Raw genomic sequence first — 72,089 nt, 5'->3', positions numbered from 1 at the left:
TCACTGAGTGCAGCTTTGAAGTTCAATGCAACGTGTTTGGTTCTCTATCAAGGCATTTTAATACTTTCTGTTTGAGAAAGAGAACGCGCTGCATTATATACTGTTAAAACATGTACGTAATTGGACTAGGTTTTGTCATACTTTACTAGTGAGGTTACCTCAGCTAGGTCGATGTCACCGCTAAGTTGTGATGAACCAGTGAGCGTATGTAGTTCTACACTAGCCAGCAGTTACTAAGAGTCAAACATATATGGCGTAAATTACATAGAGGTAGAGTGCATAACAATTTTAAAGGATACATGACACCATAATCGCATTCCACTATCAAATCAAGCTTGATTTCCTGTTTGAGCTTATAAAGCCATGTACTACATGGGACGTAACTTTGCCACAACTTATTCATGCCTGCGCTGCAAACTTGTAATTTAATAATAAACATAACAGCATTCACCGCCTTTGTGTGCTTTCTTCAACACTACTGTTTCAAACTGTAGTGAGTGTATATTTCACACATAGCTCGCTTTATAAATGACAGTATAACTGCTGAACATTCCCGAATTAGGGCAGTCAAAATTTTAACAATATTAGTTCAATTATTAGTTCGCTCACTTTTGGCTGCATTGGTCCTGTAAAATTTGCTGTTGATTGTCTGCTCATTGTGCAAGAAGGGAAACTATAAAATGCAGAAAAGGCTTCCTTCTGCTCATGGGCAACGCTGTCTGATAGCATTGTTCGGGATAGAAGGCGGGACAGCATTGCCGGTCAACTGAAGGAAGCCTTCCACATTAAAAAGAAGGGCCTTGAGTGCGTCAGAAAACCGTCGAAAATACTGTATATAAGTGCAATTACCTTTTTTTAGAAGCCCGTACTTTGAATTTAGTTCGTTGGTGCGTCGCCTACGCTTGGTGACAAATCTTAATATTTTAGTTTCTAAAGGGGTACTTTCCTTACAGCGGTTTATTCTGTGTCGCGTTACCATTATCTCTTATGGTCCTTTTACACCACGTATCATAACCGCGAACGCCATCTTTTATTCGAGATTCGTCTCTGTTACAATCGTTTTATCGCCTTGTGCCCTATTACCATGTGATTTTCGATCACGTTTGAGTTGCGCTGCCAGATTTGCGCATATATTTTTATGTGTTGCCGTCAATAAAGAATCAGTTGTTGGCAAGCGCTCGTCCGTGTCTCTTCTTGTGTGGTCTGTTTGGCGCTTTAGTACTTCAGACCTTCCACCTTAATTGGCGGAATGGTGGTCGCCGCGAGTCGGCCCGTTATTGCAATATCTTCGGTATCGGCCCACTGTTTTCTCTGTCGACGCGACTTTTTGCTCGTCATGAATGTGCAGCGCATCGTTATGAGACGGGACAACAAAGAAATTCCCACGAAACACCTGATACTTACCTTTGAATTAAGCGTCTTGCCACAAAGCATCGAAACAGGCTACACAAAAATAGCAGTAAGACCATATATCCCAAATCCTAGACGATGCTACCAATGCCAAAGATTCGGCCATGGCTCGCAGAGTTGCCGTGGTCGACTCACCTGTGCCAAGTGTGGAGTACAAGGCCATGCCTCAGACAATTGCGAGGCTACACCTCACTGCGTAAATTGCGATGGTGACCATCCAGCGTACTCCCGGTCTTGCCCAAGCTGGAAAAAAGAGAAAGAAATTCTAACACTGAAAGTCCGTGAAAACATATCGTTCAGGGAAGCACGCAAAAGGTGCTCACCATTCCACACGACCACTTACGCTGATGCGGTGCGTCAAGGGGCAGCGTCGCAGCGGCTACTGCCACCAGCCCAGCCCGCGCGCAGCGAGCTGTCGCTTGTGGCTCCTGCCCCCAGGGTGGAAGTAGCTAAGTCTACTCCACCTAACCAGCAAACAGGCCCGGTTACCCTAGGGTTGCCGGCACCACAACAGCCCTCGGTGGCAGCCTGCGCTACGCGAAGCGAACCCGCAGGCCCACCAGCAGCTCCCACGGTGGGTGCAGTCAAGGCTGCCTCACCCTCTCCGGCCTTTGCTGGCTGTGGTAACACCCGGCGCAGCTCAGGCCCAAAGGCAGCCCCATCGACCTCCGGGCTGGTGGGCACAAATGTCTCGTCCTTCGCGGCGTGGCTCTCTCGCGAAACTTCTCGCTCGCAAGAGCGCGTGTCCGGCGCCTCTCAAGAGGCAATGGACACTACACCCATCCCGACGGCGCACCAAACGCCTAAGGAGCGGCGAGGCTCCCTCGACCGCTTCAGAAAGGACAAATCCCGCGTTACAGGGCCTGGAAAGGGCTCTGTAATCTAAGGCAATACTTCCGTTTTTAGTACACACAGCACCAATTTAATTTCATTATGGATACACAAATTATACAATGGAACGTCAGAGGCCTTCTTAGGAACCTCGACGATATCCAAGAACTTCTTTACCAACACAATCCAAAAGTGCTGTGTGTACAGGAAACGCACTTAAAATCAACACATACAAACTTTCTCCGACACTATGTTACGTTTCGTAAAGACCGTGACGATGCTATCGCATCATCAGGCGGTGTTGCCATTATAATTCACAAAAGCATAGCATGTCAACATTTGCAGCTACAAACGCCCCTCGAAGCAGTGGCAGTTCGACTTGTTCTTCTGAACAAACTCATCACCATTTGCTCGCTTTACATTCCCCCACATTACCACTTACACAAACATGAATTTCAGTCCCTTATAGACGAATTGCCAGAACCTTATCTTGTTCTTGGCGATTTCAATGCGCACAGCAGTCTGTGGGGCGACTCTCGTATCGATGCGCGAGGTCGTCTTAGTTGAAGAATTTCTTTTCTCGTCTGGTGCGTGCCTCCTGAATAAGAAGGAACCTACATTTTACTGTATTGCAAACGGAACCTTTTCTTCTATTGACCTTAGCATAGCTTCCCCGTGTCTATTTCCTGAACTTGAATGGGAAGTTACCAAAAATCCTTACGGGAGCGATCACTTCCCCATATTACTGAGAACAACCACAGAAAATAAGTCTCCACCACAAGCCCCTCGATGGAAGGTTGATACAGCAGATTGGGAGAAATTTCGAACTCTTACTAGCAATATCTCCTGGGCTGACATGTCTTCGTTAGGAATTGATGCTGCTGTAGAGTATTTCACTGCCTTCATAATTGATGCCGCTTCTAAATGCATATCCGAAATAAGTGGTGTGGCATGCAAACGCCGTGTCCCATGGTGGAACGACGAATGTAGGAACGCTCGTAGGAAACAGAACAAAGCGTGGGGGTTGCTACGTGATTCACCTACTGCGGAGAATCTTATCAACTTTAAGAAGATAAAGTCACAAGGCAGGAGAACGCGCCGACAGGCCAGAAGAGAGAGTTGGCAGAAGTTTTTATCAGGTATACACTCGTATACAGATGAGGCCAAAGTATGGAACAGGGTTAACAAGGTGAGAGGACGACAAACATATTCACTCCCTTTGGTAAATACACAGCGCGACAGCTTGGAAGACCAAGCGAACCACCTGGGTGCACATTTTGAACATGTGTCGAGTTCATCGCACTATTCTCCGGAATTCACAAAATACAAAGCAGCAATAGAAAAACTAAAACTAGACCGAAAGAGCACCGGGAACGAGCCATATAATTTACCCTTCTCTTTAGCAGAGCTTCATGCATCACTCGCCTGTTGCAACCAATCTGCCCCAGGCTCTGACCGCATATTATATGAAATGTTGAAGAACCTACCCTCTGAAACGAAGAAAACCCTTGTCTGTCTGTATAACTCTATATGGACCTCCGGCGAGATCCCCTCTGCCTGGAAAGAGGCCATAGTGATCCCTATCCTGAAGCAGGGGAAGGATCCATCCTCTGTATCGAGTTATCGGCCCATAGCGCTAATATGCTGTCTCTGCAAAGTCTTCGAAAAAATGATAAACCGTCGCCTATTACATTTCCTAGAATCAAACAGACTGCTTGATCCATACCAGTGTGGTTTTCGCGAGCGTCGATCCACCACTGACCACTTGATACGTATTGAGGCGCAGATACGCGAAGCTTTTGTTCACAAACAGTTCTTCTTGTCTGTATTTTTAGACATAGAAAAGGCCTACGACACCACATGGCGGTTTGGCATACTGAGAGACCTCTCCCACTTTGGTATACGTGGTAATATGTTAAATGTGATTGAGAGTTATCTGCTGAATCGCACATTCCGTGTTCGAGTTGGCAATGTTTTATCACGACCTTTTGTGAAGGAAACTGGTGTACCCCAAGGAGACGTGCTCAGTTGCACACTCTTTATCGTTAAAATGAACACGCTTCGTGCTTCTTTACCACCAGCTATCTTTTATTCCATCTACGTGGACGACGTACAGATAGGCTTCAAGTCCTGTAACCTCGCAGTGTGCGAGAGACAGGTACAGCAGGGGCTCAACAAAGTGTCTAAGTGGGCAGAGGAAAACGGGTTCAAAGTAAACCCCCACAAAAGTTCTTGTGTTCTTTTCACCAGGAAGAAAGGTCTTGTTGCAGATCCAACTATCGAAATGTATGGACAACAAATACCTGTGAACAAAGAACACAAATTTTTAGGCATCATACTTGACTCTAAGCTTACTTTCATTAACCACATAAAACGTCTAAGGCGAAATGCCTAAAAACAATGAACTTACTGAAAATTTTATCTCACACATCCTGGGGCACCGACAGGAAGTGTTTAATGAACCTTCACAAGAGTCTCATTCGGTCACGATTGGACTATGGTGCCGTAGTATATCACTCTGCCGCCCCGAGCGCGCTAAAAATGCTAGACCCCGTCCACCATCTAGGTATCCGCCTGGCCACTGGCGCATTCAGAACAAGCCCCGTCGAAAGTTTATACGTAGAATCCAATGAGTGGTCACTCCATTTCCAGAGAACATACATCAGCTTCACCTATTTTCTCAAAGTACACTCCGATTGGGAACATCCTTGTTCTGTAACCATTAATGATTTGAAGTGTGCAACGCTTTTCTATAATCGACCCTCTGTGAGACGACCTTTCTCACTGCGTGTAAGAGAACTTAGCGAAGAGATGGATATCCCACTTCTAGAACATCGCCTAATGCCTCCAGCTAAGCTTTCACCGCCCTGGGAGTGGCAGGTGATAGAATGTGATCTATCCTTTGTAGAGGTCACAAAGCACGCTCCCGAGCTCGAAATTGCAATGCATTTCCGCGAACTTCAATCGAAGTACTCGTGCTCGGAATTCTATACCGACGCATCCAAGTCCCATGCTGGCGTATCTTACGCCGCTGTTGGCCCCTCCTTTTCTAAATCTGACGTATTGAACCCCCTAACAAGCATCTTCACCGCAGAAGCCTACGCAGTACTGTCTGCGGTGAAGCATATAGAGAAATTGAAACTACAAAAGGCAATAATATTCACAGACTCGTTGAGTCTTGTAAAAGCGCTAACATCTTTACAAAAGCATAAGAATTCTGTTGTTATCGAGCTTTACTCACTCTTGTGTAACATTTACCAATCTCGTAGACATGTAATAATATGCTGGGTGCCTGGCCATAGAGGCATCGAGGGCAATGTGCTAGCAGACCAGTTGGCCACATCAACTACATCGCAAGCTATTAATCATACTGCCGCTGCTATTTCCTCCACAGATCTGAAGCCTTTTTTGCGAAGGAAACTGCGAGGCCACTGGCAGCGTCTGTGGGACGCTGAAGCAACTAATAAGCTCCACTTGATTAAGCCACAGTTAGGTTTCTGGCCCTGTACAACTAAAACACGACGAACTGATGTCCTATTCTGTCGTCTCAGAATAGGACACACATATGGTACTCACAATTTTCTATTGAATGGAAATGATCCTCCAACATGTGGTAGATGTGGCGACAGGCTCACCGTCCTCCACGTCCTCTTGGAGTGTCGGGAAGCCGAAAGAGAAAGAAAGAAACATTTTCCTCTCGCATATCGCTATTGTGTCCCTCTGCATCCCGCTATGTTTCTCGGTAAAGAACCACTTTTTAGCACCAACGCAGTCCTTGCTTTCTTGAAAGATGTTGTGCTACATGTAACTAGCCCAATAAGTTCGTAGTGCATCCTCTCTCTAGAGGATGCTGCTGCGATAGTTTTTTAACTGCACATGCCTCCAGGCCCTTGTGTTTCAAGGGCTCTGTTTAGGCACTTGTGCTTCTGGCCAATACTTGTATCTTTAATTTTTTGTAACTCGTATCATTCTTTCGCAATGCATTCTTCATGTCCATAGTACACATAATCACTCATTGCCATAATCTTATTACTTATAGATTTTACGCACTTTACAGCGACTGATTTTAGCCCCCTTTACAGCCATGTCACATCTAATGTTCATATAATTCCCTATTCATCTACCACTAACAAGCCATTACCATCGTCTTGGCGCGAACTAATACTGTCATGGCGCTCTTTGGCCATACCTGGCCCTTGCGCCACTAAACTCCAACAATCATCATCAGCGACTTTTTGCTACACACCCTGTCGACGAGCGCACTTTTGGTCACAACCTAGCCATATTCTGCTGCGATGTAAAAAATGCTGGCTCTTCCGTAATCGAGTAGATGTAAGCATCAAATTGCTACCGGCAAAGCAGATTGGTGCCGCGACGCAGGCCTGAAAGCTTAATGAGCTGAAATAAACCTGTTTTGAACTGAACCTCGATGCAAGTCTTGTCTCGGCCCATCCACCATCCGCAGAGCGCCGGACGCTGCCGGTCTGGTCACGCAGTCTGGCTAGAATGCCTGGCGCCATCTCCTGAAGGAGGCGGCGCAAAAGCCGCGCCGGGAAACTGGCGGACCACTGGCGTTAAAAAGAACACAGACAAGCCTTTCTCAACGCCAAACGGTGACAATCAAGTGTATACGGTGCACTGTTCCTGCCTTTTGAACGTCGATATTGGAAATCACAAATTCCACTTCAGCGCACTAGAAGTCACGACTAAAGTGATATTGTGAACAAACATTAGGAAGAAATCAGAAGCAATATATTTAAAAAACTTGTTTGGGCAGTACCTAGGGTGTGCAACGCGGTCCTGTACAAGGGGTTGGGGGCCAGAGACCACATTTTCGGAAGCTTTGACTGGTTGCCCGGATAATCACGTTTTGCGATCGCAACGGTGCCCGAATGTTCTGGCATCATTCTCGTCTTGAGTGTCTGGGAACGGCTCTGGATTTTGGCTCAAGGTGACTAGAAGGTCGCCGACAATGGGAGCTAAAAGCATTTCATGCCTAATAAATGCCCAGCGCGGGCGCCCCATGCCATTTTCTCGCTATTTGAGGCGCCGTGTTAGACTGCAGTATCTGCGAGACCATCTTACTTTCCCCAGTTCTTTCTCCGTAGCCGTTTACGCTACGTAGTAAGTGCTTTGTACCGACTTCATGAACGCCCCAAGGTATTCATTTTAAGTTTCTTTGCCGAATGTAGTCCTTGGCTAAAGTACACCAAGTGCCATAGCATAATTAGGTACAAATGTACGGCATGTAGACGCTCACGACATCACAACCCGTCTTCCTTTCTCTAAGGCTCGTCCATCACCTTTAGAACCCATCAAGTGCGATGTGCCAAACGGCCTGCGTAGAAATCATGCCGTTCCCACTGTACAGTAGTCTTCAACATGGTCGTCATCGTGCGCCTTTTCACACGTACGGTCGCGACCAATATAACCTATTGATTTAGTTAAAAACACGTTAATCCGACTTGTATTTCAGCGAAACGTCAAACAATCCTGGATAACCGAATACCGAGCAAAGTACTTCGTATAACATCATTCCCAATGTGGGAGATCTGCAGATTTTTTTTCATGGGTAAACGGGAAAGATTATATTAATACTTTATTCACAAAAACTATTCAGAAACCAATTCAATACAGAGGTCACATTTTGAAGTAATACAGAGTGTGGAACGGGACACGTAGGTAACGGTTGTAATAGCCGAAAGCTTCTTCTGGCTGTATGCTTAAATTAAATGTGAGGTGGTAGCCTTACACTGCATATAATTTGTGTGGTCTACTTGCATCGGAAATAGCGCATGTGCGAGTGAACAACAACAAATATTGAGGTACAAAACACTTTATTGCCCTGACATGAGCCACAACATCAGCTTTCTCCTTCGTACTATCACACAGGTATCATAAGCACATTTGCAGAATAATTAAAGTTAGAGCGGACGATTTAATGCAAAACAACACACTGGTTTAAGAGTCTGATGCAGTGTCGACTTCGACAGCGAACAGCATCTTGTCTTAACAGCTGCTGTAGTGGCCCTTCCCTGCTGGCTAACATGTGCAGGCTTCGGTTTTGTGCCAGGATGGTGCTCTCGATCCCTGCCGAGCCCATCAACGACCTTGTACCGAAGTAGCTGTGCAGCTGTCCGCTGATGGCTTTTTTTCTTCAGTAGAGAGCAGATCGCTGGAACTTCATGTCCGCCACGTATCTGCATCTCCTAAGCAGTACCAAGACTTTTCAGACATATCTGCTTAAGTACAGCCTTAGAAAAGGGGCAAACATGTCATTGGCAGGTTTCGGACATGGTTAAGCATTTAACATATGCAGCCTAGGGGCAATTATATCAATCTTGCTTGCAACGGACCGTTCATAGCTTTGCTCAGCAGAGCTGATGTCATCTAGGTCAAACGAGATGGCCAGTCGATCTTGTTTGACCGTCCATCAGCCGACATCAGTATCCAGGCAGGGTGCACATATCTATGGGTCATAGGTTTGCTCTCAGCAGGAATGCTGAGCACATGCACGGCACGCAGGCGGTGGTGTAGCAGCATCAGATGTGGCAAACATATTTCACAATGATTTATCAGAAGCTTGCTTATCGAGGGAACTATGTTGTATGCGTGGGTGCTGGTCTTCGGAGACAAAAGCTGCCCTTTTACAGGGTGTTTTCTTTCAGCTGCGTCAAATTTTAAAAAATTGCTTGTGGCAGATACCACAATTATAATCCTTGATCTAAACGACGCAATGTGCGGCCATTATCTGCACGACAAATCAAAACGACTAATTGAATAATTAACATAATTACGCTAATTAACCTTTTATTGAATTCCATTACAGCACATATTTCAGTCGACAAATTATGGCCGGCGAGTTCGCAAGGCATATCCACTTGGAAGGAATTCTTAGGACTCAAACAGTTCCGAGATATTACTTTTCAAAGTGTCGGATAAAATGTATTGGCGTTCCAGTTATCTTTTCATAGAAAACGCTGTTTTATGTATTGAAGCACAAAAGTAACTGGAATACCAATGCATTTCGCCGGACACTTTGAAACTAATATTTCGAAACTAGCGCAGCCCAGGAAGTTCGTTCAAAGTGGATACACGATGGAAACTCACTATGGTTTGTAGATTAAGATATGTGGCGTAAGTTAATTAATTTGAAAATTTATTAGCGTAATTTTGGTTAACTATTCAATTAGGCACTTGGATTTCTTATGGAAGTAATGGCCGCCTCATCGAGTAGTTTAGATGAAGGATTAGGATTGTGCTATGTGCCACAGGCAATTAAAAAAAATTGGTGCAGCTAAAATGAAACACCCTGTATGAAGCAGCTAAGTGCAGCTGCAAAGCTGCCCATCCAATGATCGTCTTCACAGAATGATGATCGTCTTCACAGAATGTTGATTTGCTTTTTGTTTCAGCAGATAGCAGATAAATGGAACTTCATGTCCGCTACGTATCTGCATCCCCTATGCACTAGCAAGAGTTTTCAGACATGTCTGCTTGAGTACAGCTTTAGAAAGGAGGCAAACGTGTCAAGGGCATGGTTTGGACATAGTCCAGCACTCAATATGTGCAGCTCATGGGCAATCAAATGAATCGCACATGCAACAAGCAGCTGATAGCTTCGCTCAGCGCTGTTGATGGCATCTAGGCCACACGAGATGGACTGGCCATCAGTCGACACCAGAAGACAGGCAGGTTACACTCGGCAAGGGGTCATAGGTTTGCTCTTAGCAGGAATGTTCAGCACATGCAGGACACACACACTGTGGTGTAGCAGAATCAGATGTGGCGGAAATTGTCATCCATGATTTATCAGGAGCTGCCTTAAGTTGTAAGCGTGGGTGCAGCTCCTCGGAGACAAAAACTCTACTTTGTAACAAGCAGGTAAGTGCAGCTGAAAAGTTGCACATCCAGTGCTTTTTATGATCGTCTTCGCGGAATGTTGATCTCGTTTTTATTCAGCACAGAGCAGATAAATGGCACTTCATGTTGGCTGCGCAGCAGAATCTCCTAAGCAGGAGCTTCCAGACATATCTTAAGTACAGCTCCAGAAAACCAAAGGCAGACATGTGACTGGCCGGTGTAGGAGAAGGTTCAGCCACTGATCTTTACTTTAGGGGGTTGGATAACGCATCGAGCGCCCAAACTAGAGCCACCATAGCAGGTTTCCCTGTCCCGGAAATCGACATTTTCATACTTTTTAGCGACATTTCGCATGCATGGGAGCTGGGCCTCTTTTTTTTCGTCTCTTAAGATACTTCCCTATTGTGCCGTAAACTAACCAAGAAGGCCAGAGATGTATTTTGGTATAAATAAAAAATTGGCCATCGCAGTGCCGACAGCGTCGCTAACATGAGCGGCGCGCACTGGAAACACCGACAACTGACCAGACGCATGCGGGTTCAGATTTTCATAAAAACCTTAACCAGAGATGATCGACAACACCCTCTAAAGCGCGGTAAAACCCAAAGAAATACTGTTACGGCCACAATATTATCCGACCAAGCGCACTGGTAAGTGAAGCATGCGCCCTGCTTCCGGGACATACCGTCGCACGACGCCGCATTTCAGATTGCTTCAGCAGCACACGGCTCGGTGACCGGCGGAGCGACAGCCAGCAAAACATAATACAGAACAGTCAGTTCGACATTCAATATGGGCAGCTGAGCAGCAGCAAACAATACCACCTGCAACTGGCAGGGTTCTTCCCCAGTACCTAGAAACTGTTGTTGCCTTTGTAAGGCGAGATGGAGTAGCCATCAGCCGACCCCAGAAGGCCGGCAGGGTGTAATGTCCATGGCCTATAGGTTTGCCCTCGGCAGGAACGTGCATTATTCGCGGTCTTATGAATGCGGTGCAGCAGCATCTGATACGGGAAAACTTGTCCGTGATTTATCAGGGCCTCCTTATGGAGGGAACTTTCATGTAAGGGTGAAGCTGGTCCTCAGAGAAAAAGTGCCCTTATGCGAAGCAGGTGCGCGCAGCCTGCACAGCTCTACTAGAGAACTTCAGGTCTTCAGGCACATCAAGCGCATATCCAATGATTATCAAGTCCTCTTCACAAAACGTCTTCTGCGGAAGTGTGCTAAGCATATGAGCCACAATCGCACGCGTACTTGTGTCGTACCAACGACAGTAAGCGTTATCAGAGTTGGCTTATGCGTCACTTGCGTAGCATGTGTGCGCAAGACCAATGCTCGCAAGGGCACATGTGCCACTTTATTTGGGTCAGATGCTGCAACGAAAAGACAAATATCAGTCAAGTAAGCACAATACACAGAAATGCACCCAAATGAAAGTTTTCTACATCGCCCAGTACCCCCCCCCCCCCCGCTCCACTCTTTCATTGATTTACTCCCATTTAGATGGGTATTTCGCAATACACAAGAGTACCAATTTCCCTCGGTCACAATGATAATTTATAAGACGCACATTAACAGATTTATAATTCCCATTTGATAGTATTTACGTGAAATAAAGCAGTTTTTGAAACAGCTTTGAGTGTCTGTGGCAATGTTTGAACAATTTACAACGATCCAGGTATATGGCAAAGGTAATTGGGAGAATTTTAATCATTCTCCTAGGTCTTTTCACGCGAAGTTTTCTTCTGTTACCCTCCCATGTATGACGTGGCTGGCGAGTACTTCGGCGGATGTATTTGTGGATATATCTGCGAAGGTTATATAGAGGGTGTTTCAGCGAACACTTTCAAAAATTCTTAAATGTTTTCTGTGGCGATAGCACACTTCTAGTTCATGAGCTGGTCCACTCGAAGAGGCGGACATTACTTGCACAAGAAATTGAAATGCTTAATGGAATTATTACGAAAAATTCACTAAGCAAGTTTTTAAGTAATTACATGATGGTCATATTGCAATTTACAAATTGTAGCCGTGGAGTTCGCAAGGGGGATCCACATGGTGCGAATTCTCGGGATGACGCCAGTTTGGAGAAATTAATTCCAGATCTTTGTGGAGAAATTCATTGGCGTTCCAGCTAGTTTCTTAACAAAACATCGCTTTATGCATTGAAGCACAAAATTAACTGGACACTGGATTAAACAGTCGTGAATGTTTTCTATAAATGAATGCTCCATGGCGCGCAGTAACACCGATAATCATCTCTTTAAAGTTCGTGCTAAAACAACACCATACTGTATCCAAATCGCTAGTAATGGGAATAGCAAAACTACTAAGGTTTTCCTTATTTGCAAGTAACGCACCGCCACCAATGGAGTTAGTGCGGCCATTGCGATAGATTTGATATTTTCTACGGCAGTATAGCAATTCAGTGTTGGACACCTTGGCGGACAACCATGTTTCAGTAATGGCTATGACATCAGCGTTACAGTCATCCATTAGATGAAAAGAAAAAAAATTAAGCCTGCTGTTGAAGCCAAAAAATGAAGCCAGCGGTTTTGCTGATGCGCGAGGGGGAGGGGCCAACCCGTTTATCTGCAATGCGTTCGACGAGTGTGCGATATTCGCGGCAGACGAAAAAGGAAACTAGCACGAGTTCCGTTTGCCGCTACAGTCTGCATTATTCTAACGGCTGTCATTTCGAGCCTGTTCTTTTTTGTAATGAGAATTTCGTTTTGCGTGTGTGGTTCATGTATTGAATAAATGCCAGGAGTGCATCTGTGTTTACTGAAATTTTACCCTATTCCGTCGTGATATGTGAGCCAGCATGCCATAGCGTGTGGCTAATGCGTTTCGGCAGGAGAATAACAGGCAGGGAAATGTGCTTTATTTTGCAATTTTATTAGCGCCATTTGTACAGCAAGAGATATAATACACAAAAGAATATTGCAGATTTGAGTATCGCGCATCTACAGCACAAACTGCCCATTCTATAAGCGCATATACATAAAGTTTATTACAATTTCTGAGTAGCAAAAGTAATGTTTTTTGACTCCGCATGAGGCAATCTTACCAACGCAAACCGTTTGTCCCAGCACTTATCTGTGATTACTCATTCAAAAAATATAATTAGGCGAGACCGGTTGAAAGACTGACGGCAGCACATTTCGTATACCCTAACACCGACGAAGATGAGTTGTCCGAGCTTGAGCTTTGGTCTGGAAAAAAATGGAAGTAATATAAGTTTTATGCTTACACACAACCCAATTGCACGAAAAAGTTTCAGCACTCCTTTCCACAAAACAGTGCTTTAACTTCATGTACGTCAACTCTTATATTTCATTGTAGGATTTATGCTCAAAATATGGCACAAAGACTTCACAATCCAAATTATTATTTTAACTGCTACTATATTGCAATGACAGGTTTGGTAATGTTGCTTTCTTAACAGCTGTCTGAAAACACTGATCAGTTTCTTACAGCTAAATTATATCCATCGCTGATTATCGCATTCACTTGTCAATAAGGCACTGACGGATTAGTTTGTTTCACCTATTTGCATACTCCTTGTCTTCCTAGTTCTGCAGAATGCCGATTACTGGAAGACGATCTTCCAAAAGTTGTATGAGCATGTCCTGTTATAGACCAATTATTTATGCACAGGGTGATTTGCGGGAACACTGGAGCGCGTGGCTCGCTCAGCACCGCCGTAAGCACCTGCGTACGTATTGCGCGCCAGCGCGACTAGACCCGAAGGTAAATTCGTTCGTTCTGAACAAAAACTGCTCCCCTGCTTAGTTCTCAGTTAACAACCGCGAACATTGCACATCGCAGATGAATATTCGATAACGAAGAACAGACAAGGAGGCGTTTCCTTTTTTTTCGCGGTGCAGCGTAAAATGCACCCGGCGCCGTTGCAGATACGCGAAGGAAACTGCGCTTGCAGTGCTTTCTCCACTAGCGCAGTGGAACTTCAATTGGTCTCCGCACCTTCTGAAGCTCTAGGTGACTTGCAATGTCTAACCAACAGGCAAGTCTCTAACTTTAGCCCTTCGTCCATGCAGCAAGCATTCAAGGATCTTCAGCAAAGTTGTCAGTTTATTCTATAAAGCAAACAGCAGTCGCCGAGGTATAACGAAACGCAATTTCCGTCAGCGGTTCAGCTAGCACTCACTAGTCTCAGAAGCTGCTGTTGATAGGTAACTTCAATGTATTTACACACCACAGAGAAATATACCGGGTACGGAATACCCTTCCTTTCTTCTTACAGCTGTTTCGATAAGGTTAGCGGCTATTCGCTATGGCAACTGGATAAAAAGCGTGCTTACCTTTCATTTTCTTGGAAGCGGAAAAAAAGTGGCCCTGCTGTCCCTTCCCGGGCTCGTTAACCACAGAGCTGCGCGGAAACGTCTTGTGGCCTTACTTCTGCTTTTCGTACAGCGCTGGAGCCACCGGCCAATACAGAAACAAAATGTGGCAGAGTACAGTAGAAGGCAACTGCGTGCACGTGTGCAGAGAGCGGCAGAAACACACGAACGGAATGGCAACCAAAGCGATAATTAAGAGCGAAAGCGCCGCCCGTTGGCGCAACATGTGAAGCGACTAAATAAAGATATAGCATGCTAAAAGAAGAAAATAGCCAAAAACACAATTTACTTATACACACAATTGCATGACTTTACTTGATTGCTATGTAGGTTGAAAAGATAGAGCCTACATATGCAAACGTTACAGAATTTTCCTTTGGCTACCAGTGTCCCGGCGACGCTTTATTACCAAGAGCGAAACTAACCCAACTGTCCACCGCCTGGTCTGGCTTTCAACTTATCTAAGCCTATCACCAATGTCAGAGATCACCGTAGCGACTGTTTTATGCTCAGCTTTATCTGAACAATTTTGTCAGAAATCTTTTTTTGCAGATCTTCCATTCTAATGGTCATCTGATTTAGATTTTGATATTTCTCAGAATTTCACTTGAATCTTGTGGTTGTTCCTTAGGGGGACCAGGTTTACTTTCTACATAGCATCATCAATAATAAACAGAACGGTGCAATAACGGCTTCTGAACATGGATGCACAATGAAAGCATTGTCGGGCTTAATACTAGAGTAGGTAATATGGCAACGGTTTGCCACCTGCAAGAAGAGCGGAAAAAGAAGTGCGTAAGCCCTTCAGTCCGTACGTGCCTCCATGCCCACTGACGAGTGATCTAGCAGCTCCGAGGCTTATCTGTAACGTCACAGGCACTGTTGATAGCGTTGAAGCTGCGCACTGATGTTCCAGTCTGGAATGCAGCAAAGCGCATGCGTACCGATGATGCAAGCCAGAAGTTGGGTCGAAAGATAAAGCCTGAGCACTCAGGCAAAGACCGTGTGTAGTCGAAATTTGTTCCGCGAAACATCCGTCGAAGGCAACTAACTATGGGGTTTTACGTGCCAAAACCACGATCTGATTATGAGGCACGCCGTAGTGGGGGGCTCCGGAATAATTTGGACCACCTGGGGTGCTTTAAGGTGCACCTAAATCTAAGTAAGTACACGGGCGTTTTCGCATTTCGCCCCCATCAAAATTTGGCCGCCGTGGCCGAGATTCGATTGCGCGACCTCGTGCTAAGCAGCCCAACACCATAGCCACTGAGCAACTACGGCGGGTAGCCGTCGAAGGCAAAAGCTGGCAGGTTGTCGCAGAACTGACCATTTGCAGAAATATTATGCGCATGCGCGAAAAATGTATTTTCCAACCAAAGGTAGACATTCCGCGATTTTTTAAGAAACGGATTGAGTAGTCGTAGATAGGCGCTGACGTGCTTTTTTTTTTCTACCTTGAGACAACATAAGCGACCGACCAGTGGTCAAGAGCGCGTGTTCTATAGGCCGCGCTATCGCTATCTCGTGAACCGCAAGTGACTCAGCCCAACTCAGCTGGCCGAGAAGCTGCCAAATATTAGCGATAGCGAAGGTGGGGATATGACTTATTTTCCAACCAAATTTTGTAGTTCTTTCATTGCACAGTCGAGAGCGCGCAGAATTTCGCAAGTCGTCAATTCCACTTGAACCACCGGAACAGCGATGCTCCAGTCAAAGGAGAGGAAGCCAAAAAACTGCAAAGGAGCGGGAAAGTGCGTGAGCCCTTCATTCCGTACGTGCTTCCATGCCCACACCTTAATGATACCTTAATACATTTAGTAACGTACCTTTACCTTAATGATACACAGCACTACACATCTGTCCATCAAGAAGTGACACATTAAATACAAAAGTGACGTCTACGCATGTCTACATACAGTCGCTTGCAGTCCGGCGTTGCGGATGCAGGCCACGGTAACTAAAACATCTTCCAGAGCCCAAGCTGCGGCTAGCTAGACTAAAGGCCCCATATATAAAAAGTAGCGCCATTCTTAGATCTTGCCGCCACCGCGCTCACCCCGGCGTTTCCTCCTCGCCGCCTACTGTCGCCCCAGCCTCCTCCGCTCCCCCATTGGCCAATCCGTGTCACGTGGAAGCACGCGTTGCGCTTTTGTATATTTTTTTCTTTCCAGCGCGCTCCGAGCACCATTCTCGGGACTGTGCGACGAAAGTGCTGTACGCACAAACGGATCAAACGTGTTAGGGACAAGAACTTTGTTGTGATGGCATGCTGCTGCGCCTTAAGTTGCCGCAACCGACAAGGCGAGGGCAAAAGGCTTTTTTGTTTACAATACGGCGAGCGCAAACGCTTCCTGCACACTTGGTATTTGCGCCGTCTCGCATCGTCGCGTTGCTACTTCCAAAACGGCATTATTAAGGCCAGTTACTGACTGACGAAGCAAAATCGCACATCAATAACTGCTCCGCAGGGCGCGATCGAAGTTTTCCGCGGATTTCCTCTGGTAGCGCTTTATCTGTCGTCTGCCACGGCAGGCCCGACGAAGGCGGTGCCACTGTCGATATCGCGGCTTGATCGTGCTGATCGCGCCGAGCGCGACAGTGTAACGGAGGAGGAGGGAAGTGGTTAACGCTATTTTTTATATATAGGGGCTTTAAGCTAGACCGGTTGTTGGAAAACGCATTTCTACGCACAGCAGCTTTAGGGTACGGCCAAGCTAGCGGCAAAAAACGCGCGCGTCATGCCGCGAGTCCACCGTGGCAAGCGCGTCTCGCCGCGCGGCAGCGCGATAAGATCTAGCGCGCTCTCGGAACGCTGAATCACCGTGAGCAGAAAGGGTACGATCGGACAGCGTCCACAAATCCCTCCATGGAACCGCGAGAGATTTGGCGCTGAGCCGTGCTCCCTCAAGGGCTGCAGAAGATAGCGTCAACCTTTCCCTTTCCTCAAGAACCACTTACTACCGCGAGAGACGACGATCGTCGATTGGAAAGGCGGCGCGCAGCGGCGGCGGTCCAGTTGCCATGGCTCCGTGACGTCACCCTCGTCGCTCTTGATTGGTTCATCTCGCGGCACGCGGAATTTGCCGCAGAAATAGGTATCGAACCCATTTCGCGCGGCACGCCGCAAAACCCCCGATTCGTGCCGCTTTTGCCGCGCGCGGCACGACGTGTTGCGGCGCGTTCTTGACGCGTGTTTTTGGCGCTAGCGTGACTGTACCCTTATGCAGCGGCGAAGAATGCGCACGCAACCTGCTCGAATGCCTTATTTGCCGAGTGGCGTTCTGCATCATTTCTACCTGTTAGTACGGCTTACTTTCGAAACACAGACGCGCCTACTATCGTGAGTAATATGAGCGCGAACGTGTGGCAAATAGCCTCGAAACCGACGTGGGGTGATTCGCGACGGATGCTGTAATAAAGTTGACACTCACTCATTCATTGTCGGAAACCAAGTGGAAAGGGCGCCGCGGTTCCGCTAACTGTTGGCACTCCCGCCTCGCTAGCGTTGCTAAGAAACCGCAGCTGATTGCGTGTCACCGCCCGCTAGCGATGATATGAGTTCATATCAGCGCGCGCACCCATATCCACTGACGCATCAGGCTACATAACTTCAGCGGGATCGTGCGTGACGTAGCCTGCCGTGATGCATAGGCCTTGCTTATATCGAGGTGGTGTTGAGTGAGCATTGATACCGCTCTTTTATTTTCGTGCAAAATGCTTATAAAGTAGACCACGACTGCCCGCGCCTAGTAGTCACCTGTTTCAAATCCTAGCGATGTCGCATAAGCGGGAAAAAGTCGTCTAATTGTCAAGGAAAGGATTACACGCAGGGCAATATTCCTGTCTTGACAGGCTGCCAGTTGAAGGCCGTCAACAGGATAGTCCAAGTATACCGAGATGAAGGACGCATTAAGGATGCGCCGCACAAGAGGCGACTCCGCACCACGTCTATGGACGAAGACCCACAGATTATTGCTGTCGTCAATGAGAGGCCATTTCGAAGTGAGAAGGACATGCACAGCACTCTCAACCTGGCAAATTAAGTTATAGCATGCTAAGGCGAAGGCTAAGAGAAGCCGCACTCCGAAGTCGCATCGCCGCTCAGAAGCCACTTATCACAGTTACCAACAAAACTGCTAGCCTGAAGTTCGCTGTCGATCACCGCAGTTCGAGCGTGGAAGATTGGAAATATGTCGTCTTCTGCGACGAATCTACTTTCTCGAGCCGCTGGCACCAGCAGAACATCAATGAGGGGGCTGCAAGCGGACGCACGTCAGTAAACGTATGGGCAGCTATTTCGCGTGACGGCTTAAGTCCGTCATAAGAATCCCTTGGAGATTTACGAGTGCTGCGTTTTGCACATTGCTGAAGCACCAGCTGATCCAATATGCAATGAATGGTTCACACCCGAGTCGATATTACCTATTCCAACAGGACTTGACTCCCGTCCATACAGCAAAGGACGTGGCACGTCTTTCAGATGAACGAGAGGTAATGCGCCTCGAGTGGTGCGCGCAGGGTGCGGACATGAATATCATAAGTATGTTTGGGCACGTATGAAGCCTAACCTTTCGAGGTTCTCCTTGGGCTTCGCAACCGCTGATGAACTGTGGGAAGCTATACAAGAGTGCAAGCATCTTCAAGGTGACTAAGCCTTCATCGAGGCTCTCTACGGGTCTTTGCCAAAAAGAACGAACACCGTCATTCAAGCCGGCGGAGCCGTGACCCGTTATTAGCGCTAGCTTGAGTTTGCGCGTTTGGTGGGCTAATATAATGAATGGCGTACTTTTTATCTGCCTTCAAATTTTGTTACCATTTGGGGGAGGCGGGGGGCAATAAAACATTTCAACGCACTGCTGCGTGCCACTTCTCTCCGTTCACGAGAACCAGCAATAGACATAAAAAGCATACTGCTTTTTTTCGTATGCGTGAACCCTATTACATGCGCTACAAGAGACAGTTGTTGCATAGAGTAACATTGTAAACGACAAGAGTGGACACTCGAGCCGTTTCCCGACAGAGCTATGGAGATTCGCCAATTCCGATAGGTGGCAGAGCACATCACGAAAAATATGGCTCAGCTGTGGCCCTGGCTAGCAGCTTCACAGGCGGCACGACCGAGCATGTGCGAAGCCCAGTCACGCCCCGTCTCCGGGCTTGCGGCGTCGTTATTCTGTAAAATGCGCCCCAGGGTCCTTCTTGGGTTGTTCTGCCAGCGTTTGACACTACTGCTCTGTCGCCCTTTCAAGCTGAGGCCACACGAAGTTCTTTTGCACGTTCTGTTTATTTGCACCCCTGTTACACTGGAGCTTTCAACGGGCGTTAACGCAAACGGCAGCTGAACGCCGCAGTCAGCGTGAAAAATTGTGAGCACAGGTGGCGGAGCTCCTGCAGGGAAGTGGCCCCACAAAGAAGTGTGCGGCAAATTGGCGGCGGTATTGGTCTGAGCTTGTCGCACAAATTACGCGGGATGCAGTCGTGTTAGAAGCTGCCACTTGCAGTGCTATTATAGTTAAGGAAAAGACGCCGCTGTTGTCGGTCTGCGTTATGCTCACAATTAAATGTCGCCTTTTCGTTAATCATTAAATGTTGACCAACTTAGAGCGGGGCCGTGGTGTGACAGTAGCATTTAGTAGTTTTAATCATATTAAATTCATTTCAGTAAACGATTGATCACAGTTGTATTCGCGAGTAACCTTTTCATTTGGAAATTTTCTGCGTACCACCTTCTTAAGACACGTTTTGCCATCAATTTAGTGGCACAAAGTGGTGGAAAGCTACTGGGGCCGGAGGGAGGATTCTGTCGTTGATTGGCCGTGAATGTGCCGTGGGCTTAGGGCCTTCACTGTTGCTGAAAGACCCCACACCGGTGAGTGTTGTACTGCGTATGCAGTTTAATTGTATTTCTTTAATCTCTATGGTGAAAGTGCAATCCATATACGGCATACAATCTTCCATTTCCGCTCGACTAAAGCGAACGCCATGTGAGGAGTGCAGAAAGTTCCACTAGCGCACAATTATAGAGCTTGCACTCAACTGAATAACATACAGTACGGTTTAGCATTGTCATACTTCAAACAGGTTTGTTTGTGTACTTTTATTTAAGCAACTTACCCCTTTCTTTTACCATCGTTCTGCAGGAGTCACAGCCCTCCACCAGCCAGTGCGACCTCCCAGTAGTCCCACTGCAGCAGTCGCTTTCCGGTGTGTCATTGGAACTTTGTGTGCAATTAGATATGACTCATGCAATCGCAGCTTACCATATTTCTTTTTACGAGCTAGCCCAAGCATGCCTGTATCATCCCGCACCGTGTTGTTTAAATTCCTTGTTCTTCTTTTTCATTATAAACCGCAGTGCCCCACAGAAACACAATGCCAAAAGGCTTGCAGATACTACCAAAGGCTGGTATTCTGCAGATAATTGTGGCAGACCAGAAGAGTTTGGCCCAGTCTATGAAGGGTCTGCGGGCTGGCACAGCACAGGCATGCATAATCTTCAATTGCGAACCATTCTGCAACCACACCATGTCTTTGGCTTTTGAAACCGTGAGACCGGGGCTTCATACAGCTTAGGACCTTCGCGGGTATTTCTGTAAGTGGCCCTGTGTTAGCCTACTTTGTTCCTTTGCTGTTAACGTATCGGTGTATTGGCGTCTAATGTTTACTAGGGCAACAGGAATGTCACAATGTGTAATGCATTCAGATAATGTTCACAATCTAGAAACGCATCACTTTGGGCAACCTGGCGTATGGGGCAAGTATTGCAAGCATTGCTTATGATTGCAAATGAGCATGAATGTCTTTGCAAGTTGGGACAAAAAAGTTGGGAAAAAAGCAGGTTGGAGAACAAGCAATCGGTGACTGTAGAGGACAGATTAGTAGAATTTGGGAAGAGGAATAGATATATTAACGAATACTTTCTTCTAGAAGTGCAATAACACGAACTAGACCTGGCGAAGCACCAGCAGGAAAAAAAATGAAATGACTTTCATTACATACGCTTATGTCAGCGTAGTACAAGATGTGGAAGTGTTATGTAGGGTAAATAGCAGTGATCATTGGTCTCAAATTCCTATGAATTATGAAGAGAGTAGAGCAAAATTAGTCAAGAGAAAAATAAACCAACGTATATTCAGTCAGGGTGAAAACAGATTATTTCAGGTTCTTCGCAAATAATTACGGTCCTACAGAACAGGAAATTGAAAGTGTGAGAAGATGGTAACCTAGATTTATTGAATGGACCTATGGTCACTGCCATTTACCCTAAATTAATTACCACTTCCACATCTTGTACTATGCTGACATAGGCGTAGGTAATGAAAGTTATTTCTTTTTTCTGTTTTCGTGCTAGGGCTTCTCCAAGTCTACTTCGTGTTATTGCACTTCTAGAGTATGCGTTATGCAGTCTATTCCTGAAGAAACCTTGAAATAAAAAACTTGAGAAGTCGAGGACTATGCAGAACGCGAAGTAACAAAAATTGTTGGGCATATCATTAAGGCAGGAAGGAAGCGGCGTAGTAAACAGTGGCAACTGATAAGCTAGTTGAGATTTAGAGAAAAATGGAGCCGGTGGGCAGGCCATGGAAGTCTTCAATTAACAGGTCATCACATGCTTGCGACAGACTGGATGTCAAGGAGAAAGAACTTCAGCCGAGGATGGTACAAAATTACGTAATGGGACAAAAATAGGATGTTTGTAGGCATCGGATGCACTCATCTCGTGTAAGACGGGAGCGTAGGGAGAGGCATTTGTATTGCAGTGAATAATATAGGTTCTGGTGCTGACAGGAGACTCGTGAAGGTGCGGTGACACCTGAGCTGCTGGCACAATTATCATCATGACAATTGGCTGTGAAAAAACAACCCCAGCTCTAAAAATAAGGCAACGTTGTCCAGACACATCGTTTTAATATGCATACTACAGCTAAGGCTTCCTCAGTTGAGGGCACTCAGTACCAATAGTGCAACGAGTATTTTTCTTTGTAAATTAATATGCGGTTGATTGATTCAAACAATCCACTTTTTCTTGCAGCAAAATGTTCTGCTGCTGGAGACACTCAACCGCCTGGTGGCCGTGTGCGAGTGGCAGGCACGTGCTCTTGAGTGTGACAGAGGTCCAGCGGGCTGCTCTGCAACAGCAGTATCGGTGCCCTCACGGCTCTCCACTCGAGCCCGTCTTACAAAGAAGCTTTCAGATTATTAATTTGTTTATCATTCAAGAGCATGAACAAAATTATTGCTGTAAACATTGTGCTGTGCATATAGGACACTTGTAACATGCATTTGGTGTCTCTTTAAAATGGGCAACAACGTAAGACAACCGATGTCACCACGTAAATGAAAAATACACCAATACAGCATAGATGTCATTGTGCTGTTCGTTCTTTCTATGTGCAAGAATACAGCGCGTGTTGAGCCACAAGATGAACGGTGTATGTAATGTACATTGAAAGGACAGGTAACAGAGCAGGAGCTTTTCTTTATTTGAATATATTGCAGGCCCTTCACGGCCCGTGCAGCAGTGGCACAGAAATGTAATGATTAAAAAAATCATGGTGGAAAGTCAATACACTGAATGTCATACAGAAATGTAATGATAAAAAAATCATGGTGAGAAATCAATACACTGATTGCGGTTAATGAAAGAGTCGATGTTATTGCAACACACAATATCGTTAGTTAACTTGTTTCACTGGGAAATGGCCGATGGAAAAAGGGAGTGTTTATGAACATTAACACAACTTGCGGGAAGATAGATTGTTTTTGAATAATTTAATCTGGTTGAGCATTTTGGAGGATCTTGCAGGTAATGAAAACGTTTTATCTGGAAATTGACTATGGTATAATTGATATATTAATTTTAGTCGTGAAATTGCTCTTCTCTGCGAGAGGGATTTTTGGCTTGCCCTTGCGATCTGACCTGAGATACAAGACTGACTTTTGTAATCCGACTATACAAACCTAACTGCTAATTTTTGTATGCGTGCTATTTTATTTATAAAGCGTTTTTGATGAGGGCTCCAGATTAAATCAGCGTATTCTAGGCATGGTCTTATTAGTGTTTTATACGCATTTAGTTCGAGGTGTGGTGGTGCTGTGCGCAGTTTCCTTTTTAAAAAGGATAGTTTGCCTTCGGATTTTTGACAGATCGTCGAGATATGGGGCTTCCAGTTCAGGTTAGGCGTGAGTTTAATACGTAGGTATTTTACCTGTTCGATTTTGTTGGTTATTGAGCTTCCGATCGAATATGTAAAGTTAAGCGGGAGTTTCTTATTTGTGAAAGAAATCTAATGTGTTTTTGATGTGTTGAGTTTCATGCCCCAGGTGTTGCACCAAGAGTAAATTGTTTTATCTATCTATCTAAGTTCTATCTGGTCGTCAGAGTAATTGTGTACTACTGTGTACACGACACAGTCGTCAGCAAACAGGCGCATCTGAATTGGGTTTTTAATGGCAAACTGGATGTCATTAATGTACATCAAGAACAAGAGTGGTGCCAGAACCGATCCCTGAGGTACTCCGTAGTAGACATCGAGTGGTTGTGAAAGATTATTATCGATAGCAACGGTCTGTTTACGATTGGTTAGAAAAAGTTGTCTCAGTTTCACCTGAAAGGCGAAGCATCAATTGCGATAGCAAATTTGTAGAGAGCTATACGGAGTAATGATAGTAGCTTTATCAGCTGTATAAACTTGGACATGCAGCAGCACCGGCAACACGCAGAATTGTTGTCGACGCCGTCGGCGTTTTGCCCGCGTTCGCACAAAATGCGTGCGGCGTTGGTGACTGTTGCCGGAGCCTCTGATATAAATAGGCACTTTGTGCCGCAGCTAAACGTCCCCTCCCTTCCCTCACCCTCCTCCCCACGGCCTTTCGTGCGTCAGAAGAAGGCGCGTTTGCTCTACATAAATGGTGATTGTAAAAGAGGAAAGAGACGCCTACTTCTGCAGCCCTTAAGGGAGCACCGCACAGAACGCGCGTTTGTTCTCCGCCGTGCGTTCACTCCCCGTGAAAGCGCGCGTCCCTCGCGCCCTTTCACTCGCACATACAGCGTTCGGCGGCGCGCGGCGACGATTTCATCTCCATTGACGTCATACGGAACCTCACGGCGACGGCGACGCCGACGGCAGAAATCTGCTTTGGAGTGCCCATATAATTGCTATCGCAATAAAACTGTTGATCCAGAATATTATTTTATTACTAATAGCAAAAGCCGACCATTTTGTAAGTAAATCCTGGTGCGGAACTACGTCGCACGCTTTAGAAAAGTCTATAAAATTGCATCTAATTGGCCATCTGTATTAGGTACGTTAGATATGTCATGAGTTAACTCAGCTAATTTGGTTATAGTTGATAGTCTTGATCTGAAACCATGCTGTTGCTTATGTAGAAGTTCGTTTGTTTCTAGGTGAGTTATATGACCTTAAACATTACGTGTTCCAGTATTTTTGCAACATGAGCTTGTTAATGACAGTGGGCGGTAGTTATTTAAATCTAATTTCGAGCCGGATTTATGTCTTGGAATTATTGCAGCCTTGCGCCAATCGTCTGGTAACACTGATGTATGAAGAGAAAGAGTGAATATTTTAAATAGATACTTTGATGTCCAGTTTGCGTATCGACTTAAGAATGAGTAAGAAATCTGATCGGGGTCGGCAGATTTTTAAAGATCAATCTTATGCAATAAAGTATGTCCTCTTTACGTACAGCTTATTTTCCCATTGGTATTTTGACATCGTAAGGTGTTAAAACTACAATACTAGCATGTTATGTAAAAACTGACCGAAAGAAGTTGTTTATCTCATTAGCAATGTGTTCAGGATCCTGAATAACATGATCCGAAATTTTGATTTGCGTTATTTTTTCTTGTTCATCTGACAAATATCACCAGAATTTGTGAGGGTCATGCGCCATAAGCAAAGGTAACGTAGTGTCAAAGAAACGGGCTTTTGCTTCCGATATTGTTTGTCTTAATGCAGCGATAAGATCATCTAACCTTCACTTGGTTCCCTTTTTTCGTCGTCGTTTTATTTTTACTTTTAGTTGGATTATTGCACGTGTTATCCACGGGTATTCTCGGGCAATGCGTTTCTTATTATTTGGAATGAAGGTTTCTTCGCAATATATTTCGCACAATACTTCTAAAATGCGTCCAGAGTTCTTGTACATTTGTTAGTTCACTGAATGTATGAAACTGGTATTCTAGGAGACGAGACAGGAGGATCATTTGCGCGTATATAATCCTTGAAGTAAGTAGGTTGTGGTTTTTTTTATTTTCGATGTGGTTGAAATGGGACAGGTTAGAATAAGCGCCTTGCGGTCTGAAATGCCATCGATGGACACGATGCTTTCACTTATAGATTGTGCATATGAATGCAACACTTCCCGATTCAAATGTGCCATTGCATGCCTGCTCGATACCACATATTCTTTAGCAATGTCATATATTTGCAAGTACTAATTGGCACACAGATTGCACGGCTTAAGCCCTTGCAAATCTCACTTGTGATGTATCCGTTTAATAGGCAAAATCTTTGTACGCTTTGTCCTTTTGTGCTGTACGAAAAGCGACATACAACTTCGGATACAACTTCAGAAGGCAGGAAGGGCCCCACCGAGATAACCGAAGCGCATACAGCTGATTGTCCTCACTTCTAAAGAAATAGTCCCTCTCCAACGAGCGGGTATGGGGAACCAGCGCTGGAGTCTCGAGCTGACACACAGCGCCCTTTGCAGACATCGTGCGCATTTTTCAGTCAAACAGAAGAAAATTCACAGCGGCGGCATATATTGGTGGCCGACGTGCAAAACCCCTGAAAAAAAAAGTTTGAAGGCCGTCGTTATCCCTGTGTGATTAATTGCACTAACTAGAAAAGCCGTAATATAGCCCTATCATGTTATTATTTTTCGTGAAAACTACGATCATGAGCGACGCGACGTTGGATTCAGGTAGGCGCGATCCCACGCCGTTTAATATTCTACTATTTCTACACCTTCTTCGGCATAATATCCGTGTGCATTTGATTTTATTCATAGCGAAAATGGCAATGCTTCTAGTACAAACATGTATACAAGTTCTTTGTACAAGATTGCATATATGCAGTCGGCATTTTTTCGGAGGCGCTAAGAGTAACGTCAGTGCCAGCAGGCGTGTAAATTCCCACTGGGTTTCCAGCGGTGCATGGTGCCTTGTAACAAAATGAAAAGGCAGAAAATGACAATGCTAAGGGTACACTCTAATAGCGAACATATATGGTGAATGTGGAAACAGCGCATCGACTCTGCACCGGCGCGACGCCGTTACGGGCGACACAAACAGTGGTTAAGCAGCTTCTATTCCGGGCGAAATGACGTCCGCTGGAGTATAAAGTTACGCGTATATATTGTTCATTTTATTTAAAAAAAACAAATCCATGATCAAACGTTTAAACGAGAGTTCCGATACAACTGAAGTACAGCAGTAGTGCATGGGTATACCGAGGGTGCACGGCGAAGCGGCGGGGCCGTGCTCCTGCTCGCATTGCATATGTGAAATTATTGCGAGGAGAGGGTAACGCGGCAACAACGGTAACAAAACATTGCTGCTTGGGAGCGTCGGTGGTTCCTTCTGAAGCGCCGTCAGCCAGAGATTCGAAGTGAACAGTAAAAAGCTTAGCGACGATATCGGTGACGAGCGATGAGCGGCGGTGAGGCTGACGACGACGCCAGAGCCTATACCCGCGACCACTCCTCTGTCGCTGAATGGCCATGCCACTGTGCCGCAGCGAAATCTAGCAGAGATCCTTTGCGTGACAGGGAGATCTCACCGTTTTCTAGCAAGACCGTTGTCGGCCTGTGGTCCACGAACTGCTAACGGCGTGCGGCGAGTTGCCTTGTCGCTAACGTGGACGCGCCTTGAATTCCGGCTCTGTGGACACCATAAGTGGCTACAATGAAATCAACGTCACTCTGCTTACGAAGGAACTGCCTCTATTTGCGTATGGAATGTGCTGAAATGGAACATGGTCATCGCTTACTTGAATTCCGACGGTGTTTATAGCTTCTTCACTCGATCGTAAATTGTATTTCGCTGAAACCCTGAACCGTCGTTGTAAGGTATCGTTTTCTGAACCTAGAAAACAATTTACTGTATGCAATCATCACCCTCCTCGAGCTTTTTGCATGAAAAGTTCGCACAGTGCGCCGATATCTCTAAACCGTACCGCAACACGATCGGCGGTGTGCACGTCTCACAAAAATTGTTGTTTCTTTAGAAATGCCTTGGAACTTGTTCGATAGAATTGTATTGTGTTTGTTTTTAATGCTTATAAAATTTTTCTATAGAGTTCCAAAAGTTGTTTGGCCACCGCGTACTTATAGGAACTCTCAAGACGGAATTCTATAGAACACTCCTACGGAGTTTCTTTTAAGATCGTAAAGACAGAATCTTATAGAATATCCCTACGGAGTTCCTTTGGAGATTTTAAAGACAAATTTCTATGAACATCTCTACTGAATTCCTTTTAAGACCGTAAAGACAAATTCCTATAGAACATCTCTACGGAGTTCCTCTTAAGGCCGTAAAGACAAGTTTTTATAGAATACCTCTATGGTGTTCCTGCTAAGACCTTAAAGGCAAAGATCTATAACACATCTCTACGGAGTTCCTTTTGAGATGCAAAAGACAAATTTCTATAGAATGTTTCCGTGCAGTTCTTTTAAAAGTACTTAAGAGAAATTTCTACAGAACATTTCTATGGAGTTCCTTTTAAGATGGTAAAGACAAATTTCCGTCGAACGTTTCTATGGAGTTGATTTAAAGATGCTAAAGACAACTTTCTTTAGAATGTGGCTATGTAGTTGCTTTTGAGACCCCAAAAGCAAATGTTTATAGAACCTATGTCGATGTGTTTAAGTGCTCTCACTTTACCGAGGTACTAGAAAGCTGTACTGTAAGCATTAAGGACTACAGTAAATGCAGTGCGAAAAAGAAATTGGCGCTACAACCACAAAGATATCTGTTGTAAATCTTTCTTCCAGAGACTAGATACATGTTAAAGACTAGATACACGGTAAAGACTAGAACATGCATCATACATGCTTCAAGCGAGAACTTGCAACACAACTGTAGTTGCCAACGTGCTTCTCAGGTCAAGCTGGTGCTGCTAACGTACGAAACATGAGGGAAAACATATTTGGCAGACTAGAGGAGTTGACACCTGACAAACAAGTTTGACTAGGACAAGAAAGCTTCACATTAAAACTGCAGATTAACTTGCTGTTTCCGCAGTGGATGGACTTTCCGGTCAAAACTTTTGCCTGCGATTCATGCATTAAAGTAACAAAAACAAAAAATCTGGCAAGTTTGCACTCGGTCGCGCAAAGCTTAGGCACAGCGAAGCTTACTGGCTGCTACTGCTAGGTATGAACTTGGTTGCTGCTAGGTCCTTACTTCGTTTAACTTAACTACGCATGTAGGAAGGTATTTTCGAGCGATAATTTTTGGAGGAACTTCCCTTTCGCGACATTTCGCGTGACTAGCGCTGGACGCGTGGGCGCCTACGAGCGACTGCGCTCCTGGCAAGCCACAAACGCAGGCAGGCTAGCCAAGTTTGGTACAGTGCCAAGGACGCTGTCGCTTGCCGACGCCGACCGCGTTGGCGACATTTCGCGTGACTAGCGCTGGACCATAGACTCCTCTATACTTATAGAGGAGGCTATAATAGCCTCCTCTATATTTATAGAGGAGGCTATGGCTGGACGCGTCGGCGCCTACGAACGACAGCGTTCCTGGCATGCCACAAACGCAGGTAGGTTAACCAAGGTTGGCACAGTGCCAAGAACGCTGCTGCTTGCCGACGCCGAACGCATTGGAGGCTAGCCGCTCGATATCAATCGGCCAGCTTCGCTGTGTCTTGAGCTTTGCGCAGCCTAGTGCAAGCTTTCGCCTGTTGTTTCTTCTCCTGGCTCAGCGCGCCGCAGAGGGAAGAGAGGCAGGGATCGGGAAGGCAGGGAGATGACGATGAGAAGACCACATGCGCATCCACGTGGTCTCATCCACTTTCTCCTCCTGGTTGCGATGGCTACCACGGCTACGCACCACAAATTACGGCTGGCTTAAACAGCTTTTTCATAGATTGTGAAAAGGCATTTGATTCAGTAGAGATAGAGGCATTGCGTAATCAAGGAGTACAAGAGGCATACGTGAATATCTTAGCAAACATTTACAAGGATTCCACAGCTACCTTGGTTCTCCACAAGAAAAGTAGGAAGTTACCTATCAAGAAAGGGGTCAGGCAAGGAGACACAATCTCTCCAATGCTATTCACTGCATGCCTAGAAGAAGTACTCAAGCTCTTAGACTGGGAAAGCTTAGGAGTGAGGATCAACGGTGAATATCTCAGCAACCTCCGATTTGCTGATGACATTGTCCTATTCAGCAACAATGGAGATGAATTACAGCAAATGATTCAGGACCTTAACCGAGAAAGTGTAAGAGTGGGGTTGAAGATTAATATGCAGAAAACAAAGATATTGTTCAATAGCCTGGCGAAGGAACAAGAATTCAGGATCGCCAGTCATCCTCTAGAGTCTGTAAAGGAGTACGTTTATCTAGGTCAATTACTCACAGGGGACCCTGATCACGACAAAAAAAATTTACAGAAGAATAAAATTGGGTTGGAGTGCATACGGCATGCATTGCCAAATCCTGACTGGGAACTTACCACTGTCGTTGAAAAGAAAAGTGTACAATCATTGCATTCTACCGGTGCTAACATATGGGGCAGAAATTTGGAGGTTAACAAAGAAACTCGAGAATAAGTTAAGGACCGCACAAAGAGCAACGGAACGAAAAATCTTAGGACTAACGTTCAGAGACAGCAAGAGAGCGGTGTGGATCAGAGAACAAACGGGGATAGCCAATATTCTAGTTGAGATTAAGCGGAAGAAATGGAGCTGGGCAGGCCATGTAATGCGTAGGATGGATAACCGGTGGACCATTAGGGTTACAGAATAGATACGAAGAGAAGGGAAGCGCAGTCGAAGTCGGCAGAAAACCAGATGGGATGATGAAGTTAGGAAATTTGCAGGCGCAAGTTGGAATACGCTAGCGCAAGACAGGGGTAATTGGAGATCGCAGGGAGAGGCCTCCGTCCTGCAGTGGACATAAAATAGGCTGGTGATGATAAACAGCTTCGATGTTGAAAACTTGTGCAAATTACGCGTTCAAGACTACAAGAAGATTCGCGCTTATTTATAACTACTTCCAGGCACTAAATGAAACTCAAGTGCAGCCGTCTTGTAAATACAGGTGCGAGACACGTACAGCCTTAGATATACCCTTACATAATACTTCAAAGAGAAAAGAAATCTGTAGAGTATACCATTAATAGACGCGATCCGCGCAGCCCGCTTCTAAGGCGCGGTACTCTCTACGTGCGTGCGGGAACGACCATCCGGCGATTTCTAAAATCAGCTGAAGTAGACTGCAGAATAACCAGTATCTAACCTGATACAGCATTATTTTTAGAACTGCCGAAATCCGAAAAGAAGTCTTAGTTTAACGGAAACTCACGGGAACTACCTACATATCTCTGCGAAAAAAAAAACACTGACGCTATCCTTTCTCAAGCGTTCAGCTGTCACGTTTTTCTTAAAGCAAACATCAAACTACCTCGAAAATTTATCTGCCTCCACCACGATCAGAAGAGACCAACACTGCCCTCTACCTAACACAACATTCCTAAAACTCAAAGTTGTTCCAAAGTATCGTTAGAAAAATGACCAATAATGAATGCAACTTACCAAACGTGCCTCGAACGAAAAGCACTATTTTCACTACTGATATAGTTTGGAATGTCACGCGCTAGTTGCGCCAGTTGATGAGCGACGCTTCTGAGCGAGTTCGTGACTAGTCGTGTTTTGTTTGGCAAAAATACATATCAGGCATAAACTCTTCCCCAGACGATATGAAAGCGTGGAAGCGAGTTAACAAATTAAACGGCCGGCAAACCAATCCTTTACCATTGGTAAACACCCAGGGAAACACTCTTGAAGACCAGGCTGATTTTCTAGGTGCCAACTTTGTGTACATTTCCAGTTTTGCCCATTACAGATACATTTCTAGGTACCAGCGGCAAGCAAAGCGAGTGCCTATGGATCGGAATATAACAAAGAATGAACCTTACAACCGTTCATTTACTATGACGGAGTTTGACGCCTTACTGAGTTGTTGCAATAAGTCAGCGCCAGGAAGCGACAGAATAGCTTACGAGATGACCCAACACTTACACCCTGATACCTACAAAACGCTTCTGTCGCTTTTTAACTCCTATATTCTGCCTTAGGTACATCCCGGCTGCCTGGATAGAGGCAATAATAATTCTTATTCTCAAAGAGGCCGAGGACCCGACTTCGGCCAGCAGTTGTATAGCTATAAGAAGTAGCCTATGCAAACTCTTAGAAAATGACTAACCGGCGCCTGATCCATTTTCTTGAAAGAAGTAAAATTCCATATCCCTTACAGTAACGTTTCAAGGAAGGTAGATCCACAACAGATCACCTTGTCCGCATCGAGACAAATATTCGTGATGCTTTCGTTCATAAACATGTTTTCTTGTCGGTGTTCTTAGACAAAGAGAAAGCATAAGACACGACTTAGCGTTTTAAAATCATTCGTGCTCTGGCTCGAATGGGCGTCCGAGGCAACTTGCTTAACGTGACTCAAAGTCATATCTCGAACCGCGCAATCCGTGTTCGAATAGGTAACGTCCTATCGCGTCAATTTATGCAGGAGATAATAATATGTGGTTTTTATTGGCCCAAGGGCCAGATATGGCCAAAGAGCGCGATGACAGATGGCGATGGTTTTTCTGTGTACTATAGACTGGTCTATGAGTTAAATGGCTGATGTAACGTGGCTGTAAAAGGGCCTAAAAGAAAGACGGTGTAACTTGCATAAAATATATTTGTATTAAAGTTATGACAATGACTAATGATTACAGTTATGACTATAAAAATTCCGTTAGGAATTAATGATGTACTAAAACGTATACAATAGCACTAGTGCCTCAACAGGTTCCTTGCAATCAAGGGCTGAGAGGCACGTGCTGTACAAGCTTTTTGCACTGCAGCTGCAACCTGCAAGACGAGGCTGCGTGACAGGATACCCTGGCCAGATGATTTGTAAAGTGTTTACTTCTGCTAAAAACTTTAAGACTGCATTAAAATCAAAAAGCGGCCCATGGTTAAGACAGAAGGCTGGGTGAAGAGGGATGTGCTGACGATATGCGGGATAAAAGTACTTTTTACGCTAGGCTTCTATTTCAGGGCACTGGACAAGAACATGGAGGACTAAGAATGTCGCCACGCCTATCACATTTTGGAGGATCACTTCCAGAAAGCAGGTAAGAGTGTGTGCCATAGGTATGACCTATTCTTAACCTGCAGAGAAGCACTTCCTTGTGTCTTGCAGTTTTCTCGGACATCCATTTCCCTATTTTTGGTTTGATATGTAGCTTGTTTGACACTTCGCTGTCCCACGTATTTCCCAAAAATCTCCGCAACTGATGGCGCAAGAAAGGCAATGTCTGTGGGAGGGATAGCTATGGTTGTATCTGTATGTTTAAAAACTACTTACGTGGCACTTTCGTCCGCAGCTACATTGCCTTTTATGCCTCTATGGCCAGGTACCCAGCACTTGGTTACCCATGTAAGCTGAGCATAAGCAGCTGTAGAGTTCGTTGAAAACTGAATTCTTGTGTTTGCGTAGACTCATTAGAGCTCTGACGACGCTCAATGAGCCTGTGAACACAATTGCTTCGGTAACATTCATTAGCTTTATATGTTTAACTGCCGAGAGGATTGCGTATGCTTCCGCTGTAAAAATACTTGTATGCGGATTTAGTGCACCAGATGAGTAAAAAGACAGCCCCAGAGCTGCGTAAACAACACCAGCAGGAGATTTGGAAGCGTCTGTGTAAAATTCTACACATGTGTACTTCGCCTGAAGCTCGAGGAAGTGTGAACGTATATGAGCCTCAGGTGCGTGCATGGAGATCTCTATGAAAGAGACATCGCACTCAATAGTCTGCCGCTCCCAAGGTAGTGGAAGCCGACTGGGAGCCGTTAAGACATTCTCTTGAAGTATTATGCCTGTTTCTTCAGCCGACGCTTCTAGGCGCAGGGACAAAGGCGTCCGCACAGACGGCCGGTTTTGATACAGCCTGGCAGCCGATATGTCGCTTTAGCGGAATGGCATGGGTGTTCTACATCTGCCTTTACCTTCAGGGAGTAAGTAAGACTTAAATACGCTCTTTGGAGATGCAGGGACCATTCATCAGACTCCACATACAGGCTCTCTACAGGGCTAGTCTTGAAGGTGCCTGTAGCAAGCCGAATACCCAGATGGTGAACGGGGTCTAACATCTTTAAAGCACTAGGTGTTGCAGAGTTATATACTATGGCTCCGTTGTCAAGGCATGACCGTACAAGGCTTTTGTATAGGCTAAGGAGGCACCTCCTGTCGCTTCCTTACGATGTGCGTGACAAGAGCTTCAGCACATTCATAGCCTTCTGGCACTTTGTTTTCAGGTATATAAGGTGCGGGACAAAAGTTAACTTATAATCTAAGATGAGGCCTAAAAATTTACATTCATGACTCACAGATAGCCGTTCTCCATTAAGGTCAATAACGGGGTCTGGTTGCATACCTCTTTTGTTCGAGAAGAGGACGCACTTGCTTTTTTGTGGGTTTAGTGTAAATCCATTCTCGTCCGCCCACTTGGAAATCTTGTTGAGGCCAAGCTGCACCTGTCGCTCGCAGATAGCAAGATTACAAGATTTGTAAGCGATCTGCACATCATCACGTACACGGCATAAAACATTGTGCGTGGTATGGCACTGTGGAGAGAATTCATTTTTACTACACATAGAGTGCAACTCAACACACCACCTTGTGGTACACCAGTCTCTTGGGTGAATGGACGAGATAAGAGGTTACTAGCTCGAACACGGAATGTGCGGTTCGAGAGACAACTTTGGATCACGTTCAGCAAGTTGCCTCGGACGCCCATTCCTGCCAGATCACGAAGGATTCCAAAACGTCATGTGGTGTCATATGCTTTCTCCATGTCTAAGAACACCGACAAGAAAAACTGTTTATGCACGAAGGCATCCCGGATATTTGTCTCGATGCGGACAAGGTGGTCTGTTGTGGATCTACCTTCCCTGAAACCGCACTGTAAGGGATCTAGTATTTTGTTACTTTCAAGAAAATGGATCGGGCGGCGGTTAGTCATTTTCTCAAAGAGTTTGCACTACAACTTGTTAGTGCTATAGGCCTGTAACTGCTGGCCGAAGTCGAGTCCTTGCCCTCTTTGAGAATAGGGATAATTATTGCCTCTTTCCAGGCAGCCGGGATATACCCATCACAGAATATGGAGTTAAAAAGCGACAGAAGTGTTTTGTGAGTTTCAGGGTGTAAGTGTTTGATCATGTCATAAGCTATTCTGTATCTTCCTGGCGCTGTCTTATTACAGCAACTCAGTGACGCCTGAAATTCCGTCATGGTAAATGGACGGTTGTAAGGTTCATTCTTTGTTATTTTCCGATCCAGGGGCAATCACTCTGCTTGCCGCTGGTATCGTAGAAATGTATCTGTGTAATGGGCTGACCTAGAAGTGTACTCGAAGTGGGCACCTAGAAACTCAGCCTGCACTCTTAATATGTATCCACATAAGATCCACTTAGTAGCTGGAACTTTTTTGCAAAAAAAGTTCCAGTTATATATTTGGAACCACGTTCCACATACTTTAAAAAGTAGATGGAATAGTGCACCACTTATTTTTACTTATTAATTATGTGGATCGTCGTTCCACATAAGAGTATATGGAAACCTGTTCCAAATAAAAGGCTTGTTTCAGTTACTGGAACGTCGATCCACATACAATAGCGATGGCTATATCCGGTGCTCCGTTCCGGGTACTTTCAGACCTGCTTTTTATATAAAACAATGTTCTAATAAGCAGTTAGGAAGCTGTCTATGGGTTCCCAATTGTACAATATTTTTGCTTTCCCCTGTCAGTACAAACTGAGGTCATATGCCAACCTGGCTTGGCATGTGGCCTGCGGTGATACCAACAATCGGAAAGTACAAATTTTGCAGCAGTGTGGTCCCCGACAGTTCCCAACAGTTGCCTATTAGAGCACAGTTCTACATGAAAGTAGGTTTGAGGTACCTGGAATGGCACAGTGAAAACCTTGGCTTTGCCTGCCGGATCCTGTTCTGGCCTTAAGCTGCATGTAAAACAAACAAGGTACCTAAATTAAAACACCTATGAAACAAATTATTACAATGCTTTTCAACATGAGCAAACTTTATTGAGTGACAGCATTGCATACACTGAAGATGTGTTCGTCTCAAATTTCATGGAAAATGACTAGGCAACAAGGAACAAATACCAAAAAGAAAAGAGACAAGGCATTAAGTGGCATTCACGTGTATGTCCCTATATTAAAAAAGTGGGTAATAAAAATGGCACGAGACATAAGTGCATCCCATTCAAATAAACTTGCACATCGGCTATGGAAAAAAGAAACATTAAACAAGACTATAAAATATGCTGGCTTAACACAGGAAATAAGGTAATTCAAACGCGCAAGTACCCATATGCCATTTACCGAGTTTACGCACCCCCGTTCCAAAAGAATTCAGTACTCTAAGAATTATACAAAAAAGGCATAAAACAATGGGCTTACAGAGTTGAATTAAGACAAGATCAATGAAGAATGTAGTGGATAAATTATTAAACGGAAAAGACGGTGGAATCCAAAATAAACAATGAAACATTTACACCCGAAAACTTGCCAGAAGCATGTGACAATAATCGCAACAAAAACATGAACACTAGAAACAATACAGATGGCATCACAGATGTAAGTATAATACAAAGCTAATCGTGACCAAAACACTTGATAAGCTCCTGAAAAAGCCTCCCACTACAGGCTGGTTACTTGCCCCAACATTGTGTAGTTTGGGATAACTCATCCCACACACTATCATGAAAGCTAGTGTAAATGTTTATCAAATTTTATGCCCCCAAGTACATCTGGAAGCATGTTGCACATTTTAAAAAGTCAACAAGGCAACAGCAAAATATAAAGGTAAGAACTCTGCAAAACAAGTGAGAAACCATTAAAGAACCACACAAATCAACCTTGAAAAATACAAGTGAGATACCTTAAAGAAAAAAAAAACAACAAGCCAGCCTTGAAACCTACAGCCAGCGCTTTGCCTTGGTGATAAAAAATCGTAAAAGAAGGCACAACTTCACAATGTTGCAGCTGACATGCTGCTGCACAAGTCCCCAAAACTGTCCAAAAGCGTATGGGTATGACAGGTTTAGAATAAAATATACAGTCAACAGGAGGATGACCGCCTTATCAGGTGATGATGCAGGTGGTAACGCCACAATGTTTTCCTTGCAGGCAATTTTGAGGTTGCCATTCTCTTTGAAAATGCTTGGGCCTGGTGGAGACCTGTTGCCAAGTTCTTGTGCCTTTAAAGAAAAGAGAAGAAGCAAAATTTTAACTACACAATGGCTTTAAGTTGTGGTGTTCATGATGATACCCTTTTTATAAAACTAATAATTTGTTTCACTATGATTTCTTGGTTTTCTTTCTTTCAACCCTGCAAAAGGTGCCAGTGTGCACAAAAATTCTATGAGCATGCCACATCGACGATTGCTTAGTGTGAATAGAATCGCTGCTTTATTTTTAGAAAAAGCATTACGCTTTTCTGGTTGAATGACCTGAACATCAATCGGCTTTTCCAGCATTGAGGGATTGTTAGTTACCAACAAAACAATATATTGATCGTTGCGCACTTCATACTTCATGCACTTTCCCACTACAAATAAATGTCCTCTTTACTCCATTATGTGCTTTCCAGTGCTGTTATGATGCTTAACATAACTTACAGGTAAAACACGATTTAAAAAGTCTGATTTGAAATCCACCTTTACATACTTTTTTAGGTATTTTGTGTACTGAACTACAGCCCTGAAGTTTTTTTATCAGTCCTCTATCAGCCCTGAAGTTTCTTTTATCAGTCAAGAGATCAGAAAGTGCTGTCTTAGCGTAGTAAAAACTGCATCATCAGCCTCCTTGGGTCGAACAAATTCTTCAAGTCCCATGAGACTTCCCTGGTCCAAAATCTCTTGCATTTTGCTTAGATTGGCCTCCACAGCCTCTACTGTGTCTCTAAACCTTATTATGCTTCAAAGGCAAGCTGAAAGAAATGCACATTGACTAACACTTTATGGCCCACTGAAAAAAAACTGGCCCTAGGATAGCTTCAAATACTTTAATTCTGCTGAGCGATATGAGAGAAAATATCAGCTCCACACAACTACTGAAGCAGCAGAGTTGATTCTATATTCATCTTGACTTAGGTGAAATCTTTAAACATTCATTGTTATAGCAATGCTTTTCACCAGTGTTAAAGGTTATAAAGTGCGAGCCAGTCTGTGTAAATGACCACTCACTTTTTATCATTTATCGAATGCTACAGACAGAGCACAGCTGACTAAACATAAATCACAGCTTACAAAACAACACACTCTTAATCTTACAGAGCAGACCCACACGATTTGAGGAACATGAGTGATCTTACCACGTCAGGATCTTACCACGTCTTACCACGTCAGGACATGCGGGCCTTTGCAGTTGTGGCCAAAAGCATTTTCATTCGCGCAAGGTCCATGCAAAAGGGATCGGTGACCATGTCCTCGATTGCCTAGGCAAAAAAGCAAAGCAGATAAATAAAGAACTCTACACATCAGCAAAGCATAGATTATAAAATAAGCTACGTTTTTGTGCTTCTGACAAACCACACATAGTAACATCCATGAAAAAACACCTGCCGTTAACACCTAATATGGCTAAATGCCTGATCGCAGAAAATGTATGCACATAAATGAAAATAGATAGCATAGTTAACAAAATAAATACAAAATTCTCCTGTCTGGAAGCTAGAGCCTAAAGAAATGATGCCAGGGCACAACACAGGAAGTAAAGGCAGTGAGCCAATAAGGCATTTTCATTCGAGAATCTCAAATTGTTTTACGAAAGTGCAGCTTCCAAATTGAGTAGCAGCACAGGCATTCCTTACATTCCTTGTCTGCCACAGCTGCGGACAATAGGCATAAATGCTTGGACTGACAGCAAGCACAACCCTCAATACCTCTTAACATCTAGTAGTTCCACAAGACATCACACTTTGTCTGCCGAAAAATGGTTTACCTATGCAAGAAGTAGCAGGTGGTTGCTTATAGCCCCTATTGAAAAAAATGTGAACGAGAATGTACGAGAAATAGTGTACGCGATTATTGCTCCGTAGACTGTGCGAGAAACTCGTTCAGTCTGCGAGAACTCGTTGAGTCTACGAGAACCTCGTACAGTCTACGCAGCAACCATCGCGTACATTTCTCGCACACATGTGTACGAGATCGCGTTCTTGTCACTGAACGAGATTCTCGTACATTATGAACGAGTTCGTTTCTACGAGCTGAGTGCGTACAAGATGACGAGCTTGTACGACCTGTGAGAGTATGCACCCTGAAAAAGATACGCACCTCATATTCATATTTAGTATAATAATGCAAATACAATTCTTGTAAATATAAGTGTTCATGCATGAACACTTGTGCTGACCTTACTGCAGTGTTGTGTTGCTGTAATGGTTTGTTCAGAAATCTACAGTAAAGAGTTATGTTGAGGTGAAAAAAAATGTCAGGTGAGGTAATGGTTTGTACTTAATAAACAAGTACACGTTACACAGGTTCTTCAGCACACCTATTCTAGCTTACATTAATAGTGAAGTCCTCCGATTTTAAGCAAGAGCACGTCACACATCTCGCAAGCCTTGTTTATTGGACCTTGTAATAATACTTCAATACACCCAGTCTGTTGACAGAAGACCACTGGAATGTGTTGCTTGAGTGAGAGCTTGCCGTGCACCTGAAAAAGTAAACAAAAGCCAACAGTTTTTTTTTCACACATGCAATAAGATAACACATATGCAAAAGCAGTTTCGCTGACATTCACACAGGTAAGAATGCTTTAGCATTCAGAACATGCGGTACTGAACAAAATTTATTGAAAATAAGTGGTTTTCTGCAATGCTTATGACTCCTAAGGAAACTTGCATTATAGTGTCGTAGAATAACCTGTTACATTAGCAGATCACTGAAACAAGTGTTATTACAGTAAAAAAGGCATTATTAAAGTAATAATAATTTCTAGTACCGCAGCAACATAAGTAACATGCATAAAATCTACTTTTAGAGAGCAGCATCAACAGGTCGAGCTAATTAAATTACTTGGAAACTGCTGTTCTGCCATCAAAACTAAAAATCGTGGTGGCGTAGTGGCTTTGGCATTGCACTGCTAAGCCGAATGGCGCATGATAAAATCCCATGCACAACGGCCACATTTTGATGGCAGCAAAGTGCAACAACACCCCCATAAGCATTGGGTACATACCCCCGGTGTTCAAAGTTAATCCAGAGTTCCCCCCTACAGTGTCCCCCATAATCATATTGTGCAGAAGGACTTGGTGTTAGGCAAGTTGCTGTTTGCTGAACGACATAGCGCAAAGGCACAAATACACAGAAGATACACAGACACACGTCACAGGCGCTACTAACAACTTTATTTGAAGCACAGCGAGATACAGTATATGTACTCCTCACAACGCGCAGGCGCACCAGCCACTTCGGGCAGACCAGAGCACAAAGGGCGATTATCAGGGCTAACACGATCATTTTGAAGATCTAAAGAAAGCAAGTTCCACATCATGAAAACAATATAGGTCAACTTTCACAAGCACTACTTTTTTCTTTTATGTAAAATGCTTCCAACAACTCACGTGCTGTTTTATCTTTAGTTCTGCCCAGGATCTTCCCATCATGAAATCTCGCACGACAAGGACAGGCTTTACAGTGTGCTGAAAGATGCGCATTCAAGTTTTTCGTTGTGTTGTTAGCATGCTCCATGATTCGATCATTGATGCAGCGGCCAGTTTGTCCTACATAGGACTTTCCACAAGACAGTGGGATTTCATAAACCCCTCTGGTAGCACATCGCCAGTAAGGTGTGACGTGTTGTACTTGGCAGCCTACCTTAGATCTGCCCATTATGCAGGGACACAGTTGGGCCAGCCTATTGGGAAAAGAGAACACTACAAAAGCGGGCACACTGGTGAATGAGGCCAGAGCTGGTGAGCCGAGTGGCCCAAGACCGCAAGTTGTACCGTATGTGCATAAGTTGAGCCACAATTTAAAGAAAGTGGCGAACAGGCATGGAGTGCCTCTATTGTTCTCTGTTCCCAATAGGCTGGCACGAACGTGTCCCCGCATAATGGGCAGATCTAAGGTAAGCTGCTAAGTACAACATGTAACACCTTACGGGCAATGTGGTCCCGGTGTGGTTTATGAAATCCCACTGCCTTGTGAAAAGTCCTATGTAGGACAAACTGGCTGCTGCATCAATGATTGAATGAGGGAGCATGCTAAAAACATGACGGCAGACTTGAATGCGCATCTATCAGCAAAAAAAAGCCTGCCATTGTCGTGCGAGATTTTATGATGTGAAGATCCCAGGCAGAAGTAAAGATAAAATTGCATGTAAGCTACTCAAAGCGTTTTACATAAAAAAGTAGTGCTTGTGTAAGTCAGACCTCTGTTGTTTTGTACGACGTGGAACTTGCTTTCTTTAGATCTTCAAAATGATTGTGTTAGCACGGATAATCGCCCTCTGTTGTCTTCCCGAAGTGGCTAGTGCGCCTGTGCATTCGGAAGAGTATATATACAGTATCCTGTTGTGTTTCGAATTAAGTTATTAGCAGCACCTGTGACATGTTTTCGTATATCATCTGTGTATTTGTGCCTTTGCCCTACAATATGTCGTTCAGCAATCATATTGAGGTTTTGACAAATAAAACCCAAAAATTTTATTTAAAGCAAATAGTATTGCATAAGGCCAAATGCTTATATAGAATCATCTGACAGCAGCTACGTTTAACAAAATTTAATACTTTCTAAAACAAAAAACTTTCAGATGGTTTGAGCAAAAATCTACTTATGCCAAAATTATTGTCACTAATTTTATATGGCCCATTCCGCCTTACTTTCTTTTTAACCAAAATTATATATGCAGTGCAGGTGCTCCCCACACCTAAAGAAATTGTCACAGTTCCTTAAAGTGCATGGTTTTGTTTCAAATGACAGCACAAGTATGCTTTGCGATTGTTAGCCAATGAAATGATTGTCAAACTTCTTGAAATTACGGACTCCTGGACAGGATAACTAGTCACATTGGGCACCCTTTCATCAGTTTTTGTCCACAAAATCAAGCAAGTAAAGACATTACCCTGAGTCTGCAACTGTTAATGCGTTCTGTTTGGTAATGATAATTTTATGGTCATTGACCCAAGCCAAGCCAAAAAAGCTCCCTTTCTGGAGCCGGGACAGGTTCCTGAATTACACCATGGAAGGTAAGCTCGTGGGCCCTTCTCCTGCTTCAGAAAGCTTACTGCTGGCACGTTACACGATGCAGCTTACTTTCGTCAGTGTTGGGTGAAGTGCCAGTGTTGAAGTTGTCTTTTGCACAGAATGGCAGTTTCAGGTTTAGTGGGCTTGTAGGAAGACAAGCTCAAGATAACTTCCTGGTTTGAACAGGCTGTTTTGGTTATAATACATCAAGCTTTCTTGTGACTGCCCGCACAGGTGGTCCGTTAGTCTCGCTGTGAAGTTGACATTCAGCTGTATGTCCCAGAAGACCCGAATAATGGTCTGCTCTAGTTCACACGCTCTTGATTTTCTGTCAGCACTCTTGAACTCTTGCTGCCAGTAATTTCTTCCCAGCTGGCCGAATTATCTCGAGGCCCCACGCTGACACTACCAATGCTTTCAAGTGTAGACTTTTCAGGATAAGGTTCTTTGCAGGAAAGGTGACACTTACAGATTTCTATTCTGGACGCGAGTGAGACGAACCAGTAAGTCTTGGTAACAATGTTTTGTACATAAGTTTTGTAGAAGGTATTATCAAGGGTTCGACGAAAATTCATTTAGCCAGGTAACGACTATGAAGTTGTGGTGAATGACCAAGTGCTTATCATCGTGTTAGTGACGATACAATTTTTCGTAAAACGTTTAACTCCAACAGGACTACACACAAGATGTAACCAAGACTTGCCGGTTCATTTCACTCAGGTCTCGAATAGCCACCTGTAAGTGCCACCTTTTTTTAAACCACAGTTGCAAAGCCAGGAGTCTTATCCTGAAAAGTCTTCAATTGAAGACATCAGTAGTGTCAGTGTGGGGCCTCAGGATAATTCAGCAAGCCGAGAAGAAATTGCTAACAGTACAAGTAAAAGTATGCCAACAGAAAATGAAGGGCATGGAAGCCGATGTATTCTTCGCAAAGTGTCAACTACAGGGTCATTGTTCACGAGTTCCCGGATGCGTAACTCCATGCCAACTTCATGCCGACGCTAAGGAAACACCAGGGCGGCAGTTGCAAGAAAAGAAATTCAGTGCTCTAAGAAAAATGCGGCCACTCAAACCATGAAAGTAATGTTTAACTTGTCTTCTTACAACTACACTGAACCTAAACATGCTGTTTTGGGCAAGGGAAAAAACATCAACACTGGTGCCCTGCCTGACTATGAGAGTCATCTGCGCCGTGAATGGTGCCGTCAGTGCACTGCCTTCCGAAGATGAGGCCCGCACCTGCACTGTCAGTGTGCTGTACAAATTTCAGAAGCACGTCCCACAAGCTTGTCTGCCTAGCAAAGAAGCTGTGTGGGGCTCCAAAACCCATAGAACCAACGAACCCAAACAGGTGTTTAGGTTCAGTGTAGTCCTTTCAACTCTCGCTTTATATTGCTGTGCAAGCAGTAAAATTGGATGGTGTTAGTAGTGTTCTGTCCTGTCACCTCCTTGCCTTTCCTATGAATTTTATGCTAAATAAGGCTTTTTCTTGGTGAAAGAGTGCTAGTTTAAGGCATAAACCAGCTCCATGGCAGTTTGCAATTAAGGAATGTAAACATTTGCTGAAAATAGGTCCACGAAGAATATTTCAAAAAGAGCACTTTAAAAAAACACGTGTATCTATCACCAAGGCCAACCCTTGTGTCTTCTATCTCAACATATTTCTCAAAACTCAAGCTCAAAACTGATATCCAGGTGCAAGATCTCCATATATTACCTTGTCAATGATGAAGCAAAGCACGCTGGTGCCTCGATGTTGTGGGACCAACTCAGGCGTGGAGATCAGCACTGATCAGCAACACAGCACAGTCTGCTTACACTTTCTCTGCAGGCCCAGCCATACCTGCATTAATACAAGTGGGCTTAGTGTCACGTGAGTATAATATAAAAAGTGACACCGTGAACAAATCAATCCTTGTTCGGTATACATATGAAAAAATGTAGATATTCTCCATATAGCAAGCTTCACTTTGAGTAACAAATCCTGCACTATAAGAAAAATATGATGCATGAGCCATCTATGCAAGAAAATTAATTGAAGATCCCTTTTTTGCCTCCCTCCTCCTCCTTGTGTATAGGTGGCAGTCAGGTTAAGTAAAGTAGGCCAGACAGCCACATAGTGTAAGCAAAGGTGGTCACTTGGTGGGCCAATTATGATACCATAGCACGACATGCATTCTGCAGGCACTGCAATGTTAAAGCACCCATAAGCCTAGCAGCATTACCCAATAGGGCTAACCAATAAGTGTCCCCAGCAGCATAACTCAGCATGTCTACCAGGAGGCTTTCATTACACTTTGACAACTATCCTCCTACGGCTTGAGCCCAATTTTTGTCAACAGAAGACAAGCTTTAAGCATCTGCACAAGGGCACTTTAAACAGTACCACGATAGCTTCCTACCTAATCCCACCTTTAAAATGACATTGGTAAGTTCAGTACCATGTGTAGAACCAATCAAATTGTTCTGCAATCAAGTAAGCATCCCCTTTTCATACACGCAATTATCAGCAACACTACTACTGCCATATGGGCATTTTGTAGACAAAAACACCAAGCGCAAGAGCTGAAGCTTGGGCAAGTTGGTAACAGTTCATTTTGATGGTGTTCATGGCACACACATGCCAAAAGAATAAGCGACAGGCAGACAGTGAAAAATAACTGTCCTCTTTCACACTCTGTGTGTCCCTTAGTGCCTTGGAATGTGTGAGCTGTGAATGCCACCATCTGCCTGTCCCTTTTCTCCTTAGAAAGTGTGCACTGTGAATAGCATGGAAAGGAACATAAGAGACCAGATAATGCTAGAATAGATAAAAGAAAACATGCTCTCTGATGCAACACGTCTTTAAGCAACTTAATTTTCAACCAACATCCTAAGCCTGCCGCGCTTAAAAAACTCACTGAAGTTGCTGTGTAAGACAACAGCTTGCTTTTACAAAAAATAGAGTTAGACTTATTCTATTATTTTTGAAAACTGGTGCTTCAGTACTGTGAAAAGGTGGTATTATTGAAAACCAGCTTAATTTTTGTGTAATAAAAAAGCCTAGTCAGCTACAGAGATCAGGCTTAATATAAATCTGCCAGTGAACACGGTAAATCAATATTTCCATGACTGTTGAGGTAAAACGAATTGTTGACAAATTCCCAACACACTATGCATGTTTTGGAGAAGACAGTGCTTTTCTACTGCAAGCATTTAACAGAGCCCCAGTGAATACAGTATGATATAACTTATTGCAGGACATTTCAAACAGATCCTCTTTATGACTTCTTAGGGACTTGGGTAATGAAGAGTAAGTGCAGTGACATCTCTGAGCACCTCAAAGACAATACTGGTGATTACATGGCAACACAACTGCTGACATGCAAGATAACTTTCGGGCAGTGTTGTCTCATGCCACATCAATCAGACAAAACTTTAAAGGGACACTTAAGGGAAAAATAATTATTTGAGATGCATTATTGAATTATTCTTCTGCAAACCCAGAAAGACTGCAGTTATCCAAAAGTAGAGGCTTGATAAGCTAGAAAATACACAAGAACAATATACAGGTGGTGAAACCACAATAATGTTCCCACACCTGCTGGCTGTCTGCTAAGGCCTAGTTAATTTGTTTTTGGCAAAAATTGACTATATTGCATTCTAAAAGAGGCAAGAACTGAACTTAGTAATTTTGGAGCAAGTGTACTGAACCGCAACAGTCAAAATATACGAAAATACTCTGGAATGCATGATGTCCTCCAACGTACGATGTTTCGCCACAAAATTTGGCAGGAAATGCCACTTTAACCTTCATTTTCTTTTTGCAATAAATAACCTCTCATCACAAAACTAACACAAAAAGAAAGAATACATGATGCGTCTAAACTGTCTCCAAACAAAAAAAATGTGTCCGGAGTCATTTTGTACACATTCAAACCACTTATTTTTGGCCTTGCTTAAAGTGCCTTTGTATGTCATGCAACATGAAACTGAAAAACAGGATTCACTGTAAAGGGAGAAATGAATGGGGCTCGCCTAGCGTAACGTATCTGCACAGGCTTAAGTGTGACTCCATGGTCTAAATGAAAAAATAAAATAAAATCACACTTTGGGTGGGTCTCAGGTTATAGTACTACTCAAAATCTTGACAAGTGCTTATTCAGTCTGTACTTATCCCAAAAGCTTGGTAATGACATACGCCCCTTTTGCACTAATGGTGTCTGCGCCAAAGGGGCTAAGGCTAAATGTTAGGTAGCCACACACATTTTAACAGTGAAATTCAAGTGCATTATGACTTTTGTCTGCCACTTTTAATAACATGTAACGGTCGATATAGCACATTATGATCTAATTATTGTAGGTCAGCATGGCCTGAGCACGGCGTGCCTAAACACTTTTGTTAGGTGAGAAAGTATTGTTTCTGGTACTCTTTCGGGAAGCAGCCTATGCCTTATTCAGAACAAAAACCTTGTTTCCCTGAGAATGTCAGACAATCGCATATTTCAAATTGACCATTTGAAATGCACACAAAGTACAGCATGGTTTTGAGGGTCCGACTAACTATTGAAATGCACATCATCCAAGTTCAGCAGTCAACATCATAACTAAGCTTGTAGAAGTGCATATTAGCAAGTTGACAGAATAATAAGGAGAAGGTGAGAGAGATGGTCCCAACTATAAGAGAAGCGATAGCAGAGTTCAAGCTCCCTCCCATGTCAAATGCGGAAGGGCAAAGCATACCCAGCTTTCGGTTACACTCTCACCTGCGACCACTGCACCAGGCTGACTGACATGCGTAACCAGCAGTTTGTGATACCACATTATCAAACCTGAAATTTATGGGACATCAGAGATCAGCTTCAAGCTTGATGCTATGCTGCTCTAGGGATGTATTATGAACTGACTACATTTAAATGTTATGCTTCATGGTTTGTTGCAAGCTTCAGGAATTTACTTATTCATTTATAAACATACCTCATAGGCTCCAGCTGGAGTACTGCATAAGGTGGTAGGTAGAACATTGTGAGCCAAATAAAGAACATACAATAAAACAAGTAAAAAAAAGAAATAAATACTCTTTCACACTGTGGTTTCTTATCTGGCAGCTAGCTTATAAAAGTGAACAGAAACGTGTTCATGCTGGTAGTGCTTTAGAAGAATAAATAATAAGAGGTTAAACAGAAAATTCAAACACTTTCAAGCCACCTTTCGTGGTTTTTTCTTTCAACATCCCTTTAGGAATGGGAATCAATGAACAGCCCCCCCCCCAAAAAAAAGAGAAAAAAAAGTGTAATACATGATTTCTGACTACTTAGAGAAATAAATCTAGGAACACAGAATCTGTGCAGGCGTGTATGTAAGGAATTAAGTGCAGTAATATATGCAATAACTTGCAATGCCCTTCTGCTTTCGTCGGGCAACTCATAACAAGACATAAAAGGATATGTGTGCCTCAAAACACAGTTCCAAAAAAAAACGTCACTATACAGTCAGTAAGTAGCATATGATGCATATCTACTCAAGCCGCCAATTATACTTGACTCAGAGGAGGCTACTTAGGTATATTGATTAAACTGAAGGTAGGCGATATTTTAAAATATACAGTTCAAGTAGTACTCGAATATTATGTCGACACTGGAAGTTATGAATATGGCATCTAAAGCAAAAGTGTTGTACGTTATGCCAAACCTGCCAGCCTGTGAACTTTATGTTTTGCAAAAATCCTAGACACAATGCTGTGTTGGAAAGTCAGCATGTATTTTCTTAAAGTTTTCTCTCAGCGCCTACATTGTTCAATAGAGACACATTATTAACCATTAACTTGGAACAGCAGAAACTGACAACATTGTTTTTGGACCAGTGTGCTTTTTTCAGTGCTTTTGCTGTTGCCGATTTAGCCGGCTTTACGAACATATCTCAATAAGCTCGTCTAATACGGGTGTCATACAGTGCACTTTTCATTGCGATCAAGCCCAATCCGCATCGAATTTCTCACTTGTGATTGGCTCTTTTGTGCAAGCTGCACGAGGAAGCCAATTGCAGTAGCTAATTTTGATCTGAATCGGGCTTGGTAGGAAGTGCCCCTCCGGTATACTCGTTAGGGATTTTGCATTGCTAATAAAGCAGCACAAGTGCCATCACAATTTATTGTTTTAGATGCAATTTTGCAATCTCAAACCACCCCATTTTTCAAGATTCTTACAACATATTCCCAATAGAATTTCATTCTCATAACTCAATGCAACAATAGTTAAATTGTAGAACGAATCCAAATTCGTAAATCTCACCAAAAGATTCAGGACCGATGGCACGTACGAATTATACCCCAGTCACACGGACATGCCGAAGGTCCTTTGAAGTTAAGGAGCATAGAGCTTTCAAATGAACGTTAGTTCAAGGGATATGTATCAGTGCTACACGGTCGCCAGGTGGTCTCCGCTGAAGCTTTTGACAGAAACCGCAACGTATTCTAAAACACAAAAGTGACGAGAAAAAAAAAGCACGAGGACACTTCGATGCGTAGCAGCCGATAACCAAATCGCACATGGCACCCATTTTGCTCACGAGGGTTGCAATGTGTGCTTGTTGGTAACGCATCTTGGAGCGTTAACAGTAGCGCGATGAAAAGTACGAACTGGACTTCGATAACAAACACTGTTGGAAGTTAGCGCCGTGTGTGTCCCTGTGTGTCTTCTTTTGTTCTGGCTTTTAATCGCGCTACCGTAAACCCTCCAAGACCCATTTTGCGTCGGTGTTGCCGATTGTGACAGGCCGTGCCGGCGCTGTTGTACCAGCACATTCATCATTGATACTGCCGGTGTCACAAAAGTTTTGTGCTTATAAACTTCTATATAGTTAAACTTGTTTTTAACAGGTAAAAATTTAACTTTCGTATTTATACACAATTTTGTTTTCCTCTGTCGGACGCCCTCTAGGCTCAAAAGTATTCCTTTGAGACTTCAAAGGACAAACGCAGACTCCCTTGACTCAAAGCTCCCTTCAACTAGGCCTCCTTTGATGCGCCCATGTGACAGCACGCGTCTTCCCTTGAAGTAAAGGATCTTTGATTCAAAGGACTTTGAAAGTGCCCGTGTGACTGGGGTATTATACCAACAGAACCTAGAACTCATAAGTGGCAGTGACTGTTTTGTACACACCTTGTCAAAGCAAGCAGATCAGATTCCTTGTCGGGCTGCTCAGACTGCATTTTGGCACAGGCTCCCATGTGGTGCAGAGATGCCTCCGTCTCACGAAATCGTGACATCCCTAAACAATAAGAAATGTTCAGTTTATTGCAATCACTGCTGAAACTGCAAACTTGTGATTTAACAACACCGCGTTAAATTGTGAAAAGACCTCAGCCAGCTACATGGTTGTGCAAATTTCTCATTCTGACATCACGGGCAGTTATTTAACCTGTCAAATGGACGAAGACATACAGAACACTCAACACAAGAAACACAGGTTGTCTTGACAATATATAAGCAGAAAAATTTGCATACAAGCTAACATGTGCTCATGAGTCAGACAGAGCAATCCGGTGCCGTCTCGCGCAGATGTTAGCTGTGAAGACAACACGTCAACATACTTCACCACATATACCATTTCTTGCTGAGAAATTACGTACAGAAGCAGTGACATTCGCGGCATCAATTTTTGTGCCCGTTCAAACTAAACGATACTCGGCGCTAGTGTATTTCATAACAGAAAGCAAAGAAACAATATATGAAGCTCTTGGCAACATCCTATACTTGTTTGAGGGTAATTTTCATAAAACGTTTTGCTAAATGTGTACTACGGCATTAATAACAAACATTAGGAAACCACTTTTATAATTTTTGTCGCTGTACTAATCATCTTGTGCTCCGCCTAACAAGGCACACTACACGAACTATAAAAATGCGCCAAGCGCCGGACTTACCTTTTCGAGACATACTCGGCAAACGCTCCTTCGTGTCAGGTCCGGCGGCATCGACTGCACGAACTGTCCTTCCGGCATAAACACTGTTAAATTGCGGATGAACGTAATAGTACAATTTCCAACACATTCTTCCGTGCACTGTGAACCGCTGCGAGATCGGCGAGAGTACCAGAGGCTGCTAATGAGCCGGGAACAAAGAGCACGAATGGACCGAACTACGATGACCAACAACGCCGCACCGCACGAAAGATAGAGCTAGCTAGCAGCGTTGCACAGGCCCAGGGGCTTAGCGATCGCTGACGCGCACAAAAAGAGCACATTTTCTCTCGGCAAAGCGTAAATATGATTAAACTACCACATCGACCGTCCGCAAGGAAAATATTCATGCTGCGCTCACATACCGACAGCCCAACGTTTCTAGACTGGTAACATTTTGACAGCCGAACACGGGAAAATGATGTCATTTCGTCAAGATAGAGGCACCGGAAGCTTTGCAAGAGACGGATAAACGTCATGGCGGCCATATTGTTTACATCGTCGTCTACCGTTTTGTCGTCTCAGGCAACGTTGGTCTCTGGCTCCTCGGCACCACTGTATCGGCACGGTGCTCCATGGTAATCGTGATCGCATGGATGATGATGATGTGTGGTGTTTTGTGGCGCAAGGGCCAGTTATGGCCAAAGAGCGCCATGCCAGTGTTTGTGAGTGTGCAGTGGAGCGATGAATTCTGAGAAGTAGATGTGACGGGGCTGTAAAGGGGCCTAAAAATAATCGCTGTAAAGTGCGTAAAATATATATGTACTAAAATCATGGCAATGAATAATGAGGTGTACTATGCAATGAAGAATGCACTGAGAAAGAATGACACGATATTTAAAATATTTAAGATGCAGTAATTGGCAAGAAGCACTACTGCCTAGACAGAGCCCTTGAACCACAAGGGCTTGGAGGCATGTGCTATAAAAATTATCACAGCGGCGTCCTCTGGAGAGAGGATGCGCTACGAACTAGTTGGGCTAATAACATGCAGGACCACATGGTTCAAAAAATCTACGACTGCTTTGACATTAAAAATCGGTTCTTCGCCAAGAAACATAATGGGGTGAAGCGGGACATGATATCGGTACGCTTGAGGAAAATATTTCCTTCTCTCTGTTTCAGCTTCCCGACACTCCACGAGGACATGGAGGACGGTCAGCCTCTCACCACATCTACCACAGGTTGGTGGTTCATCACCAGTAAGCAAAAAATTGTGGGTGCCATATGTATGTCCTATTCTTAGGCGACAGAACAGGACATCAGTTCGTCGTGTTTTTGTTACGGGGGGCCAGAAACCTAACTGTGGTTTTATCAAGTGAAGCTTATTATTTTTTTCCGCATCCCACAAGCGTTGCCAGTAGCTGCGCAGCTTATTTCGCAGGAAAGGTTTCAAATCTGTTGCAGGAACAGCAGCTGTAGGGAGATGTAATGCCTGAGATGTAACTGATGTGGCCATTTGGTCTGCTCGAACATTACCCTCAATGCCTCTATGGCCCGGCACCCAGCATATAATGACATGCTGGTTAGATATATACGCTTTACACAGAATGGAATAGAGCTCATTAAGTACAGGGTTTTTGTGTTTACAGAGTGATTTCAATGCTTTCGCAACACTTTGCGAGTCTGTAAATATGATAGTCTTTTTGAGTTTAGATTTGATTATAAACTTTACAGCCGATAATATTGCATAGGCCTCAGCCGTAAAGATACTTGTCTCCGGGTGCAGTACACCGGATTCCGAAAACGATGGACCGATGGCTGCATAAGATACCCCGGCATGTGACTTGGAAGCATCTGTATAAAACTCTGTACACGAGTTTTTAGATTGGAGTTCTAAGAAATGCATTCTAATGTGTGCCTCTGGTGCGTGTTTAGTGACCTCTACGAACGATGTGTCACACTCTATGAGTTGCCAGTGCCACGGCGGCAACAGTTTCGCTGGAGCCACAGGACATTGTTCAAGAAGCGGAACACCCATTTCCTCACTGAGGTTCCTCACACGCAAAGAGAATGGCTTTCTCGCGGCAGGTCGATTATGGAAGAGTGTGGCAGCGGTCACGTCATTTATAGTTGAATAACAAGGATGTTCAATGTTTGCTTGTACTTTCAGAAAGTACGTGAAACTGTTGTATGACCGCTGCAGATGAAGCGACCACTGATTCGACTCTACGTACAGGCTCTGGATTGGACTTGTCCTGAAAGCACCGGTCGCGAGACGGATACCCAGGTGGTGGACGGGGTCTAGGATTTTTAATGCACTTGGCGTTGCTGAATTATAAATTATAGACCCGTAATCAAGGCGTGAGAGGATAAGACATTTATACAAGTTAAGCAAACACTTTCGATCACTACCCCAAGTCGTACGCGAGAGAAGCTTTAAAAGGTTCATTGTCTTCAGGCATTTTGCTCTCAGATACTTAAGGTGAGGAATAAACGTACGTTTAAAATCTAAGATCAATCCTAAAAACTTGTGCTCGCTGCTCACGGAGAGCGCATCTCCTTTGATTGCAATGCTTGGAACTGGCGTTACGCCTCTCTTGTTAGTAAAGAGTACGCAAGTACTCTTCTGGGCATTTACTTTAAAACCATTTTCATCTGCCCATTTGGACAATTTGTTTATTATAAGCTGCACTTGTCTTTCGCAGATGGCAATATTGCATGACTTGAAGGCTATTTGCACATCGTCGACATAAACGGAATAAAACATTATGCGTGGAATGACTGTGTGCAGGGAATTCATTTTTACTATAAATAGTGTGCAGCTAAGCACGCCCCCTTGCGGTACACCGGTCTCTTGGGTGAAGGCCCTAGACAGGGCGTTACCCACTCTTACACGGAATGTACGATTAGAGAGATAACTTTCGATAGTGTTCAACATGTTGCCACGGACACCCATCGCCGAAAGATCTCGGAGGATTCCGTAGCGCCATGTCGTATCGTAAGCCTTTTCTAGGTCCAGAAATACTGAGAGACAAAACTGCTTGTGTATAAAGGCATCTCTAATATAAGACTCAATACGAACAAGGTGGTCTGTTGTGGACATACCTTCCCTGAAACCACATTGGAAGGGGTCTAAGATTTTGCCACTTTCAAGCACACAAATCAAGCGCCGGTTTATCATTTTTTCAAATAACTTGCAAATACAGCTTGTCAATGCTATTGGTCTATAACTAATGGCTAAGGATGGGTCCTTGCCTTGTTTATGTATAGGGATGATGACACTTTCCTTCCACGAAGATGGAATGTAACCCGCTGCGTACATGGCATTGAAAAGACTTAATAGTGTTTTTATGGTTTCAGGGTGCAGGTGCTTAAGCATTTCGTACATGATACGATCGCCACCTGGTGCGGAGTTATTGCAACAGTTTAGAGATGCCTTAAGTTCAGCGAGCGAAAATGGTCGATTGTATGTATCATTTTGCGTACATTTACGTTCGAGGGGCTGTCGCTCTGCGCGTTCTTTCAACTTCAAGAAGTGTTCTGTGTAGTGTGATGCACTGGAGATGCGTTCAAAATGTTGACCCAGGAAGTCAGCCTGATCTTCCAGGCTATCACCTTCTGTGTTTACCAAGGGGAGCGATTTTTTGTGACGTCCTTTTAATGTGTTTACTCTGTTCCACACTTTTCTCTCGTCTGTATAGGAATTTATACTGCAAAGATAGTGCTCCCAACTATCTCTCTTAGCACGTCGACGTGTTCTTCTGCCTTGGGATTTTGTCTGTTTGAAATTTATGAGGTTTTCGGCAGTTGGAGAGTCGCGAAGCAATCTCCAAGCCTTGTTTTGTTGTTTCCGCGCCTTTCTACAATCGTCGTTCCACCATGGGATGCGACACTTTTTGGCTAGCCCGTTAGTTTGTTGGATGGATTTTGTGGCAGCCTCTATTATGAAGCCTGTAAAGTAGGCCACAGCATCGTCTATGTTAAAACCTGCAATGTCACCCTGAGCTAAATATGTTATTTCTCTGAAGAGAACCCAGTTTGCTGATTCAATTTTCCATCGGGGAACATGTGGAGAGCATTCAGTCTGTTTTGTTACATTTATGACTATTGGAAAGTGGTCACTTCCGTAAGGGTTCTTAATAATGTTCCAATCAAGGTAAGGTATTAGTGTACTGGATACTATGCTCAAGTCTATTGAGGAGTAGGTTTTGTGCGCAACGCTATAATACGTCGGCTCCTTCTTATTGAGTAAACATGCATCCGAGGAAAAAAGAAAATTTCTATTAAACGCCCTCTTCCGTCACAACGGCTGTCTCCCCACAAAGTGTTATGCGCGTTTAAATCCCCGACAACTATGTATGGCTCCGGAAGTTCATCAATGTAGTTTTGAAATTCGGTTTTCCGGAGTTTATAATTCGGCGGGATGTATATAGAGCTAATAGTAATTAGTTTATTAAACAACACCGCGCGAACAGCAACTGCCTCTAGGGGCGTACGGAGTTTTAGTTCTCGGCAGGCAACAACTCTGTCCACTGCGATAGCCACACCACCGGATGACACGGCCGTGTCATCGCGGTCTTTACGATAAATAGCATATTTTCGGAGGAAGTTTGTTTGCGTGTGTTTCAGGTGTGTTTCTTGAACACACAGCACCTTTGGATTATATTTATGTAGGAGTTCTTTGATGTCATCGAGGTTGTGGAGGAGTCCTCGGACATTCCACTGTAAAATTTGTGTGTCCATTTTGAATGTGTTTTTGTGCTGTGCGTTCAAGAATACAAGGTTAGCTCACGGGCCCTTTCCAGGCGCCGTGACACGCGATTTTTCTTTTTTGGAGCGGTCGATGGAATCGCGCCGCTCCTTGGGCGCTGGCTGCGCCCTCACGCTTGGTGTTGTGTCCATGTCCTCTTGCGAGGCGCTGGACACGCGCTCTTGCGAGCGGTTAGTTTGACGTGAAGGCCTCGTCTCGAGGGACGAGGCCCTGGAGGCCACCAGCCCGGAGGTCGATGGCCCCTTGTTCTGAGATGGCGGAGCAGCGCTAGCTGCAGCCGCCAAGGGGGCGGATGGCGTCACCGCCGGCTCACGTTGTGTGGGCCAAACAGTCGCCGGAGGCCGTTGTGGCGCTGCCCCCTGACGCGCCACGTCGGCAAAGGTGTTCTTTGGCAGGTACAATACCCGCCTGCGTGCCTCTTTGAACGATATATTTTCCTTTACTTTGATTGTCACGATTTCTTTTTCTTTTCTCCAGGATGGGCATGATCGCGAGTATGCGGGGTGCTCCCCATCACAGTTCACGCAGTGTGGAGTACTCTCACAATTTTCAGATGGGTGTTCTTGGGCACTACATTTAGCGCAAGTCTTGCGGCCTCGGCAGTTCTGTGAACTGTGGCCAAATCTTTGGCAATTAAAGCATCGGAGAGGATTGGGGATGTACGGTCTGACCCGCATCTTTAGGTACCCAGTCTCAATGGTCTCGGGCAGCGTGCTTGTTCCGAAAGTTAGAATTAGGTGCTTTGTTTCGATCTCTTTTCCATCGCACCTCATCTTAATTCTCTTGACATTGATCACATTTTGGTCACTCCAGCCTTCTAGTAGTTCAGCTTCAGAGAGTTCCATAAGATCAGCATCGGAAACGACTCCACGAATTGTGTTCATAGTGCGGTGTGGTGTGACTGTCACTGGGAGATCCCCGAATGACAATAGATGTGACAGTTTTTCGTGTTGTTTCTTTTCGCGGAGTTCCAGAAGGAGATCACCGCTTGCCAGCCTGGAAACTTTATAACCTGGACCAAAAACTTCAGTCAGTGTTTTTGCAACCAGAAAAGGTGAGATCATTTTCGCTGCCTTTTCTTTTTTCTCAGAATGAATCACATGAAATCGAGGAAAATTCTCAGTATTTCGTCCAAAAAACTTGAAGACTTCTTCGGTGCGCCCTCGTTTCAGACGGCGATCAGGGAGTTGGGGGAAAGAACTTTCCATAAGTATAGGTGAATGTTTCGGCAGCAGCGCCAGCCACCCACCATGGAGCCCAACGAGGGGACGCTGCAGGACCTGGAAAACATAGGTCCTGCAAACGCCAGCTGTACGCCGCCACTATAACCAGATATGGAATATCCAAGGTTGGCTACCCACACAAGGTTAACCCTAGCTGCCTGGGAAATTGGAAGTAAAATGAAGTGAGAAGAGGACAGGATAGATTGAAAGTGAGAGAGAAAGACGAAGATTGAAGAGGAGGACAGGAAAAGGCAACTACCGATTTCCCCCGGGTGGGTCAGTCCGGGGTGCCGTCTATGTGAAGCAGAGGCCAAAGAGGTGTGTTGCCTCCGCCGGGGGGCCTGAAAGGTCCATCCACCCGGCATTAGCTCAACCTCCAGGATCCCCCTTTCCCCAGACACGGCTAAGCCACGCACGGCTACGCGTGGGAGGGTCCAACCCCCGTATGCTCGGGTCCGTGGTGTCGCAACCCACCAAACGCCTGCCTACGCAGACGCCCCTGCGGGCGATCGCATGGATGGTGGCGGCTGGTATTCACATGTTATGCGAGTGATGCGGCGTGTTTCAACTACGTTTCTTTCAACATCGAGGACAGCAACCTGCGGAGCAGCCGTATCAACCAGTCAGGGCCGTTAAATCGCAGCATATCGTGGTTTGGTTTGTGAATGTTTGTGAATTCAACAAAGTGTCCGTGTTTTAATGCGGCGTTATCGACGACGCATTTGGTGTCAAGTGGCGTCGTCGACGCACTTTGTTCTGGCTTGTGTGCCGTTTTGCGGATGTGTATAGTTCATGAAGAGTGCCGTCTGTGCATCGGACGCTGCTGCCACGCCGGCTCGATTTGCCAACGCGCGAGAACGTCCGCACTGTCTGTCGCGAGTGCTTTCGGACACTGCTTGTGTTCTGTTTGTGTGTGTGTGTGCGTGAGTGTGCGCGTGCGTGCGTGCGTGCGCGCGTCTGATATGCGTCGTTATTGTGTCAGCGATTTGCAAAAGTGTTTTTTAGTTTGTTTCCGGCGTGCGCGAACGCCAGGATATGCTGCATGTTCGTAATTTAACGACCCTGCTTGAATGTAGGGACATTGACATTTTGGTCGTTTCGAGGTCAGCTTTTAACGAATCGCAAAGCGTTGCCTTGCTCTGAACCATCACAGCACGAATTACTTAGTTATTTCTCCGTTAATTTCAAATTCAGTTTTGTGTAGTATATACACAGATAATGCTCCGTTGCCACGCTAAACTCGTATTTGCCGCTGTTGAGCGGCAAATACGAGGTTCTTTTACTACGTCAAGCTCTCTCAGCATACAGTGCACAAGTTGTGAAAGACTTAGTGCAAATAATTCTTCAAGCAGCAATTGGGCAAAATGTGCTGATCGTATGACAGCATTAGTGATTGATGGTTATGTAATTTCGTTATTTTTTTCTGTCAAAGTGTGATAGATTTTGGCTGCTATTTTGGCTATTTATTCACCAATTTATTTACACTGAGTTTGTGGTTCTTTTTATTTTTTACATGTGGGCATGCATGGCCAGTTTATGCCTGCCTGCTACAGTTTGGCATAAACAGGCACTAACAACCTCTTAAAATATGGGCAATAAAAAGTGACTAGCAGATTTGATAGTCTTGTGGGGGCTTTGACATAATTACTAACGCGAACAAGACTAACGGAAAAAAAGTGGGATACGAGACAGGGCTCTGTCCTGTCCCACCTTTTTTTCCGTTGTTCGCACTAGTCACAGCAACTGCATCAACACCAACTAACCCAACTTTCTTCGTGAATTACTCGTCTTGTGGGGGGGCACACTTAGCTGTTTGTAAAATGTGCAGCTGGAAATTTCTGCATTGCTACCTCTGACTGACAGCTCTGACGCAAGCAATATGATTACGCTGTGACAAAGCGCATGCATCTTCTTTTACTGATCAAACTGCATGCAATAAAATCATTTGCCAACTCGTCCGTGTTGGATGTGTTTTCAGTGAGCTATAATCACATTGCCAGCTTCTTTTATTCTGCATAAAAACAAACCAATAGCATTTTTTCCTAAAGTGTGTAGGTACTCAACCCTACATTGCATTAAAAGCTTCGGGTGATCCACTCTGAACAAGGGACGTACTCTCAGACAACAGCTTTTGGCTATATCACTGTCTGTGTGCGCTTATTGGCTGGTTGAGCAATGCGTCACACGAAGGCAATAGTATTGCTCTAAGTGATTATCCGAGAATATGTCCCCAAGTGAAAATCATTGCATCATTAGGACTGACATGAGCTTTGATAGAGATGTGTGTGTCCATTATATGAAATTGCAGAAATTCAACACTGGTGCTCTTATTCATTCTGCAGTTTATGCTGCTATATGTGGCACAATGGTTCGACGTCGTCATACAGCACATTGATTATATCCTTGCATGTGCTAGAAACGATTCATCATAAAATCTTGCTGTCATTCACGAGCTTTTGTATACACTATGACTTAAGTGCATGCACTTTGTATGCAATTCGTAGTCATCGGCCAAGATCTCGTTGCTCATATGACTACAGTGCGTACACATCACACACTATCTCGCACACCTCGTACAGAATCTCGTTAGGTTGGCGCAACACATCGCACACATCTCGCACATGCGTACATCTCGCACATGCATTCGCGTAGCACCTCGCATAGATCTCGCACACTTCGTGAAGTCTACGCAGCTCATGCGTACAGATCTCGCACATTTTCTACGATATCTCGTTGAATGTGCGTAGCACATCGCACACTTCTCGTCAAATCTGTGCGATATGCATACATCTCGCACATTTCTCGCACAATTCGCGTACAAATTTTTCAATAGGGGCGTAATATCGTCAGCTGGCAGTTTCACCATAGAGGCAACTAACATGTTGTCAGGCAATGTTTGAACAAGACCTTTGAAAAATGAAATTCTCACCTTCAGTTCAAGTAGTGCGTCAGGACAAGGGATTGGGTTGCTGGAAGCCTGGTCACCTTCTGCGGGCTTCTCAGATACTTTTCCATCCGAAGCAGCCGCGCTTTCCTCGTTGCAGTCACAGATCGCATGAATGCTTTCTGAAATGGCATGAGTCAACATTGAAATAAATGGCTGTTTACACCTCACATCGTAGTGGCCTCTCCAGATTATGCGGGAATCGAGTTCTCAATATGGAATGGTTATAAATATGCTATTATACATCCAACATAACAAAATACATAACGAATGTATATAGAACGTGTTTTTGTATTGCTGTTACCACGTATTACTGTTGAAGGCACAGGATGTGATAAATTTTCTGTTGTGGAGCAAAATTTGTCCTATCTTATCCTTTAGGTAAAATGTTACCCTATATACCCTGCGTGGTGGCATGAGCCAAACTAGAACTGCTGGTGGGTTATGCTGCTGCATAAGATTCTCACAAATCATAACTACATGCCTATTACATGCGTCCACAGTGCATACCACAGCCATGACGCGAAGGGTTCGCGTAGAGACTGGAAATAATGTTTTCGTTTTTATTTTTCATACAAAATCAGGAATATTTGTCACAAACTATCCAAGTGGACACAGCGATATTGGGTTTCTGCGCAGGTTATTGTCAAACAGAGAACGTAGCTGTGTTTGCAGGTTATCAAGTTTGAGGAGGCGCAGAAATGGCACAATTTGTGTGGGCACATCATGATGTAAGAACTTATTCAGCACGTACGCGTTGTAGGCAATTGTTCTGTCGTGCTACCAGAACTGACGTTCGGAATGGCGGTACATTTATGAATACCAGGCCAGGCATGCGTTCCTCACTTTCTTCCCTCCACCAATGAAATGTTTTTGTTAACATAAGCTGCCCCAAAAGAGTTTATATTTTGAAGCGACAGCAGCGTGAACTCACGCTACTGATAAGACAACCACAGTCCCTTCCATTTCTCTACGTCAGGGAGCAAGCTAAGGGTGGCGTGAACATAAGATCTGAAAAGGCCGACGGCATTAGAATACACAAGAAACTACCTAACGTACACAGCCAAACCTAGGCAGTGCGGCCGCCAACGCATTGAACCATCATTAACAGTTATGCGGAATTGCATCTTACTCGCGCGCTCTCCTTGGTGCATTACGTGCGAGGACAAAGATTCCCGGGACGAAGATCCCGGTTTTGCAAGCACTGTAGATCCATGCTACCTAGCAGAATAAAACAACAGCGGGAATATCCCACAAGTTTGAAAAAAAATACCGATACGTCCAAGGAATCAAGCTCTGACAAATTTGTTTGAAAGTTGCGAAGCGTGTGAGTGCGAGGAGATCGCGAGCGCCAAACACGTGCTCGCACGGTGCGAAGATCCACACCCGCCGTCAGCTAAAGCAACCGCCAATATCTTACTAAGCAAGATACTGTATGGGGGCATACAGATTACTGGGAGACTAACACGCGAACCAGCAACGTGGTCGGAGTCATAAATGTCGAGCGGATTCCGGCCCACGAGGACGCAAATTGACGCCAATTACCGTTTACCGATTACGTTTCGCAAAACAAAATGAAGTTTCACGCGCCAAGACAAAGTGAAGTTGTACGCTACGAAAAAAAATGTCCGCGCAGAGCTTAAGACAGCGTAAATGACGAAGTAACATTATTAATTCGATTTTCCTTTTCGCCCTTTGTCTCGTGATGCGCAATTTGGCGGAAAAACTGCCACCATTCCGTCATTTAGATTGCTCTATTACGCGCGCTGGAAACAAATCCGCCGGTATGGTGCTCAAATTAAGCTATCGGACTATATAAGCAGCAATTGTCTTCGTGGAACGAGTTTGGCAGGCGTGCCTGGATTCAGCAGAATACATAGGGCAGCGTAGCGGTATCCTACCCGACACAATGGTATTTTTGGTTTCACTGAACAACAACCGTAACGAGCACATAAATATGCAGCACTGACCTTTGTTTGCCCCTCCTGGCAACTCCACCACTCCGCTTCGTCGTAACGGTTCCCGCCAAACTGGCCGACAACAAACCACCGTCATTTGTAGCAGTTCGCATCAGGCGCGGCAAGCGCCGCTGCGTTGTGTCTGCCACCGCGTGTCACAACTAGTCGCAAGACTCACAACGAAAACCGCGCCGGTGATAAGGTGGTGCCGGCGAGCCGGCGAGGAGAGCTCGTCAGACGTCGCGCATGCGCATCTGGAGGTAGCGATTGGACGGGCGATGTGGCCCGGGGCCAGCCCGCCGAACAGCGCGTGAATACTGCGCGGCCGTCGCCATTTTATTTGTCGGGAAATGACAACGCGCCGCGCGCCCTCAGGGCGCAGTGTTTAGATATTAACACTTTAATATATATATATATATATGTGTGTGTTAATGCATATTATAAAGATATTGACAGACCGCTTAACACGTTAATTTCTAATAAGGTTGTTTCACGCTGCTGGCCGTGAGCGCGCGCAATAACCGTACATAATTTCTGAAGAAAGCTTTTCAAAGTTGCTGTTTACATTAAGCGCAAATTGTACGCTTCTTCATTTGCTGCGTTTCCTTGACCACAGCAAGCCTGGTCATTACCAAAAATATATAATGCGACGCCCATTGATATACACATGACAAATTACTCATGTACAGCCTGGGGAAGGTGTGGCACAGTTTATTAGAAAGTAATGCACCGGCCCGTTTCAAAGCAGTTTTTTTTCCTCCTAAACGCCAGCACTGCAGGAAAACAATAAACAAGGCAGCAGCAGGAGACAGAAGGGTCATTCGGTGCGCTACAGTTACCATGAAGAAATAGATATTTACACTGCGAATTTTTCCTTTATTCGAGTGCATAATTTAGAAAAATAATAGGATATCAGTATTAATACACAGAGTTTACTTCAGACACTGCGAATTTCTCTAAGTTTAATTTCGTTCCCCACTTCTGAATCGTATAGAGTCTACCGTTCCCTGCAAACTGATATTTTTGTTTGCTTGTGGAAATCAAAGAGCCAGCACGAGCAGGAAAATGCAACCACACTTGCATGCGTATAAGCATGCCCAATAGGCCGCAACGTGACCCAAGGGAGCATTATAACTGAAGGCTGTAGTCATTGACTTATTGCTTCAGCGTTGCAAACTGTGTACATACTAGACCAGAGCGCTCAAATGGCTGAACGTTGAACCAAAGCCCTTGTTTCTGTGGTGCTACTTGTTAGTCAAATGCACAACATGTGATGGCCTCAACAGTTATTTCGTAACCGAGGTGTCCAGAAAAGCGCGATGTCCACCAGAAATACTTGAGCCCAGGCAGTTATGGACTTTGGCCAAACAGCAGAGTGGGCAGCGAAAGACGCCAGACCTTCGATATATATATATATATATATATATATATATATATATATAGACAGAGAGAGAGAGAGAGAGAATTCAAGTTAATGGTGATTTTATACGCACTGAAGTAAAATAGCGAGACGAGCTAGCTGGTGAACATTCGTCATTGAAACGTAAGCGCAAACTGAGACAAGCACAAGAGAGGGCAACGACATCAATGCTTTGCTGTGCTGCACGTCTGAAATTAGTGGCAGCAAGACCAGGTTCGCAAAGGCCGTTTGAGCGCCGCAGACAACTTGACAAGAGGTTCCTGCAAGCTCTGCTTTTCACTAAGAAATATCCTTTGCTTGCGTCGTTTTATCTTTCTACGGCGTAATTGAAACAGGATTTTTTAATGGAAAATGACATCACTAAAAATCCTCCTTAGCAGTTTATAAATGTCAACTGCTGTAAAATAGCTTCACAGATACAGCGTAAGTTTCTGCAATTTGATATGCCATATGTGTATCCATGGACCAAGCGTATCTCCGCCCAAAGAGCGCCGAATTTATATGTGGTGCAATGCACACTTCACTGCAGCGCACCAGTTATGTGGAACAAGACACAAGCAAAAAATATACAAGCGCACTGTCTAGAAATTTTACTGGAACCTAAGTGGAGCGATAACTGGATCACACAACACCGCCTCCCCCTGTTTTCTAAGTTCCAGATAAGAACGATAAACATAAAGAAAACAGAACGAACGTTCTACATAAGATATCCCGCAGGGGCGTCTGCGTCAGCAGTGCGTTTGGTGTGTTGCGACACCACGTACCCGAGCACACGAGGGTTGGACCCTTCCGCGTGTAGCTTTGCGCGGCTTAGCCGTGTCCGGGGAAAAGGGGATCCTGGGAGTTGAGCCGAAGCCGGGTGTTTGGATCTTTATGGCCCCTCGACAGAGGCAACACACTCCTTTGGCCTCTGCTTCACGTAGACGGCACCCCCGGGCTGACCCACCCGGGGGAAATCGGTAGTCGCCTTTTCCTGTCCCTCTCTTCAATCTTAGTCTTTCTCTCTCACTCTCAATCTATCCTGACTTCTTTTCTTTTCCATTTATTTCCAGCATTCCTGGCGGCGAGGGTTAACCTTGTGTGTTATAACCACCCTTGGTTATACGTATTTGGTTAAAGCGGGTACGTACAGCTGACGTTTGTTGGACTTGTGTTTGCAGGTCCTACATCGTCCCCTTGTTGGGCTCCATGGTGGGTGGCTGGCGTTCCTGCCGAAAAATTATTATTTTTGATGGCTTTTTCTTTCCCCGCATTACCCGATCGCCCCTTTAAGCGGAGGCGCACCGAAGACATATTCAAAATTTTTGGCCGGCAAACTGAAAATTTCCCTAGATTCCACGTAATCCATTGTGAAAAACCCGAAAAGGCGGTGAGAACGATCTCCCCTTTTCTGGTTTCAAAATGCCTGACAGAGACAATAGGGGCCGGCTACAAAGCTACGAAATTGGCTAGCGGCGACCTTCTTCTTGAACTCCGAGATATAAAACAACATGAGAAACTGCAGACCCTCGTATCAATTGGAGACTTTCCTGTCACTGTGACCCCACACCGCACTATGAACACCAGTCGTGGTGTTGTTTCGGATGATGATTTGATGGAGCTAAGTGAGACAGAACTATTAAAGGGACGGAGTGACCAAAATGTCATCAATGTCAGAAGAATCAAGATGAGGCGTGACGGAAAAGAAATTCTGACCAAGCATCTCATTCTAACCTTCGGCTCAAGTGTACTGCCCGAGACTATCGAGGCAGGCTACGTAAAGATCAGTCAGGCCGTATATCCCTAATCCCCTGCGATGTTTCAAATGCCAGAGGTTTGGCCATAGCTCCCAGAGCTGTCGAGGTCGAAGTACTTGTGCCAAATGCAGTGCTTCTGAACACACATCTGAGTCGTGCAATAATACTCCACATTGTGTAAATTGTGAAGGAGAGCATGCCGCATACTCGCGGACCTGCCCATCCTGGAAAAAAGAAATTGTCACGATTAAAGTTAAACAAAATATTCCGTTTAAAGAGGCACGAAGGCAGGTGTCCTACCTGCCAAAAACCATCTTTGCCGATGTGACGCGTCAGGGGGCAGCGTCGCAGCGGCTTCCGGCTGCTGTCCGGCCCGCGCGTAGTGAGCCGGCAGTGAAACCATCTGCACCCTCGGCGGCTGCAGCTAGCACTGCTCCGCCATCCCAGAAGGGGCCATCGACCTCCGGGCTGGTGGCCTCCAAGGTCTCGTCCCTCGAGACGAGGCCTTCACCGCGAACAAACCGCTCTCAAGAGCGTGTGTCCAGCGTGCCGCAAGAGCCGATGGACACATCTTCAAGCCAGACGGCGCACCTAGCGTCTAAGGAGCGGCGAGAATCTCTCGACGCTCCAAAAAAGAAAAAGCGCGCATCACAGGGCCCGACAAGGGCTCTGTAAGTCAAGTTAGTGTTTTTACACGAGACACCCAGCACAAACATCGTCTGCAACATGGCCACACAGCTACTACAGTGGAACGTCAGAGGACTACTTCGTAACCTGGACGACATCACAGAACTCATACATAAATTTAATCCGAAGGTGCTGTGTGTCCCAGAAACACACTTAAAACCTACACAGTCCAACTTTCTCAAGCAATATGCCATTTTCCGTAAAGATCGTGACAACGCTTCTGCCTTGTCTGGAGGTGTAGCCATAGTTGTAAATAAGTCTGTTGCTTGCCAACAGTTTGCCCTTCACACGCCTCTCGAGGATCTATCTGTGCGAGCAATTTTATTCAACAAGCTTATAACGATCTGCTCCATTTACATACCTACCCAACCATCACCTCAGTAAAACAGAATTTTACAGCCTCATCGACCAGCTCCCAGAACCATACATTATCACCGGTGATTTTAATGCTCATAATACCCTTTGGGGAGACTCGCGATGCGACGCGAGAGGTCGACGCATTGAAAACTTCCTTGTTAACTCCGGTGCGTGCTTCTACAATAAGAAGGAACCAACATATTACAATATCCATCATAGTTCATATTCATCAACAGACCTGTCAATTGGCTCTGCCTCACTTTTCCCTGATTTAGAATTGCATTAATTAAAAACCCATTCGGAAGTGACCATTTCACAGTAACCCTAAACTTAGTAACCGAACATGACTCTCTTCCCCATGTCCCTCGCTGGAAACAGGCCTCAGCTGACTAGGAATGCTTTAGGGAATCCACGTACTTATCACGAGATTTGATAAATAATTTTACTATAGATCATGCCGTATCATATTTTACTGCTTTTATCATTGACGCCGCTGAGAAGTTCATTCCTCAAACAAGTGGCACTTCATTCAAAAGACGGGTCCCCTGGTGGAAATCGATTGTAGACAGGCACGAAGGAGACAAAATAAAGCTTGGGGCAAACTACGTGAATGTCCTACGGCTGAAAACCTAATAGAATTTAAACATGTTAAATCCCAGGGAAGAAGGACGCGAAGACAGGCTAAGAGGGCAAGTTGGGAGAGGTTTCTCTCAGGTATCAATTCGTATACTCAAGAGGCAAAAGTATGGGACCGGCTAATGAGGCTAAAGGGAAAAGAAATTCATTCGTTGCCGCTAGTGAATGACAAACCGAACAGCTTGGAAGACCAAGCTGACGCTCTTGGCGAACACTTCGAGCGTGTGTCTAGTTCGAATAATTATTCCGAGGCATTTCTAAAGCACAAAGAAATCGCAGAACGCAAGGCTATTGACCGCAAATGCAGACAGAAAGAACCCTATAACATGCCTTTTAACATCGTCGAATTGAGAGCCTCCTTGACTCCATGTCGGAGCTCTGCACCTGGACCCGACAGGATCATGTACGACATGATTAAACACATTCACAGTGATACTCAAATAACGCTACTCGCACTTTTCAATGCTATATGGGCTCCCGGGTACGTACCTACTGCATGGAAAGAATCCCTTGTCGTTCCGATTTTGAAACCAGGTAAAGACCCCACATTAGTAACAAGTTACCGCCCAATAGCCCTCACAAGCTGTATCTGCAAGCTCTTTGAAAAAATGATAAACCGTCGCCTTTTACACTTCCTTGAGTCAAACAAAATTCTTGATCCATATCAGTGCGGCTTCAGAGAAAGACGGTCTACAACCGACCATCTCGTGCGCATCGAAGCAAACATAAGTGATGCCTTCATACACAGACAATACTTCTTGTCCGTGTTTCTCGATATGGAAAAGGCGTGCGATACGACGTGGCGTTACGGAATCCTGCGCGATCTGTCGGCAATGGCATCCGTGGTAATATGTTAACCATTATTGAAAGCTACCTACACAACCGCACATTCCGGGATAAAATAGGTAATGCACTGTCGCGTCCATTTATACAAGAAACTGGTGTGCCCCAGGGAGGCGTGCTCAGTTGCACACTGTTTATCGTGAAGATGAACACACTTCGTGCCTCATTACCACCAGCTATTTTTATTGTGTCTACGTGGACGATATACAAATGGGCTTCAAGTCCTGTAACCTGGCCGTGTGCGAGAGACAGGTACAGCAGGGGTTGAACAAAGTGTCTAAGTGGTCAGACGAAAACGGGTTCAAAGTTAACCCCCACAAAAGTTCTTGTGTTCTTTTCACAAGAAAGAGAGCCCTGATCCCAGATCCTTGTGTAGAACTGTGTGGACAGCAAATACCTGTGAACAAAGACCACAAGTTTTTAGGCATCATACTTGACTCCCAGCTAACGTTCATTCCGCACATCAAATATCTCAAAGCAAAATGCCTAAAAACAATGAACCTAATGAAGATTATATCTCACACAACATGGGGCAGCGACAGGAAGTGTCTATTGAACCTTTATAAGAGTCTGATTCGTTCACGACTAGATTATGGGGCTGTAGTATATCATTCTGCCGCCCCAAGCGCACTAAAGATGCTAGATTCCGTTCACCATCTAGGTATCCGCCTGGCCACCGGCGCTTTCAGAACAAGCCCTGTAGAAAGCTTATACGTAGAATCGAATGAGTGGTCACTCCATCTGCAGAGAACATACATCAGCCTCACGTATTTCCTCAAGGTCTACTCTAATCATGAACATCCGTGTTATTAAACTGTTAACGATTTGTCATGTACTACACTTTTTCATAACCGACCCTCTGTGAGACGTCCTTTCTCACTGCGCGTGAGGGAGCTTGGCGAAGAGATGGATGTCCCACTTCTTGAACACTGTCTAATGCCTCCAGGTAAGCTATTACCGCCCTGGGAGTGGCAGGTGATAGCATGTGATATATCCTTTGTAGAGGTCACAAAGCACGCTCCTGAACTCGAAATCGCAATGCATTTCCGCGAACTCCAATCGAAATACTCTTGCTCTGAATTCTACACCGACGCGTCAAAGTCACATGCTGGCGTATCTTACGCGGCTGTCGGTCCATCTTTCTCTGAATCAGACGTATTGAACCCATATACAAGTATCTTCTCTGCAGAAGCCTATGTAGTACTGTGTGCGGTTAAACACATCAAGAAATTAAAACTAGAGAAGGCAATAATATTCACGGACTCCTTAAGTGTCGTAAAGGCACTAATGTCTTTAAGGAAACACAAAAATCCTGTTATTGAACTTTACTCATATTTGTGCAATATCTACTCATCTGGTAGACAAGTAACAATATGCTGGCTTCCTGGTCATAGATCCATCGAAGGTAATGTGCTAGCAGACCAAATGGCCACATCAATTACATCTCAAGCTCCTAATCTTAGCAGTACTATTGCCGTCGCAGATCTCAAGCCTTTGTTGCGAACGAAACTGCGAAGCCACTGGCAACGCATGTGGGACAGTGAAACAAATAATAAGCTCCACTTGATTAAGCCACAGGTAGGTTTCTAGCCCTGTACAACTAAAACACGACGAACTGATGTCCTATTCTGCCGTCTCAGAATAGGGCACACATATGGAACTCACAATTTTCTGTTGACTGGTAACGAGCCAACCTGTGGTCGATGTGGTGAGAGGCTGACCGTCCTCCATGTCCTCCTGGAGTGCCGGGAAGCCGAAACAGAGAGAAGGAAACATTTTCCTCTTGCATACCGATACGATATCCCTATCCATCCCAATATGTTTCTTGGCAAAGAACCGCTTTTTAACACCAAAGCAGTCCTAGGTTTCTTCAATGACGTGGTACAACATGTAATTAGCCCTAGATATTCGTAGCAGATCCTCCTGCCAGAGGATGCTGTTGCGATAGTGTTTAGTATAGCACATGCCTCCAGGCCTGTTGAGGCAATAGTGCTTCATGCCAATTTTTGCATCGGACATATTTTGCCAATAGTAACTTTTATTTGCAATGCATATTTAATGCTCATAGCACACGCCATTAGTCATTCCCATAATCTTATTACCTGTAGATTTTATGCACTTTACAGCGACTATTTTTAGCCCCTTTACAGCCACGTCATATCCACCACTCGTAATCCATCGCTTCAATTTAAACTCATTAACACTGGCCTGGCGCTCTTTGGCCATTATTGGCCCTTTCGCCGTTAAATCCCATATATCATCATCCACATAAGATACACTTATATGTCTCGTTCCACTTGTTAACAGTTCGGATCCAGATAAAAATATGTGGATAACCTTTTTAACTGGTACTTATATGGAACCAGATTAAGAGTGATGGTCTTCAAGAGTGTTTCCCTGGCTGTTTACTAATGACAGAGGATGAGTTTGCCGGCCGTTTAATTTGGTAACTCGGTTCCAGGCTTTCTTTCCGTCTGTATAAGAGTACGTCTGATATGTATTTTTGCCAGCTTTCCCTTTTGGCACGGCGGCGCGTTCCTCTACCCTCACTCTTTGTTTTCTTGAAGTTTATACGATTTTCTGCAGTTGGAGAGTCACGAAGGCGGCCCCAAGCCTTATTTTGTTCGTGCTTCCCTACAGTCATCGTTCCACCAGGGAACACGTCTTTTGGAATGCTTTCGTTGTTTTTCTGGGATGCACATGGATGCTATATTCACAATAAATGCTGTAAAATATGCCACTGCGTCGTCAATGTTAAATGTACGGATGTCATCCTTTGCTAGATGGGTGAGCTCTCCGTATTGCTTCCAGTCGACAGAGTGAATCTTCCACTGGGGAACATGAGGATAGTTTTCCTCCCTTTTTGTTAATGTTAAAATGATCGGGAAGTGGTCACTCCCATAGGGGTTTTTGATGACGTTCCACTCCAGATACGGCATGAGTGTACTTGATGCTATGCTTAAATCTATAGGTGAGTATGTATTGTGTGCCACGCTGTAAAATGTAGGCTCTTTTTATATAGCAAGCACGCATCTGTGGAGAAAAGAAAGTTCAATTAGGCGCCCTCTCGGGTCACAACGAGTCACCCCACCGGCTGCTATGGGCATTTAGATCTCCAACAACGATATATGGTTGGGGAAGTTCAGCGATGAAGCTTAAAAACTCTGATCTGGAAAGTTGATAATTCGGAAGCATGTAAAGGGAACTTATAGTGACCAACTTCTGAAAGAGCACCGCTCGGACTACGACTGCCTCAAGAGGAGTTCGGAGAGGTAACTGCTGACAAGCAACATCTTTGTTCACTATAATGGCGCCGCCACCCCATGAGGCGAGTGCGTCATCTCGATCTCTCGGAAAATGGCATATTTCTTGAGGAAGTTACTTTGTGTTGATTTTAGGTGTGCCTCCTGAAAACACAGCACCTTTGGATTGTATTTGTGTAGAAGTTCTTTAATGTCATTAAGGTTGTGCAAAAGACCTCTCACATTCCAGTGTAATACTTGTGTATCCATATTGTTTATGTTAATATGCTGTGTGTCAGGAGCATTCAAGTTGGCTTACGAAGCCTTTCCAGGCCCCGTAATCCGTGGTTTGTCTTGGAACGTTCGCGAGAATCGCGCCGCTCCCGAGGCGCTGGCTGTGCCGTCTCGCTTGGAGTTGTGTCCATCGACTTCTGGGAGCCGCTGGACTTCCGCTCACTCGAGCGGGGTAGTTTTGGGGTAGGCCTTGCCTTGAAAAGCAGGGCCTTGGACGCCACCAACGCAGTTCTTGATGGGCCGTCCTTCAGAGACGGCGCAGCACTGCTGGCTGGTGTCGCCTGGGGGGGGGGGGGGGCTGTTGGCACAGCCGTGGCCACACGTTTTGTGGGCTGGGCCGATGCCGGAGTCTGCCGCAGCGTTGCCCCCTTGCACCCTGCGTCATGCAGGAAAGAAATACGTTTCCGCGCTTTTTGAAATGAGAAGTTTTCTTTTACTTTTAAGTGTGAGGATATCTTTTTCTTTTTCCACGTGGGGCACGAACGAGAATAGGCTTCGTGTCCACAGTTTGAACAGTGGAGCGTGGCACTGCAGTTGTCGGAGTTGTGTTCGTATTCACCGCATTTTGCACAGGTCAGTCGGCCTCGGCAGCTTTGCCAGCCATGGCCGAATCTTTGGCACCTGAAACATCTGCACGGGTTAGGGATGTAAGCTCGGATCCGTGTTTTTGTGTACCCTGTTTCGAGGGAATCTGGCAGTGTACTCGATGCAAAGGCTAGAATGAAGTGCTTGGCAGGGATTTCTTTGTTTTTACGCTTGATCTTTATTCTTTGGACTTTGATGACGTTCTGGTCCTTCCATCCCTCGAGAAGTTCTTCTTTGGTCAAATTTAGGAGATCATCATCTGATACGACTCCTCGGACGGTATTCATGGAGCGATGTGGAGTCACCGTGACTGGGACATCACCGAATGCCACAAGGTTCGACAGTTTGCCATGTTGTTGGATGTCACGAACCTCAAGTAGAGGTCACCACTCACCATCTTAGTAACTTTGTTATCAGCGCCTTATTGTGTCAGTAAGACATTAAGCAACAATGAAAGGAGATAGTGTTCTCAGTTTTTTCAGGATTTGGAGAGTGCACGACATGAAAACGAGGGAAAGTTTCTTTCTGCTGGACAAATAATTTGAATGTTTCATCGGTGAGCCCTCTTTTAAAAGGAGGACGATCAGAAAGGGGGGGATGACGTTTTAGCCATAAAATTTGATTTGTCTAGCTACGCCAGCTGCCCACCACCGAGCCCAACAAGGGGACGCAGACGCCAGCTGTACGTAACTACTACAACCTAATATAAATATCCTAGGTTGGATTGAATACACCAGGTTAACCCTTGCTGCCTGCGAAGTCGGAAATAAGAGGAAGAGAGGAGGATACGGGAGAGATTGAGTGAGAGAGAAAGACAAAGATCGGAGAGGAGGATAGGAAAAGGCAACTACCGATTTCGCCCGGGTGGGTAAGTCCGGGGGTGCCGTCTACGCGAAGAAGAGGACAAAGGGGTGTGTTGCCTCCGCCGAGGGGCCATGAAGGTCCAAACAACCGGCATCGGCTCAACCCCCAGGATCCCCTTTTCACCGGACATGGCTAAGCCACGCATGGTTAAACGTGGGAGGGTCCAACCCTCGTGTGCTCGGGTCTGTGGTGTCGCAACACACCAAACGACTGCTGACGCAGACGCCCCTGCGGGTAATTTATGCAGGAGACTGGTGTAGCACACGCTGCTGAGCTGTACCTTATTGTCAAAATGAACTCGCTCCATACTGTCATACCACGTACTGTGTTTTATTCCGTATATGTGGATGACATCAGAATAGGTTACAAATCATGTAATCTTAGTATCTGCGAACGACAGGTACAGCTTGGCTTGAATAAATTGTCCAAGTGGGCAGAAGAGAACGGGTTTAAACTAAACCCTCAGAAAAGTACGTGCGTCCTCATCTCTAGCAAAGAGTTATGCTGCCGCACCCCGTGATATATCTCAATGGAGAACAACTATCTGTAAGCCGTGAACACAAATTTTTAGGGATAATTTTAGATTGGAAATTAACTTTTGTCCCGCACCTCAAGTATCTTGAAACAAAGTGATTTAAGACTATGAA

At 44.7% G+C, this 72,089-nt stretch overlaps 1 protein-coding gene across 1 annotated transcript; it reads right to left on the bottom strand.

Annotated features, from left to right (window-relative positions):
- Positions 1-36,654: 36,654 nt before the first annotated feature.
- Positions 36,655-60,907, bottom strand: LOC125943096 (uncharacterized). The gene is made up of 3 exons (XM_049661467.1): positions 60,791-60,907; positions 58,806-58,942; positions 36,655-37,005 (listed from the first exon to the last, which is right to left on the bottom strand). Exons 1-3 carry the CDS (start codon positions 60,873-60,875, stop codon positions 36,724-36,726), a joined length of 504 nt encoding a protein of 167 aa, XP_049517424.1. The 5' UTR covers positions 60,876-60,907; the 3' UTR covers positions 36,655-36,723.
- Between the last annotated feature and the right edge of the window lie 11,182 nt (positions 60,908-72,089).

The sequence above is a fragment of the Dermacentor silvarum genome, chromosome 2, assembly GCF_013339745.2.
Source record: "Dermacentor silvarum isolate Dsil-2018 chromosome 2, BIME_Dsil_1.4, whole genome shotgun sequence".
NCBI lineage: Eukaryota > Metazoa > Arthropoda > Arachnida > Ixodida > Ixodidae > Dermacentor > Dermacentor silvarum.
Note: the sequence above shows the minus strand (reverse complement) of the source record. Positions and strands in the feature narration are given on the sequence as shown.

Bases quoted from the DNA above. Each gene is read 5' to 3' on its own strand.
- LOC125943096 (XM_049661467.1), bottom strand. From the start codon at position 60,875: ATGACGGTGGTTTGTTGTCGGCCAGTTTGGCGGGAACCGTTACGACGA. The intron at 58,943-60,790 runs GTCAGTGCTGCA...ATGCCATTTCAG, and splicing joins GCCAGGAGGGGCAAACAAAG to AAAGCATTCATGCGATCTGT. The intron at 37,006-58,805 runs GTGAGAATTTCA...TTTTCTTTAAAG, and splicing joins ACGCACTACTTGAACTGAAG to GCACAAGAACTTGGCAACAG.